The sequence below is a fragment of the Lagopus muta genome, chromosome 4 (assembly GCF_023343835.1).
Source record: "Lagopus muta isolate bLagMut1 chromosome 4, bLagMut1 primary, whole genome shotgun sequence".
NCBI lineage: Eukaryota > Metazoa > Chordata > Aves > Galliformes > Phasianidae > Lagopus > Lagopus muta.
Window position 1 is genome coordinate 63,843,944 of NC_064436.1, and position 72,089 is coordinate 63,916,032.

The window sequence follows — 72,089 nt, forward strand, 5'->3', positions numbered from 1 at the left end:
CAGAAAGCCCAAAATGCAGAGTCATTTCACACAAAAAATCAACTTTTTCCTGCTGCTGATGACCCAGCACTTTACTTCAATCTCACCTTCAGCTTGCCTTTTGTTCTTGCCTGTTGTCCTATTTCCTGTTTTCATAGTTACGGTAGCAGACACACTAGCTAGAAACGGCTTTTTGTCTTGGGTCAGGTGAGCCAATACTTTCCACCTCTTTTTTAAACTTCATTTCTACACTTCCATGTATTGAAACTTACTTGATGACACATGTATCTCAGTATCTTATACTTCTTGCTTGTGCGAGAGATGAGTATAGTGCTTCTATGAGAGTCCTAGCTTTGGCTTTTGCCAGTCCTCCCTCTGAGATCGAGGGAATTACAAATCCACACATTGGAAAAAGCATTTGTAAAGGACCAGAAGCCAACCAGTTGTTACCTGGGTGAAACCAGAGGAGCTAAACAGAATTTTGCATAGGTTGATGTATGTAACATGCACACTGTGGAAGAAGATCAAGGCTGCCATGGGACCCAGTCAAGAACTGCCTTCCTACATCAGACACACTCCAGATTACCTCCTCTGGGAGATGTACACACTGTCTGTTGCCCTCTATTTTGTGCACCTAAGTGAATAGGCTGAACTCATTAGCATTCACCCTCTGCCAATAGAGAGGAAGACTCTTCCAGAGAGTGTTTCAAAGCAGCTGACATAGGCCAATCCTCTGAAGAAACCTCTGCAGGACTTGATTTCTCTCCTCTGCACCATTTACACCATTGAGAATGGTTAACTTTAAAGTTTGATGACTAAAGTAGATGAGCTGAATCCTCTCCCCTCCATTTTAAGTGTGCTGCAGGGACACAGATACAGTGTGTATTGCAGTCCTTAGGAGAAAGGAGGAGGCTATGACTACACACTAACACATTACTATGCACTGTGGACGCGTGATCTGAGTGCCCCAAATAAGATCTCTCTCAGTCCAACTCAACTTCACCTCAAAATTATGAGTCATATAGTCATATACTGCTGGATATATTTCTGGCTGCCCGTCATCTGAAAATGCTCTTCTAGACTCTCAGAAAGCCTGATGAATGTTGTATTTAGTGACAAAATTTTGGTTTCTAACTTCCACAGACTTGAACACTTAAATATTACATAAGATAGAACCTTTAGATACCTTCTTGAGAATTTTGAAAGCCACATCTATGCTAAAATGAGTAGATTCTAATTTTTCTTAGGAAATGACTTGTTCTTAGCTTGCCAAGGACACCAGACTCTTACCTTTATGTAACTGAAGAGTTGGTAGTCACCAACATGACATCTTGTATAAAACAGGCAACCAAGAATGAGTGAACAGCCATACTAATATGTAGTAGCACCTACATTTCCACACACCAACTGGAGATGAATAGTCATGTACATTCTCTCATCCTTGTTTGCAGTCCACCTCCCATTAGGCTTACTTCCTATGTAGACATAGGCTCATTTGCTCATCAAATAGATCTGAGGTGTCCAGTGCTGATCTCATTCTTGCTAAAGAACCAAATGGATTAAAAGCATTGCCTATGTTTCACAATACTGCTGTAGCTCTCATAATCCACCACAACACTGTTAATTGGGGTCTCTATTTATATCCTAAAAGGATGCTTATGTTATGTTTTTTTCCTCTCCACCACATCTCTTTCAGAATAAGGCTTTTAATGCAGGACCTGCCTCCATTTCCAGAAAGCTTCACAAGCTTATTAAGCCTACTTGCAATTTAAATGATTAATGAATATATTAGTAAACACTAGCATACAATCAAATGCATCTCAAAAGATGTGGAGCTGATTTGAGGAAAACACAAAATACTATTACCTTGTAATTAATTTACTCACCTAATTCATCATCTGATTTTAATTACTTACAAAGAAACATCCCTGGTGCTTGCTGGGGAAGAGGGTTTGAGCTCGTGCTTTATCATCATTAGCTTTAAATCATGAACAGGTAAACCATGGAGATCAGTGTAAATTACCCCACAAAATTCATAATTATTTTTTCCTGAAGGAGCAATCTGAGTCCTCCTCTTTACTCTTGCAGGTTATCTTGCAACTTACAGGTCCAGGAGGTCCCTACCAACATAAACCAGAGGGTGCCAAAGCTTCAGTGTTGGTGTTTCAAGTCTCTGGAGCAATGACATGCCATGGAAGAGTAAAAGAGGTGTCTTGAGGCCTGATAAAATCAGAGAATTCCTAAACAAAAACACATGGATGCAGCTAGGAAAGGCACAATTCTGTACCTTGCAAAGAAACTCAAGAAATTCTTCCTGGATCCAGCACCTGGCAGTAAGTTTAATTCAGTGTATTTAATCCTCAGGGTGATTTGATATAGCTAGATATATTCTGCGTCCCATCTCCAGCTGCGACCAAGCTCTTAATCTTCAGAGGAAGGTGAAAGGAAGACAAAAAGGCCAGCCTAAAAACCAAATAATGTCTCAATGGGGAACATCTACATCCTTGTTATTAAAATATTACATAGCTTTAATACATGGACACTGTTTGTAATATTTTACTTAATTTCCTGAGGAAATGAGGATTATGCAGCTGTGCTGTAGTTGTTTGTTTGTCTGTCAGGTTTACCCCCTGCTCAAAACTTATTATGACTGTTAGCTGATTTCAATGCATTTTGATGTAAGGGGGAAGACATCATAATATTATGTTTTAAAATATTCTGAAAAATTACCAGTGTGGTACAGGAAAGAAACTAGTGGGAAAGGTCACAGTGTGAGCTCAGCATAGTTATTAAGCATGAGAGAATCAACATGGAAAGGAGCCACAAGAAGCCCAATAAATATTCCCTAAGTCCCAGTGCTTAAGGAACAACTTGTTAATGCATTTTTTTCCAACCCCGCTAGAATTCTCATCAAACTGGCCCATTCTTTAGGATTCCTATCATCTCTTTGTTTTATCTTCTAGCAATACTGCTTCTAGCTTAGTGCATCTTTCTTCCCTGTGACACTAATCGCATGACCCTTACCTCTACCTCGGGTTTGCTCAGAAACAAACTCTAGTTTTGATCTTGCAGATCACCTCTTAGGACACAAAAATACGTTTGCCTTTACCCTGAGGTTCAGTGAAAAAGAAAGAGAAAATCTTTTTTTTTGTTGTATTTTTGGAAAATAATAGCTAATATTTTGACTTGATGACATTGATACTTCTTTTCCTTGAAGGAAAGCCTGGCTAAAAGCGCTCATGAACAACATAAACAAAGTTTCCACTTTACTATAAATTAAGCTAAACATTTGGGCCTCTGTGGTCATTCCAGAGTGCTTAGTAAAAGATGTCCTGCGTGGTCCACATCACAGAAGTGTGAGATGTCCATGCACCTTACTGAGTGCTTTCTCAGCCACTGAGTCGCCAAAATGTTTTTCACTTAAGGCCAGCTATTCATTGACTTCAAATACAGGAGGGGAAGGTCTAAATGGGCAGAGACTCAACAGCCTTGTTAAGCATAGAGAAGGGAAGGGCTGAAGGGCTGGATTTGCTCTACAGAAATTCTGGGGTTCTCTCAGTGCATGTGCACACACCCACTTGTACACACATTTGCTCACCTGGATAAAATGATTCAGGGAAATACTTAAAGGAAGAATAGGTATTTCAAGCAAACTGGCAAAAGAAAAAAAGAGTACAAAGTGGCTGTAAATAAGCTTGTGTCTGGAAATTAGAAAACTTCCAACCATCTGACCTTTGAGGTTTTTCAACAGCATCCCAGTGGAAAGAGCAAAGGCACACAGGTTGTTGGACTGAGGCTGTGTTATGGGATGGCAGCAAGAGCAGAAGGCTGCACCCACTTAGACAAAGAATGAATATGAGAAAAACTTAACTGGTGGCCAATATATTTGCCACTTGACTGAGGAAGTGTTAAGCCCTAATTTAGCCTCTCAGCAGCTGAGCTCATATTTAACATAACTATATGACTAATGCCCCGACTGTACTTCGTGCAAAGCTGTGCACACCCTGCAAGGCTTTGCAGGAATGGTTCTTTTCCTAGACTAGCTTTTCCTAGTCTAGCAGGGATAGAGCCATACATTTTAGGACTGTTTTCCTGTCAAATAGCAATGTGTTTTGGTTTTTGTTTTTGTTTTTTTCTAGAGACAGAAGACCTTCCAACAGCAAGACCTATATCAAATCTGCGATGCCATTTATCCCACACTGGGCTGATTCATGTCACACTGCACCTTCTGTCTGTCCCATGGAGAAGTCCTTTCCTTCGTATCAGTGCACCAGGAAAAGGGAGAATGGGCAGGGGAAAAACCCAAAGCACAGCATGAGCTTACAATTAACTGCCCCTTGTCCTCACGCAGGCAGGCAAGAGGGGCAGTGGAGCAAGACAGCTGTCTTTCAGTGTTTCCAAGATACATTTCAAGCTCTGCACAGCTGGAGCTATTCAGTAGCTTGTGGAGGAACTCTGTACCCTTGCCAAGGCTCTGCAGCTGCCAAACCCTCCTTTATTAGCAGCAGCGCTTTCTGTCCTCCATAGCCGAATGCAGAACAAATCTAACATTATTTTTCATCCAATCTTCCCAAGCATGCTAAGATAATCATAATAATCACATAGTGTGATTATTAGTGTGTATGCATGCTTTTCAAGTGTTTTCTTCTTTCTATATTCTTGTATGTACACATACACACAAGCACACTTACAATGCTCTGGATGCAGAGTCCTGTAGATCATTGAACATCTCTTTCCTATTCTGGTCAGCTATACATGTCAACTACATTTAAACCCCCCATTTCTCATTATCTGTGGGCTCACCCGTAAACAGGTCTTTGTTTGGGTCCTGCTGCTCTTTGTAGGTGGTGTTCCCACCCCTATAGATGGCCAGAACAGCCCTTAAGTCCCGTGTAAGTCTGATATTAACCGTCTGAGTAGTTCTCAAGTGCTCTCCATGTCTCTTCTGAGCTGAGGTGAAGATAAGCCTGTGCAAATACCTACACTGTAGAGTGATGCAGCGTAACTGTGCAAGAAAACTCCTGCTTTCTTTCCCTCTTGCTGCCTATTTGGGATTCATCACTGGTCACTTACTGATGCCCAATTTTTAAAGCATTTCGCTAGTCAAGGGCCCAAAGCAAAATAAACTTACTTAGAGGCCAGTCATGTATTCCAAATAATAGGAATCCTATTGCTTATCTAAGGACAGTCTTGGCTTCATTTACCACCTGAAATTTTTCAGGTCAGGGCTTGCTCAAAGTGCTAGTGCAGGAATGGGTATGAACATCACCTCTTCTGGGCAATAAAGGCTTGAAAAAATAAGACAAGCCACAGGCAGCCGTGGCTTCCCTAGCTCTCCAGGCAGTTGCACAAGCACAGTTGCAGGAATTATAAGCCATTTACCAACAGCTGAGTATTGTTTCTAAAAGCAAGTTCTAACATTGCTCTTAACATTCAATGGCTATTCATAGAATGTTTAGACATGTATATGATAATCATTCTCTAAGGACTAACTATTATAGAACTGTTTGAGTTGGAAGGTACCTTCAAAGGCCATCTGGTCCAGCTCCCCTGAAATGAACAGGGACTCCTACAGCTCTATCAAGGTGCTCAGAGCCTGTGCAGTCACTTGGCAAACAATGGTGGTGTACACTATGTTAACATTAGTCTGATTAGATGAGTACTTTAATTTCCATTTTTAGGTCAACAAAAGTAAAGCAGAGAACTTCCGTGGCTTTCTCATCACTGTTGGAGAAATCTGATTCAGAACTGGGAATACAGCAAAGCTACTTTATTCCTGTTAGCTTTGTACATTTTATTGCAGAGTCATGGAAGCTGAATAGCTGTGTCTTGAAAAGGACTTGAAAATCATGTAGCCTGACCACTTGATCAAAAAAGGGCTAGTTTGAATCAGTTGCCTCAAGACCTATTCTAACTGAGTGCTGAATATCCCTGAGGATGGATATTGCACAACCTCACTGGAATGCCTGACTGTCCTGATATTGTGTGGTGGTTGTGTTTTTTCCTATTATCTACCTGGAATTCCCACAGTTTGAAGCTGTTTCTATGGTCTCTTGCACACTATACAACTCTAGAAAGTTTGACTCCTTCACCATATTTTTTTCTCATAAAAATGAATTGTGGCCAGTTATTTCACCACCTCTTAAGACTCTCAGCTTTATTGCTGCAGTTTTAATAAGTATGGTAAATTCTTCATTTTTAAAAAGATTACTTCTGATGACATGGCGGAGTATTACCCAGAGACTATGGAAGAGATTGCATTTGGTGAAGTCAGTCATTTCACTCAGTAAAGTGAAAAATCAGTGCAATATATACATCTTGTGAGCCTCTACACTTGGTTATGATTTCCTGATAAACCCTGGCCATACTAGCACATCACTACAAAAGGAGTTTCTCCTGGGATGCATCCTCTACAGATGCAAACTGTCATCACCCTATTAAGTCATTGGGACCATGATGACAACACTTGCTATACTACACTGAATGAAATTTCACTCAGAAAAAATGCATGAAAGTACATGAAAAAGGATGTCAAGGACACCAAGGAACCTGAAAAGTGTATGTAGTTTTGTCTTGGTACAATAAATTGATGCCTTCTAGCTATGGTGAAGCCTAATGAATTATTTCATATTAAATTTATAAAGCTGCCAAGTAAACATACTAATGTTTACTTAAAGAAATGTATTTATCTACTGGTTCCCATACTAACTCAGTACTAACTGGCAGATATATCTACATAGACATATGCTTGTTATAAGCTTGCAAATGGCTGTAAGCTAAAATAGATTACATCTGTCTTGTGTGCTTGTGAGAAATATTTAATTGTGAGGGATACTCAATTCTTATATAGAAACACCCTTGAAAACACCCTTTTGGCTTGAAGGATGAATAGAAATTTGCAAAGGTCATTCCATTAATTCCTCATCATTCTCTCACTGAAGACCAGACAAAAATTATATCACAGTCACATAAATCAATAATGTCATCCAAGATCTCAGAAGATCATAAAAGAATTCACAAATTTCTGATGTGATGCAATGGATTCCTATGGAAAATGCTGGCAGAGGCTGGCTGGTTTGCAGCATCATTCCAGAAAATAGCATTCACATTAGTGTAATGGGAGGACTATGTGGCAAGAGGATCATAATCAAGACTCAGTGGTATTTCTCTGTAAGTCATACGCTATCAGGGCCAATTTTACAAGAGCTAAGACTGGCCCTATGTCTTTTTAACTCATCCTTCTAATGCAAGGAACTGTTCTGGCATAAAAATTTTTGTGTCTGCTGTGGTGAAGTAGAGTCCTCCAAATGACTTTATCCTGCTGTTAAAACTCAGCGACAGAGAGAAAGAATAACTCCAACAAGTTGAGTACTTTATAGGAAAAGTACCTCTGAGAAAATGCTCCATAGCTGCTTTTAACAGCAGTTTCATTCCAGCTATAAAAAGCTGAGCAAGCTAGACCCCTCTCAGATATTTGCAGCATAGTTGCCCTTTGCTTTTCAATTTTTTGAATAGCTTTTCTTTGCTCCAAAAAAGTCATTTATTGCAACTGACATCCTTTGGAATAGGAGCAAAATTCCATGAGGCTTCAAGTGAACCCTAATTACATTGCAAGTAGGTGGCAGAAATGGTCCTATGTTTAGTGCTATGGCTCTGCCACTGGGCAAAGGGCAAGACGGATTTAATTTTAGTCTGGGCATGGATTGTCTGGAGTATTTTTCTTTTTTTATATTACAGCTATTTCTAAAAGAAAGAAGGAGAAAGAACCATAACTGCAAACACATCTGTGTTACATATTTTCCTTATGTGACATTGCAACAGCTTCAGTCCATGAAAATTAATGGACTGTAACAATACGATTGGAATTCAGATACAGGGTTGGCACCAGAATGAGGAAACGGACAACACTCCCTGGTTGTAGAAACAAGCAGATCACCTTTTCTCACTTATGTAACATTACAAGGAATAATAATCCTACTAGTATTGTCTTCATGTTACCACCAATAAACCTGTATGTGTAGTATAGGTTTCCCTGCCACTAATAAGATACACCTACATGACTCAGATGATTATATGATTTTTTTCTCAATTACTAAACATGAAAATTTGTCCAATAGCATAATTTCCACACAAGGGAGTCTGACACAATGGGAACTTCAACAGATCTTGCAAATCCAAGTTATAAATTGTAAGTAGCAGTCCCACTGGTCTCATGCATGATTGGTCTCCCAACCTGTGATTACAGGTTCAGGTCCTAATAGAAGGTAAGTCTTGCATGTCAAAATAATAAACATAGGAATAATATGATTATAATAACAATAAAAGTAAAAGGAACTGCTTTACTTACAAAAGGTTAGAGGAAAAGCATACATGAAATGGATGCTGCACAATGATATAGTATCTTCAGAACTACAGTAGTGAATGTGAAAAGGTGTAGATTTAAGCTTGGTCCAGACAATGTATATTTTCAGTTTAATATATATATTTATTTTTTTTTTGGGAAATGGGTGGTATTGTACTGATTGGGGTTGTTTGGGAAAGCTGTATGTGTTCTGTCATTAAGAAAAGGTGAGACAAACCTGTGGCGAATGACCTAGTTATAACTGCTTCTGTATAACCAGATACGGACTAGCTGGCTTCTTGAGGGCCTTCAACACTCCAGGGTTCAATGATGAAGGATGTTGCTAATCAGTGTTTGTTTTGAAAAGCTGATGCATACATTAAAGGTTTCATTTTTATTTCTGATAAGAAGTTACCAAGATACAGTCTCTAACACCTCCTCTGAATGGAGCATCACTCATCACGGGTGCACATTGTTCTGATACAGCTGAAGAGGAGATAAAACATATGAGCTTAAGCCTCAACAAGAACCCTAAACCAAAGTATTTAATCCATCATCATTGGCAGCAGCATTAGAAAGCACACATCACTCATTACCATGGCTTGGTTCGTTCTATGTGACAACATTGCATATATAAAATCAATTTCATACTATCATATGCAGAAAGCATTTATCTTATTTCCTTTGAACAGGGAAAGAGAAAGTGGGAAGTGCACAGCTCATAGTCCATAGGAAGGACTAACATTAGTTTTCAGGTGTGTCTACGCTAATTCAATTTCTCCTCTTTCAGCCCAGGGGAAAAAAAAGACCCTCTCACCAAAGGAATAGGTGAGGCTCTGTCTATGGAGACTGTAAAGCAGAAGACAGATGTGTGAAGTGAGAGAAATGAAAACAAGGTACCCACTTATCTTTTGGGATATTTTGCTTTTGATTCAGAGCACTACTATATCATTTTTCCAAACGTAAATAACATAGATATTGGTAAGGACAATCCAGTTCCTGTCAGTGTGAGTATCCAATGATATCGGTCTGGCATTATTGTTCATACTGCTTATTTTACTGATTCCTTGTCCTAGCTCTCCCTGCTAACTTCAGTTCACCTGTACTGTCTGACTTTACTGTGAGATTCCTGAGACAGGTACCCAAGAAGTGAGATTTGTCAGATCTCCCATATGGATTTAATTTAGCATATTTTATATTAACAAGTGCTTCCTATCTTCAGATCAGGACCCCTGTGCGACACCCACAGTCATTGAATAAGTTGACCTCCAGCTTTACAAATGTGGCCCCAAAATCTTGTGGATTGAGAAGAATCATATTTTTCAGAGTACTGCTAAGGGTTACAAGGTGTTGGTTATTTTGGTGCTTTTCCCATGATAATTAATCAGTAACCTTCCCATGCCAGTTCACAGCAGTGCCTTGTACTCAGGCCTCTGGGAGCCCTTGGCTGTTGGACTCATTTAATTGTGAGTACAACTGATGTCAATTTGTTGTTTCACTAAGCAGGGCACCCTGCCAGTTCCTTCTGTGACAAACTGATTTTAACGCTATTAGACTCTCATTGCTACTGCAGTGCATTAAGTACTTTATTGTTGAAATATGTGCAATGGCACTAATGATGGATTTACTGTTCCCCTGAGGTGTGCAAGTGAGGAAAAATACCCAGACCTTAGAGAAACACAGCATCACTCCTGTGGCTGGGTACACAAGTATTTTGTCCTGGAATGGCCCATTTGAACCTTTAGGTACAGTGGGGTCCAAAGCCCCAATTTGAGATACTACTGACAGTGATGAGGAGTAGGTAAAATGAAGGAGGAGAGGTTCATGGTCTGGCAGCTCAAAGATAGTACATATTTTGAATCATCTGTCATCTCCTGGACTTAAACGTGATGATAGCTCCTCAGCCAACTGAAGATGAACAATAGTGGGTGATCTACATTTGTCAGGTATCCTCACCTGTGGGACAGGACATGGCAAGGATTTGTCTCACTACAACGACATAGAAGAATTACACTGCTATGAGACACCCTAAGTGGAAAGGTGGCTCTATTCAGGAGCACTTAACATTAATGAGCATCAAAGATGGCAAATGGGAAAGGCAGTGTGTATGTCACTCCCTACTACCTCCGCTATATTCAATATTTCAAATAAATTTTTGTTTATTTTTCCTATTCCTTTTGCTTGTGGTAAATTGAAACACAGTTTGGAAGTAAACCCTTGGCCTCTTAATAAGTTTAATTTTAAAATCTCAAGACCCATACTGTGTCTTCCAATGTTGATCAGTCGGCACTTTGGCATCTGCCATAGCAAAACTTGGTCCTACATGGCTGAACGAGGAAGGCACCAAGCATCCCGAGGTCGATGACAAGAAGGAGAGGGCTTCTTTCAGGAAGCAATTTTAGCATGGGTATAATTCACAGTGAAGTTGAGCTGAGCACACACTTAAAGGATTTTCTGAATAAGGACAGATGCATGACCATGCTTAAGAGATTTCCTGAATCATTCCATGGGATGGCTTTTTACTGGGTTCTATAAGATTTGACTGGAAACCAGAAACCCTTTTCCTAAGTTTCTGTGGGTTGTATATTTGTTCAAACTTTCTCTGTGTTGGGGGGTAGAACAGCATTTAAGCACGAAGAAAATGAATGAAACAAGATACCAATTGAAAACAGAGACTCCATCATGGAGAAAATGGTCATTTAATTTTTCTTTCATTTGTTATTAAATTCAAGAAAGCCATAAAGTAATAAAAAATACAACTACCCAATTTCATTAGGTGGTTGAAATAAATGTATATCATCAATGGAGATATTAGGTTGCATGAGTGTCATCACCAAGCTTTTTTAATGGCCTTCCACTACCAAAGGGCTGAGAGTTTCACTCTGGGTGCACAGCCCCAGCTCCGTTTAATTTCAGTGGACACATGCTCTCCATCTGTGTGTCTGGGATACTTCCTACCAAATGTTTCAAAGAGGAACATTTCCCACATGCGTTCTTCTGAGCTGTCAGAAACAGCCCTGTAATTTATTGATTTGACCTGATCAAGTAAAATGGGTTCAGCTCCAACCAAAGCAATTTTAATAAAGTTGGGTACAGTGCACAAGAAACTTTGTGGAAGGCTTCTGAAATAAGGTGCTGAAGTAAAATGCTTCTGGCAATGTGCTCCCACAGTCTCAAGCAAAGAGAACAGTGAAATGGAATGAATTGCTGCCTGGAGCAAAGCTGCAGTAAGTGAACTTTTGGGCACTTAGCCTGCTTCAGAGGCAAAGCCAAACACCTTTAAGTCCATGTAGGAGCAAGCAACATCTCCTCCTGCAGCTCTGAAGGAAAGATTTGCTGAACTGAGCCTGTAGGATGACTTGCTGGACACGACTGGTTTGGGACATTGGGGTTTGGCTGGGTGCAGGGCAATTGTGCTTTACATGTATATATGTGCTGCTTATAAAAGGTCTCACTCACTACCTTCTGTAGTAAAAACACACATGGCAAAAAATTCAGTCTGATGAGGAAGTTTGCAGCAGAGCCTAATTGCACCTCATAATGGTTCTTTGTACATGAAATGAAATCCAAACTTGCCATTTCTTACAGCACTTCCATGGGAAGTGTGTTGTAATAGCGTATAGCAAGGGAACTAAGCATTTTCTAAAACATTCAGGATTTATTTTTGAATTCATATACATTCATATACATTTATATACATTTTGAATTCATATACTTGACATATTTTACTGATACGTTTTTTTTTGCTCAGAGCTTTGCTCTGTGGATGTGCCATGGCAATATCCATGTCTAATTATGTAATATTTTTATTGAGAGAATTACGCCCACAGCTTCCTTCCTGACAGGTACAGAGGTTTGGGCATCTGTCTGGGACATCTGTTCATTTCTAGCTGCAATTTTGAGCATAGTGCTTTGTTGTCTCACTCCAGAGTCTAATTCAGCAGGTCTTTTATGCAGACTTATCTTGAAAAAGTAATTAAAAAATTAGGAGAAAATGTTTTTTAAACATTAATGAAAATAATTTTTTCTTCTGTGCTTCAAAGAGGCCTGATCTAAACTTGATTCCTTTTCTTTGTTGGTTTCAGTGAAGTTGCTCTGGGATTACATCAGAGTCACTCAGTCTCCTCTGGGAAATTGATATTTCATGCACTCTGCTGCTGGACAAAATCCTCTGTCCTAGGAAAGGGATGAAGAATACACACTTATCTACAAAAACAGACCCCTGCAAATCTGTCCTTTGAGGACTCTGGGAGCTGGGGAACTCCGAGCTGATAAATGGAGGAGGTTGGCTTGTTCTGGAACGTGAGGTTGATAACTTCATGAGGAAAGTCCCAAACTGCTTTATATATCATACTGAAGTGCCTGGTGGAGTGATTAGGAGTTTGGTTGCCCCACATGGACCCTCTGTAATTAAAGAAGAGATCGAGAGGCACATTCAAATCCATCCTCTGCACTCCACTGTCTTTATCAACCATGGTGAAAGCCTGGGATTATTAATATGTTAATATGGGATTATTACTGTTTTATTGCAGATACTTCTACAAGGATCTAAAACAATTTAACAGTGTTGAAGAAACCTTTACCTATATTTAAGATATGTTCTTGGGACAAAGCCTATTCAGAGCTGCATTCAGGAATTCACTGTAGTGCAAAATGATGAGGCTGTTGAATTTAATAATTTACTGTCAGGCATATTTTGATTCTAAAGGTTGAATTTGGTTTTATTAATTAGCTCTCCCTGTTGACCAGCAAGGACAGAATTGTCTCTCATGTAGACACCCAGTAAAGAATCTGCACATAAACAGCCAACGTGGTCAGACCTGACAGAGAGTGGCTGGGAGGTGCAGAACTCTAATTTCATTACAGATGATCTGAGCCTGAATTATTGTTATTTTTTGCTATATGAATAGTCCATGAATACGATACTTATATTTACTCGGTGATCTCATGAAAGAATTACTGTTCTTTCATTCTGGCAGCACTGCCAGGGGACTCAGTCCTATACAAAGATGAAGAAACATGCAGTAACATGAAATTCTGAACACATCCCACACTTTAAACTAGCAAATTTGCTTTCACCAAATAGCTGAATGTTTGCTGTCAACAATCTTTCACGCTTAGATAATTCAGCTCTTGAATATTCACAGAAAGAGGTTGTGGTCAAGTCCAAATTCATGTTTCAACCTAAATGAATGTAAAAAGTCTGGTTTTCCTCCCACCCTCACCCTGCATATTCATGTGCTGTGCACTGAAGCAGCACACTTCCTCATCCACCTAATTTCCACTGAGTTTCAGGTATGTGCTCATGTTGAACAGCTACTTACATATGTTTTTCTTGAATGAAGGAGCACAGATCTGGCCCCAGAACCACAGAGAGTGCAGTTTGAGTGAAATTCCCAATGTTTCTTGCCTATGCATTCAGTGGACAGTTGTGATTGGGTTCCCTGCATTGCCAGTGGAAGAGAGTGAGCTGCCCATAGACAGGTACATCACACTGAAGATCACCCTCTACCTCTTGCCATGCCTACAAAGTGAGCTGAAGGAACCAGCTAGGAATAGGTACTTGATTTTGAAGGAAATTGAGTTTAGGGAGATGAACTCTAGCCTATTGTTGGTTAGGACCCAGAACAGAATAGGCTGGAGATATTCCAGCTCCAGTCAGTTTGAGTTGTATCTATTTTCTATATTCAGTTATTAATGAGAAGATAGAGAAGTTGTGATGTTTATGTCTTATACTATCATTCCTGAAATGGAATGCTGTATGCTCCAAGCTCCAGAAAGGGTTTATTAAAAAAATTTTTTTTGCTTATTTTTGATGCTTTTCATAGAAATGTACATTTTTATTTACCTGAGTTAAATTCTGGATTCTGCCCAGGTTTTTCTCTTTGGCCTCACTAACAGTGGGTTTCTGTCTGTTCCTACAATCCATCTGTGTTCTGTCCAGAGAAACGTTTTCCCAGAGCAAACCCCATGTTTGTGGAAGATCTTGCCTTTGGAACAGGGGTCCATGATTTCTCATGGTTGAGTTCAGTGATTAAAACGGCAGCTACTTCAATCCACCTGTGGAAACAAACAGCACTGCAGCTGTGGGTTTGCTATTAAAATGAAACACCACTCTCTCTGAAATACAGGCCAGGAGGCTAGATGTTCGTGATAACGCTCAGGGTGGGTAGTTCCTTCTGCACAGGGAGTCCATCCTGACTTCCAAGCACTCATTTACCAGACACACCTCTGGGACAGACATCACAAGCTCTTGATGCACTGGTGGGGCAGAAGAAAATCAGAGTTTTGAGTTATAGGTGCTTATGCTGAGATCCCTCTAATGTTGGGAACGTTATGCCAACCTCACACCAAGTCCTTGTTTATTGCTGGTTTATTTCTGCAGCAATGTCTCCTTCACCTTGCCCATTATACCTGTGATTTCATCATGACCACAGTGCTTACTGCAGGAGTATTTTTGGTATCAGTATGTTCCTACATTTGAAAGTGCCTTCAAAACTGAGGACTCCTGTGGTTTTAGGATTCCTTTTTCCCTTTATAATGGAGATGGACAGGAATGATGTGTGGGTTTGTAACACAAGTTGTGATGGGAGTCCTTATTTTCTGTTTTTTTTTTTTGCTACAGTATTGCTCTGGCTGCCCATGCCTGCTGCACTCATGTGATTTTCAGTCACCTCATGACACAGCATAGCAGTAAATTCAAATAGTGATCTCTGTTATGAAAATTGATATTGTATTTTTGCCATATTACTTATCCAATGCATGATACAAGAAAGACGAGGTACACCAGTTGGAAGCGCCCAGGGATGTGGTGGAATCACCATCCCTTTAGGTGTTCAAGAACCATGGAGATGTGGTACTCAGGGACATGGTCAGTGAGCTTGATGGGGATGGGTTGGTGTTGGACTAGATGATCTTAGTGGTCTTTTCCAACCTTAATGATTCTATGATAAAGCTTAATGCCATCCAGCTGGGCTTCATGATGTTTTAAATGATTTTTTTTTTCTTTTTCTTTTTCTTTTTTTCCATCGGGCGCCACAAGCATATCCAAAATAAAAGTCAGCCTCTTCTACGTTTCAAGGGCCTGGTGAAACACTCAAGCCAAGAAGAAAACCCTGTTTAGTGGCAATCAGTGGGATGTTCATGGGATTTTATATCTCTTACAGTCTGAATTAGCCAACTGAAGATGAAAAATCAGTGAATAAATGCATTTATTTTGACTCAGATTAGCTGATACATTTCAACATTTGCAGTGAATCGGGAACTATGGCAAAAAACCTCAACTACCACCACCACCAACAGAAAAAAAAACAACACAGAACTGCCTTTTATTAATTATTCTTTCAGACTGACTTAATTTATGTGTCTTTGGTAACCTGGCTTGACAGCAGAGCAAGTAGGGGAAAATGGGTCCAGCTTGGGAATGTTCTTCCCACACAACCAGCTGCATAAGCAAAGATAAAGTTGAGAAGTGAGGACCTAAAGGATGCCCTGCTGGCAGAGTACAACTTTGTTTTCTTCGGCTGGCAAATATAAAAATATGAACCCTCTGCTCCTCAGATGGAGGGCAGAATGCAGAGCTGCAAACAGGAGCACCAGGATTAGCCTTGTCAAAAATCAGACCCTTGTGTGCAAACCACTGGTAGGTAAATAACTCTCTAGTTCATGTGTCTGAGAAAAATGATAGAAGACCAGAATTAATTAGTAAAAGGTACTGACTGTGGAAAATGGCTAAGTGTCATGCTGAAGGCTTGAGTGTGAATACTTTATTAGTCTGTTCTGAGATGTTCTGCACTGAGTCTCAGAGATGTTCACAATGTTGGAACAGCTGCATCTTAACTCTGATTCTTAGGTTTACTTGAATAAATATCACCAGGGCTGAGACCTATCATAAAGGGCTTTAGAAAGCTGACAAAGTAACAAAGACGCCTCACAAAATAGGTCTCAGGCTGAATGCTGGGCTAATATTCTCTAATCCCACAGGACTTTTCAAACAAACATATCCCCACAGAGGTCTATTTACTCAACAACTGGCTTTTAAAATAGGTATATTACCAAGATCCAGCATTCTGTGCCTCTGTTTATATTCTGAAAATCAGTATCACAAGAAGAGGAAAGGGTCTTTGGCTGTTATTATCCTTGTGACTTTATAATTCCTTCTCCCCCTTTTGCCTCCTGAGATGTCTGTGAATAGCTAGGAGTGAATAATGTCTTAATTGCCCATGAAAAGTATACTTAATTGCTAATATAAATATATACTCAGAATGAGGTCTTCAGGCTACAGAATGTCTTATTATTTAGGAGCTACAATTATTAACTCAGAGGGTAAATGAACTAAGATATGCTTCATTCCTCAATTTTAAGACTGTCAGATTGTTGATACAAATAAAACTCAAGTTTTACTTTGTTTTTAGTTTATGTTTGTTTACCTCTTCTCTCTGATTCTAAATGTGCTTGTTAAATGGAAAATAAAGATCATAAAAGGAAAATAAATATATGCTATACTTCATTATTCCAGACAAAGTTTGCATATTTGAAAGAAAGACCGTCAGTTCATAGATGACGATAACAGAAAAAAAAAGCTTAAATCACCAGGCATTTCTTTTCATATTCCAGCCATTGCTCAGGGGCTCATCTCACACAGTTTTAGAAATTTGAAACTTTGGCATTGAGTTTATGCTTTCTGCCTTTTTCTCTTCAAGCACGTCTCCTGGCAGGACAGACAATCTCAGCTGCAGCACTGAAGGAGCATGCACAAAATGTAGAGGTATCTAGGGGACTTTGGCTCCTGACTCCTGCCATACACCTCCAAGCTCAGCTCTATGAAAAAACAATATGCTCACAGAGCAGCTGAACATGAATTTGCATCTATTTGTGCTGTCTGTCAATAAGCACCAGCAAGGCAGCTTCATGCATCAAATAGAGTTGTAGAATGGCTTGGGTTGGAAGGGATCCTAAAGATCCCTTCAACCCCTGGCCATGGTTTGGTTGCCCCCCTGCCAGATAAGACTGCCCAGGGCCCCATCCAATCTGGTCTTGAGCACCACCAGGGATGGGGCATCATGACTTCTCTGGGCAACCCGTTTCAGTACTATCTTCTCATCTTAACACAGTGATCTGGGTTTCAGCATTGCCCTCTCCACAGGGCAGAACCACCAGTACTGATACACCACAACAAATGGAATAGCAGGCAACAAACCTTCCTGCACTTCTCTCCCTCAGAGAGCACACAGATACCAACTGCTCAGCAATCAGGCAGTATGCACTGTGCTGCCAGAACATTGCTTTTTTCTAATGTAAGAAATTTATTTATAGGGAGTTTGTTTGTTTTTATTTGTCTTCCCCCAGGCATGTGTTTAAGCAACAAAGCTCGTGGTAACCATTCTATCCACTATTATCTAGTTCTTCTTGGCAGTAGAGTTCAAAGGAGCTCACAGAGCTGGAAAGCATCAGTACCCTTATTTTTGTCCACGTGGAAAATGAAGCATGGAGATAACAGCGTCCGGCTCAACAAACACCATTCCCTGTGCAGTAACTATGTACTATGTCCTTCTCCAGAAAACCACAGCACTGTGTAAAAGGAAAATAACTTTATTGATTGTGAAAGGCTGCTGAAATGTCCTCACTCAACAGATCTGATCAGATAATACAAAAACCATGAACACCTTAAAATAATCCTGCTGCTATGTCAACGACAGAGAAGCGGTTGTCTTTTGTGCTAGAGATCTGGAGTTATCTGCTTGAGGAATTCTCTGCTCTTGTACATTTTTATGCTTACATTGTTCAAGGGGTACATGAAGCCAAAGGGGCACTTTCAGCATACTGCAGTGGGAGAGGAGCATACCAGACTGAATTAATGTAATTCAGTGTTGCCCTGGTGCTTTAGCTAAAGGGACAGGCTTCCTTGCAGTGAGTTTGGAGCCAAAAGGCAGCATGATGACAACAAGGGCCTCCCAGCCCTTGAGCTTCAAGCCTGAGCTCAAGCACTAAGTTTCAAAGGCAGCAGACACGTGGTGATCTGCAGACCAAGCCCATTGCTTTCCATCTGTTGACACAGTTCCCCTTGGAGACTCATGGCTTGCAAGGCCAAGCTGAGTGAGCTGTGTACATTCTAATAGCTCCATCATGTGCAAATGTGTGCTGTTCTGAGCTTTTACTTCCAGATGTGAACAGGGCTTGGTAGTGCAGTGTTTGGGAGCAGTGGGAGGATAACTCCATGAGCAGCCTTACATGGGGAACTACCAGCCATATGAGCCCTCTCCCCCTTCTCCAGGTGGATGCATGTGTGATGGTTTGTAACTCAAGACTATGTATATATCTTCATAAAATCTCCCCTCTCAAACATTGGGGACTCATGGGGAATAAAAAAAAAAATCACAAAAATGTTGCCCCTTCATGTTGTTCCAAGGCGAATGATCTAACAGGGGGTAAGCTCTGTTTTGTCTCGCAGTTTAAAGAGTCTGCAATGAGGTTTTGATCCTTGCTATGTGGATTAGAGAAGTTCCTTATAAATAAATGGTTCTTTGAAGAAAGCATCCCCTCACTTCAGTTTATACAGCCATATTGTACAGAAGATGAGCTTGACTTCTCTGTGATTGGATCAGACTTCCTTTCCAAATCAAATGTGAATGGGATAATTTCTTGCAGATACAGATTATCCAAGCAAAATAATGAAAGAGACCTGGCACAAGTACAGAACAGAGGAACACCCAAGATCCTCTGCCTCTGCCTTATTATATCTGTGGATGTATGAATGGTTTTGTGGATGAAGAAGAGGAGTGTGCCCCAGGCATCCAGTAATGCCTTATAGCATGGATGTGCACACCTGGAAGGTATAAAAGAAATCAGTATTTCAATAGCAATATTTCAATGTTCTCCCATTTTGATTTGAGAATCCAATGGAAAAAATGTCATAAAATCTACATTTTGTGGGTTTGTTTATTCTTTTCCATTCTTCTCCCTTGTCTCTGTCCCCATTTTTCCTTGTTAAAATATTAACCACATGATGTCCAAGCCTGGTGCTTTTGTTTTTTTCCCCTCTTTCTCCTTTCCCTTATGTGCTTTTCTTAAAAATTCTTTTACCATCATAAAATTACAAAAAGACAAAATAGCAAATGAACATCAGCTCTGTTACTGTCAATATTCGAAGCTTCGTCAATATATTAGATTTATAGAGTCTAGGTTGTACATCCTTTTGCCTGTGCATTTCTAATGTAGAGACCATTTTAAAAACCACAGACTAAAAGAAGAAAGTCCAGGAGAGCAAGACTTGAGATTGTCTCATTTTTAATCTAATGCTGAAGTGACTCACTTGCATCACTGTATTTTGAATTTCATGAAAGAAAAGTTTCTTTACCTAACTCTGGGGAGTTTGTTCAAGCAAGGTATACAGGGTTAAAAACAACAGAGAAAATATGAGCATTATGAGAAGAGTACAGATTCCCTAATGCAGCCTGGACATGTTCCAATTGCCATTTTTGTAATACCATCTTCCTTACAAAGGAAACTATCTGGCATTTCCTGCCATAGGCTTTAATTGCAGGCAGATGATCAGTAATTTTATTTGTCACTGTGAGCAATCTAGATGACACAGCTTGCAATCTGTGGCACCAAATAGATAAATCAGATGACGCAATGGAAACCCTTACTCTTCATGTCTTCGTGCCTGGGCATAAACCAGAGCACCCTCTACTTTGAGGGTCCCAGAGCACCCTCAGCTTTGTCCATATGGCTCTGGAACTTGGTATCCACACTGAGCTCCTGACTTTGGTGCACACAACAGCTCTCTGCCTGCAGCCTGCCCCAAAGCAACAGTCGGTTTGTGAGGCAGCAGCTCATGACTTCTCCTTGGGATGTCTCTCAAAGGACCATGCAGAAGTTCCTAAATATGCTGATTTTGACACAAGATCAGGGGAATGAAACAAAGATACAAAGCCCATTTTATCCATCAGGGGTTTTGCCAGTGGCTCCTGGTGTGCAGCATTCCTTCTATCAGGGAGTGACACCCCCCTGCTTCACTTCATCCTTCTTTTTCAAGTAGAGCTGAACAGAGTCAGCAATGTGACTTGTCCAAGGCCACCCAGTATGAGCTTGGGATAAGATTCAGTCTTCTTGCTCCTGAGATCAAGGGTGGGTTGGGGCATTTTTTTTTTTAAGAACAAGACCTTCCTTCCTGTAAGTTGCTGAGAACGCGGGCATCTGCCATAGCAAACAGTCCCAGCTTCGCCTCTATGCAAGAATGAACTGGGCACAATTTCCAAGCAATCTGAGGGCTGTCTGCTGGGCCATGGTGAAAGAGGCTTCCAATCCAAACAAAGCAGGGAAAATGTTTTGCAAAATCACTTCTCCATCCCCTTCCTTCCCACTCTTTCTCCTTGTGTTGTGTTGACAGGAGATGTTTCTCCTGGCTGCAAGCTAGCTGCTCGGACATCTTCCATTTGGGCTTCTGCAGCCCCCGGGGGTAGAAGTTCTGTTTCACAGAGAATTTCAGCATTTTGTTATCTGTCTTTGCTCCACATGGGCATTAAGTTTCACCTTTTCTACAAGCTACCAGGAAGGAAACTGTCCCCACTCTATTCACATAAATAAGACATAAATTGTTAACAAACTAATAAATACATAAATACATTTTCTTGGACTGTTCCTAATGCTTTATTTCAAGAAATTATGATACTGAGTGTCTCCATAGGAGTCAGCTATGGGTGAGGTGATGGGAGAACCCCGTGCAACACCAACCTTTGTCCACGTGTCCTAACACTTCTCCACCAGCCTTGTGATGACCACAGCCACTTTGGTAACAAAGCCTATGACAAGAGAAAGAGAAACTATAAATCCAAAGTTAATTCCAAAAGAAATGTAAAAGCAAATTTAATTCCAAAGTGTCAAAATACCATTTTAGCACTCTCAGAGCTTTCCTTCTATTTTTCAAAGCATTTTGCAAAACTTTTTAGTTGAGATGACTCTCAGAACTATGAAAGACCCCCATCAAATCTTTCCCAAGTAGCCTCAGAGGAGTTCCATTTCCTAAAGAAATTCATTTCTAATGGATTAAATGTCATTCTCTTGATTTTTAGAATGCAATTATATAAAGGGAGAGAAATGAAAAGGAATGGCTATAAGTACACACACACTGGAATCCTGATCATAGCTTTGCCATTCATTCTGTTGTGCTTAGGGATACCCCTTGGTACAGCCATTTTTTTTTCTGAAAAACAAAATAAATATCTTTTGCAGGAGCCTATTCATACTCCTGGTAGGAAGCACAAAAAACAACCAGAAATACCCATGTGCTGTATGGCACAGCACAGATCACTTCTTCACCGCGATTGCATTTCCCAGTTCCAGAGGTTTTACTTTTCCACTGATCTTATTTATTTATTTGTTTGTTTATTTATTTATAATCCTTCTCCCCCCCCCCCTCCCCCCCCCCCAACTGTATGGCTAGGAATGCTGGGAACTCAAGGTATGTGGATTTTGTAAAAATTGAGAACCCCATCCCAAAAATCAAGCCGCCTTCTAGGGTTTGAAATTTGGTATCCAAAGAGAAGACTGCTATAAATCATCAGCCACTTCTGGAAATCTCAACCACTTCTGCAGAAAATGGGAAAACCTTCAGCTGGAAGTTAAAAGAACAATCCCTAAGTGGTTTTAGCAGCTACTGTGTGTCCCTGCCGCACTCAGTTATTTGAACTGAGACTAAGTTTCTTCCCAGGCTCCTAGCCCAACATGGCATGTTTTCTCTGCTGGAGATTCAGTTCTTGTACATCATGTAGTAAATATCAAAAAGGAGGTTTACAGCCCAATGAATAGAGAAATCTCTTTCCAGGTCAATGCAAGAAATTATAGAGCATTGGAAAGCCCTAGTTTTATCTCCTGCCAAAGGAGGGATTAAGCTACAATGATTCCCAGGCCCAGGGTCTTTTTTTTTTTCCTTTCCCTCTGCCTTCTTTGAGTGCAAATGGACAGAGACGAGTTTTCACTCCAAACAGCTGTCTGTTATTTGAATGGAGTCAGTTCCTAATCCTGCACATGACTGCCATCAGAGGCTGCTGTAGTGGAAATGTTTCTAGTATCAAAACAAAGCCTCTGGCACAAAGATCTGCTTGAGAGGGCTCTGTGCATAACCTCTCCTTTCAAATACTATCTTTTCTCTGAAGGCACTGCTCTGCTGGCTACCAAACTAGTCATTATCCATTTAATTAAGAAAAGATGCACTCTATTTTGCATAATTATAAAGGAGGAAAATCAGTATAAGATGTTCAAATGAAAATCAGTTGTTGGAATCCTTCTATTTATTTTTTTTCTTTTAAAGTGTGTTTATCCTCCTTGAATTTTCATTTGGAAATCAGAATTTCAAGTGAAGTAGGCTGAGATAATGAATGGGATTTCTCTGAGAACTATAATTCCCAAAGCTCAGCTGCTGGAAATGCTCAAACCAATCACTGATACTAAAATATCTAAAAGCTGAGGTAGTATAAACATCCCAAGTATTTCTCTAGTGTCTATGTGTTCTTCAAAAACAACAGAAGTCTACATTGCATTCATTCCAAATACCATCACCTTCGCTTGCCTCAAATTAGGGAGAAATAATTCCAGCAGATGCAATAATAGGACTCAGTTCATGGTATCATGGAAGTGACAAGTTCTCTTAGCGGTATGACTGACAATTTTCTTTCAGAATTTTTGCAAAAGAGTTGCTCCTTTTGCATCCTGCCCTGCCTATAAAACTATGACAGAAATACATACTATGACAGAAATTTCAGGTAGGAAACTCTACATGTTTGTACAGTATCAAGGACACTGCACCTCATCTTGATCACACTTCTTATACCTGGAGGACCTGCCATTGACAGAGACTCCAGACTGGGAATAAATTTTAGAATTGTAGAATCATTATGGTTGGAAAAGACCACTAAGATCACCTAGTGCAACCATCAACCCATCACAACCATGCCCACTAAACCATGTCCCTCAGTGGATTCAAGCACATGCCCAGGCTCCAAGTCTGAGACTGTCGTTTCTGAAGTACACAGAAACAGGCATAGGCAGGCAAGGTGAAATGAGATGCTGTTCCAACTCCAGGGAGAGGCACTGCTGACAGCAAAGCACTGAGCTACAAGAACACCCCATGGAGCAGTGAGTACTCAGTTCACCCAGAAAACTCACACTGCCAAGAATAATCTCTTTGCCTCTGAAAGCCAAGGACAGAAAAAACAAATTTCACCTTCTAATTTAGAGTCATATTTAGGTGTTACAAGGACAGAAGGACATGATCATAGAATCATGGAATCATGGAATGGCTTGGATTGGGAAGGACCTCAAGGATCATTTAGTTCCAGACCCCTGCCACGGGCAGGACTGCTTTCCACTAAATCATGCACTAGGTCAGGTTGCCCAGGGCCCTATCCAAACTGGCCTTGAACATCTCTAGTAACAGAACATCCACAGTTTTGATGGGTGGCCTGTTCGTATGATATTGGTATCTTCAAGGATGGGAGAGTTCTGGATGATGAATGTAAGTGTTGCAGCAGAAAAGAGAGTGAAGAGGGAAAAGTGGTGCACAAATTGGCAAAACTCACACTGTAGGAAGGGCTGAAGGCTTGATGGGCTTTGACAGTCCAAGCACAGTTCCCATAATGACACACCTAGTGCCTTAGATAGTGAAACATCATGTGCTGAAGCATGTCTCCCTAATTAATTTCTGTATTTGGCACAGTAAGTCCAGATACACTGACTTAATGCTCAAGCACTTCAAGCAGTGCTGGAAACCTCTGAGTTGCCTAGCTGGCTATCCCTGCCTACTAGGGGCAGATAGTATTTGGTGGCCATCACACCAAAGGAATGTTAAAAAGAAGGGTTTAAAAAGACAGCTCAAGAGCTTGGCCAGAAGAAATGGACTCTGGTGACAAAGGCCTCTAGCTCAATCCATTTTGCTCTGGTGCATCAAATGCTGAGAGAAGGCTCCTTGTGGCCAACAAGGGGCAGGAGCCAGGAGTACAGAGTGGGTTGACTTCTGCACAGCATGTGCTTTGGGTCTGTGCAAAAGCAGAGTGATGATAAAATCAGAAAGAGTTGTTTATTTCTTTGCTCGTGTATGTGAATAGAAATTCCTTCCAGTGCTGAGGTAACCAATCCTCTTGGAGGCAGGATCCATCCTGTTTTCAAAACTCCCTGAGTGACTTCAGCCCAACACCACTTTCCTGGAAGGCAAGGATCTGGTCTACAGCATCTGCCTACAGCAATCTGTCCAGACACACAGGCTAGTGGTGCAAAGGGGCAGGAATGAGTGAGTTTGCCAGGATATCTGGATGTCTCAGGCCAACCTTTCCTCCAGATCATGTGTTTTATAAAGCTGCTTATATAGGCAATAGTCATGGGAGTGAATCCTCATATGGCAACGGAAACTAAGATTTCACTCAAAATCACAACTTTAGATGTGGGTGATTATCTTAAACACATGCTTTTTCTACTGACAGGAATATTTTCTTTCCAAGTAAGCAGCAATGCTCACTATGATAGTTTATTTTACAAGTGAATTTGGTGTATTTAGGTTGCAAACATTTTTCAGAATTTTAGAAGAGGGGGATTAAAAACAGCAAAAATGTTTGAGGAAGAAATTTAAACAAAATAATTTTTGGACCTTTCTCCATCTTCTTCCCAGAGAATATCCATGTTAATTTACAGTGTTTCCAGTCAGAAACTGAATGAAGTGTCTGACTTTCTGTATCACTTAGAAAAACAGAAAATGATCAAAGCCTCTTCACAGAGTGGATAGGCAGAGAAAAACTGATCTATAGTGCCTGAAATAAATATTTCACCATCATGAAACAATAAAGAAGCACGTCCTGTTCATCCAAGTGATAGACTGAAAGATTGGCTTTGTGTTTCCTTCCAAGCAACTTTATTGGTATGCGATCCTCTGCAGATCATGTTCAAAATTTCTGTAACTGATACATGGGACAGCCTAGAGCACTTCCCAAGCTCAATGTACAATGCCTACACTCCTTGAATTTTGGCTGTTCCTGAGCCTTGCCAGAAACAAATATGTGAACCCAGAGAGGAAAAAAATCAGAATAGTAGACTCATGGAATATCCTAAGTTGAAAGGAACCTGTAAGGATCATAGAGTCCAATTCCTGACAATGAAATGCTTTTAATAACTGCCCTGCAATACACATCCCGCAAGCCACAAATGCTCCAGAGGACTTCTGTCAGGGGTGGCTTAAATATATTTTCTGAGAAACAGCAACTCTTCACCACCCTGGTCTCTCACCACCCAGTGAAGTGTCAGGGAAGCCTGGGAGACACTACACTCTGGATGGCACCAGGAGGAGGAAGATGAAGGACTGGAAATAGATAGCTGGATCCTTGGGTGGTCATGCATGAGCAAGGGGAGAAGGGATGACCCCCCTGACAAAACCTCCTCCAAGCATCCCAGTGCTCAAAAAGATGAATTGCTCCCACTGGGTACATAAAGAAGAACAGGTTTCTGCTTCAGGACCCACCAGATAAGGGTGTCCTGGCTCTGCTTCCCCCAGACTATCAATGCACACCTCAACCACGAGCTTCTCCCTTACTTCCTCTTGCTTTAAAACAAAAGGTCTGTTCAGGGAATGCCAAAGTACAACTGGATAAAAATGCAGAAAAGCCATCCTTTTTCCCTCTGCTGCTCTTAGGGTGTCTGAAAGGGTATGCTCAGCACGCAAAAAAAACCTGCTGACTTCACACTCTGCTGGAGAAGGCGATTTGAAACCAACAAAAATAATTGTCACTGTGTTTAGCCAGAGTCAATAAAAGCACTAAGGGCCTGGCAGTGTCAAATCCAGGAGAAAATAAATTGCTGGTTCATGAGCACTCCCTGCAATGTATCCTGAAAAGACATTTTCTTCCCTTTCTCCTCAGAAAAAAAAAGATAGGGAGTGAGAGGCAGTGAGCTGAGAGGGGGGAGAGCCTGGCAACATATATTTCATGTCTAATGATATTGTTTTTAACAGTGAGAAATATACTGTGGGGTTTTGAATGATGACATAGGAAAGAATAAATAAAGGCCCTGCTCTTACAGATTGCCTGTTGTCTCACATAGTAAATCTGCAGGGAAGTGTCTTACCCATAGGGACAGGAAAAAGAGTTGCAAAAGCAATGGAGTGACTCAATTTACCTTTTCCAAAATGCTTGTGATTTTGGGTACCCAGCCTAACACGCAGACAAGGGGCTGTATTTCAGGGAGGGAAATTGCTCAACACAGTTTCAAAATTACTAGCATGCTTTAGCTTTGGAAAATGAAGGTGCCTTCTGCTACAGCTACAGCAAATCAGACCTGGGGGGCTGTGTCCTCATAACTGCCTGGTTTTATTCTCTAGTTCTGCCAATCTGCCACATAGCATTGCCCTCTCCACAAATCTTGCCTCACCAGCCCCATTTTGAAAATTGGAGCCAAAACCAGAGTTCTAATAGTTTCCAGAAAACATGAGAGTATGAGGGAAAGCCACATCCAAGTGATCTTATATTGAACGTTTAAATAAATTGAAATAGATTATGGCAGAATGTAGAGAAGAAAAAGTCAGGCAGAAAATAAACAGCACTATTTGTGTTTCATTTTTTGTCTTGTTTACCTTACTCTGGTAACCTTCTTCTATTTTAGCCTTGTTTGTTGTGACTTCATTTTCAACCTGAAGCAATGTCCTCGACATTGTTAGACATCCAGGCAGATGTTAGGCTTGCAATTATGAACGCAGCTCTACATGGCCCACTCAGTGTCTGAAAGACATCTCTGTGAAGGAAACAGCAACCCAATGATACTGACCTGTGTCATCTTCTAATTATTCTAAGCACAAAATACATATTAATTGAGTCCAGAGTTATTCAATGGATGTAAAGTCAGTATCTAACCTGGAGAACTGAGAAGCCCCAGAGGAAAATCAGCAGCACTCAAAAAAAACTGGTCTTGAGATGAGACAGTTATTGAGTAACAGAATTGTAGAATCATTAAGGCTGAAAAAGACCTCTCAGATCATCCAGTCCAACCACCCACCTATCACCAATATCACTCACTAAACCACATCTTTAACTGCCAATCTCTATGTTTCTTGAATACCTTCAGAGACAGTGACTCCACAACCTCCTGGGGCAGCCTGTTCCAATGCCTCACCTTTCCTACAGATAAGTTTTTCGTAATATCCAATCCAAACTTCCCCTGGTGCAACTTGAGGCCATTACCTCTTGTTCAGCTGACTGCTCCTTCTTTGGAAACATCCCAACAGATGGAGAGTGGCAGCCCGCAAGCAGGGAATGGATGTGTTTATGTGTAATGTTGGCCCATGTGCAACAGAAATTCCCAAGAAGGCAGGAACATCCCTGCCACACAAACAGAGGTAAGAATAACACCTTCTGTCTCCAGGGCAAGAAACCTATGTTACTCAGACAAGGTGACCATCATTTGCACTTCTCTCCTGGATCTGTTCTGAAGAAGACAAGACCAAAAAGCAGGCTGTTTTTCTCCTGCTCACCTCTGCCATTCCTTGGCTACCAGCCCAGGTGGGTTTCACATAGGCAAAATGAGTTTTCATAGAGAAAAGCAAAGGAAGGCCCTAATGAACACACAGCTGCCCAGCACTGGAAAATACCCACTGCTGTATGCAAAGCCTCATACCACATTTTTAATTAGATGTGACAGCCCAGGGTTCAAGCATCTGAGGAATTCCAGGCTAGATGAAAAGGGACTGGGCAGAGATCAATAGGGATAAAGAGGCAGTGATAAGGAGAAGGACCTGCTTAATCTTGTTTTTATCTCTGTTTATTTATCCTCTGTCAGCAGTGCTCTCCTGATCAAATACACAGGCATGTAGAATCCAGTGTGCTTACTCCTTGCAACATGACAATAACAACAGAATCAGTGTTCCCATCCCCGCCTGCCCCAGTGCTGGGCAAACAGGGCCTTCTGCTTGCTGACACACAGCAGTTGCTGCCAGTGTTTGCTCATCAGCTCATCAAGGCACTCAGTGCTGCCATGTCTCCTTTCTCTTCCCTTGCAGCTGATAACAAGTGTTGCTCTGCTCTGACAACTTCACATTTGACAACTTGCATAGGGTTAGAAACCAGCAAGATGCTTTCATGAGGTGTTAAGGAACAGAGGTCCTTGGCCATTGCCTCCCAGCACCTCGAGAAGCCCAACTTTTTTCAAGATGTTTTTACAGCACGTCTGTCTATTGTTGGTTAAGGTGGAGAAATCACAGTTTGCATCCATACAGAGGCACTGTGCAGAGAAGAGAGCAGGGTGCAAGGGGCCTCCTGGGGCTCTATGGGGAGTACTGCTTGGAAGCAAGCCAGGGCTGGGTACTTGCTCATTAGACCTCCTTGTCAGGGTTAAGTGGGGATTCCGTCTCAGATTTACACCCTTTCTGATGGCTCTGTTGTACATAACTCCAAACTTGGGCCCTAAATATATTTCTCTGCTCCTTGGGGTTTCATTAGCCTGTTTATACAAACGCAGGGGTGCCGGGCATTCTGAAGAAACTTGTAGCAAAACATGGTTAGGATTTTCATGAAACATGGGGTCTAACATTCCTATCTGCCCATTCCTTCTGCACTGCCTGAATACACAATCAAGCTACACCCCAAGGCAATTGCCTGATTTAGAACGGCTGGGGGTATAGTTAGATTTTTGGAGAGCACACATGCTGTGACTCCTGAGGAAAAATCTGTCTCTAAAGCACAAATATATGGCAGCCCACACTTAGCCATATATTCTCTGAGATATTTCCAGCCCTCCAGGCTTGTTGAACAAACCAAGCAAGGCTATTTTAACATATCGAGTGTATTTCCAGGATGATTTGTCTGCCAAAAGTGTAACATGTCTTGTTTTCCCTACAAGGCTTTTCAACTGAACACTGCAGGAGGTAAAATACTTCCAGCATTGCCCTAATAACCAGCAATCCCTACCTACAGATTAGCAATTTCTGTAAGGCACTCAACAATATTAATCATAATTACTATTAGCACATCAAAGATTTAACATCTAGTCTATGTCAACGTAGACAAAAGGTGTTGATGGCATATTTATGTACCTGCATTGGCTGTGACACTACTGGGAAGAAAATACAGCATTTTCACATAGATTAATTTCCTTCTAAAATTAGCTACTCCATTGAAATGCCCAAGCTAAACCATGTCAGTTAACATGCTGTGGTCTGCAGAGATGGCTCAGGAAGTGAGTGGTCTCCTTTGCATCTTCTAGAGGTTGCTCATTCCTGCTTTTGTCTAGGGAGGAGATCTTAATTGATAGTTTCCCTTGCTTAAATAACTAAACATGTAACAGATTCATCAGGCCAAGGCATTTTTACAAACAATTTGTTTACCCTCTCAGACCCTTTGAGATAAGCAAAGGCTTCACAAGTGCTTTATACCAAGAGAAAAATATTTGCTTTACATGTGTCTGCTGGGGACCCAAGGTGACTTTAAGATGGGACAAGCAAAATGTTTTTGTCTGTCTGTTCAAAATGGGTTACAAAAATCTTCTGTCAGGATCACCAACCAACAAACAGCAGCATGTTTAACAACATAGAGCTCCCATGGTTGCTCTCATAAGTGATATTTGCAAACAACCCAGAGGCAACTATAGTGTTTTCACCAGGGATTGTTCAGGTATCTCAACTACTATCACAATTTTAGGCACACCTTCACGGATTACCTAAGCAATGGGATGTAAATTCACCAAATGTTTTTCACCTTTTAGTTTAGTTTCTTGTTAACTGGCTTTGATGTTTCTTCTGTGTTCACACCTGGAAGAAACTCCAGGTGTCTCCTTCAAATCCTTTCCCTAAGACCTGCCCTTACTTTGACCTTGTCATGACCCATGTAGGTATCAGAGAGCTGTTGACCACTTCTTATCGTATCAGTCACAGCTATCTTAATATTTCTTTGCTCTCCAGTGTCTAGTTAGCTATCTCTATCTCCTGCCAAGTAGACAGAAGAACTAAACATCTTAGATGACACTCTGGTACAGATAGTAATTGTGATTTAAAGAGCATTTGGGGCTTGCAGTGGATTTACAACAGTGGATGGAGTAAAAGCACCATACCTACCTGCTGAGCTACCTATTATCTAAATGGGCTCAGGTGGAACTGCTTTATGCTTTAGCTTTTTCAGACCAAGTTGCCCTTTCTGTAGTCCAAAAACTTCAAATGAAGCAATTAACAGTATTATTTTCCTCTGGTCAGAAGAGAAATACAGGAACTAGAGCAAGCATTGAATCCCAGCACACAGGTTCAGATGTAGTTTTTGTCTCTTCTCCCCCACTAGTTTGAGAATATTTGCACCTGGAGTCACCTAATAGAAAAACAAAGAGGGAAGCTGTGAAATAAAGATAAGAGTTAGGGGTTAGATTCAGAGCTATCAGTGTATTTAGATGTGAGTATATAGAGTGGGGAGCTGTGTTGCTTATGCCATTTTCAAGATGAAAGAAAAAAAAGAGGGAAGAGAAAATGAAAAAAAGGATAGTGAAGGAGAAAAACCAAGAAAATATATCTTACAGTATCGTGAAGACTGCAAGGTAAGGGAAGGCACTTTGTTAAATCTTAATTGTAAGTTAATTTTTGGCTGAATTTTCTTTCAAATATTTCTTCAGGCTTCTTAGCCTGCATTTTTCTTTCATTGGGGCAAGCTGTCTCTCAATCTGCTGAAGAAATAAGGCTTTATGACATGTTCATTACAGATGAGTGGGGCACAGAACAGACAAGAGCATGAATGTGGATGGGACAGTGTGGTGACAGATGCAGACTAAAAAGTCATTATGAGCCTTTTGAGAAGTTCTTTGTATTAGTGATGATCTCTTAGAAGTAATGACTGTCCTGTCCTATTTCTCTTGATTTTAGGCAGGCTGCTTTGCATTGTATGTACAGTTTTTTGAGAACTAATTTCCATGTTTTCCTAGGAGGTCACACTCATTCAACTGCCTGTGCAACCAGAGTAAGGGATTTTTATTTAAGACTGCTCATCCAATCTGATGCCCTCAATGAAATTAGAGTTTTATAAGCTGGTTTCTGAAAATCAGAACCTATTCATGATCTCCCATCAAGACTGCATTTACCCGCAGCAACAATGATTTCCATCTAAGAAAGGGAGTACCCATCTTCACACTATACCTCCAAGACTGCTGTTCCCAATCCCAGCTTCTGATAAGATGAGAGGGGATTGATAGGGTAAGAGGGAATGGCCTCAAGTTGCACCAGGTGAGGTCTAGGTTGCGTATTAGAAAAAACAACTTCTCTAAAAGAGTGGCCAGGCATTAGAACAGGCTGCCCAGGGAGATGATGGACTTGCTGTCCCTGGAGGTATTTGGGAAATGTTGAGATACGGAACACAGAGACATGGTTTAGTGGGTAATACTGGTGGTATGTGGACAGATGGACTACATGGTCTGATAGGTCTCTTTCAACTTTAATGATTCTATGATTCTAGACTGGTCAGCACGCTCTCTGATGTTGCCTGAGCAAGGATTGTCACCCTATGCCAGCATCTCTTCATGCAGAAGAAAGCTGATGTAACTGTAAGATGTGGCATCCTATAGTGTATGGTCCACTTGCTGTCATGTGGACACAGTTTTAGAGCACTCCAGAAGTGTCCATTGGTAGGCATAAGGAGGTAGATCAGGTACAGGCATTTCTTATTTCAAGAATCTTTATTAAAAAAAAAAAAAAAAGAGAGAGATTTCTCCTACTTCCTCCATTGTGACTGTTACTTTGATGAAATATTTGCTTATGTTTAGCTTTGGAGTGTCCAAGATAGAGATTGCTGATAAATTCTTTCTCTACTTAGCACAGTACCTGATAGGCATCAGACATTTATGGGAGAATGCCAGGCATGGATTACACAGATTTAATAAATAATAAATAAAAGTACTGTTGAGGCTGGCTTAATTTTTAATTGCTCACTGTATTTTGAGATGGCTCTCAGACAAGTAAAGCAGCTTTGCCTATTACTGCACTGTGTCTAAAACGAAGGCAATATTTGAAAAACTTGAAATTGAGAGGCCAAGGTACCCAGGCATATGAACTGGGCACAGCACTCTGATAGATGATGCTCCAGCAAGCAGACTGATTTTGGGAAAGCAGACTGATACAGAATTTAAGAATTGTACAGTAGAGGTAAGAAAAGATCTGCACAGTATTCAATAAATTTCAAACTCCTTGTGATCCAGATGGTCCCTCTGCTCTCTTACTGATGTGTGATCATTAGCAGGGATGTGTAGCCCATCAGTAAATCAACCTAAATACTTTGTTATAATGATCCTCATTACAGAACATTGATAGATTAACCGTGCTCCATTTCAGTTTATGAGCAAAGCTCTTTGCTCTCTCTGGCAGCGTGATTAATGTGAGGTTTGCATACTTAACATTAGAGACCAGTATTTATGGTCTTAAAAACATCAAGAAAAAAGGAAAATGTCTGCTGTGACAGCTCATATAGTACAAGTGTCAAATCTTATCAAGGATTCTCTCATCCATTTTAGCTATCATTTACCAAGCTGACCTGGCAGACCTCAGAGCCTCATTGTAGCATTCTTTGTATGGCAATCCAGTTAAGAGCAAGACACAGGCTAAGTGAGACACAGCTTAACACATTCATATTCTCAATAAAACTGTTACTGTGAAAGAAATCATCAGCAAGACAGGCAAATTCATTCTTCTCTAATAGGAAAAGATTCTTCCTTGCTGTACAAACAAACTGAGCAATGATGCCACTATAGTAGTGGGTGGGTGGAGCAAATTCTGAGTAAGGGTAAGATTGAGGTATGGCCCAGACCAAGTCATCATTAAGCTTTGCAATGTACAGTTGTTTTCAATGTTTTAATCAAGGGGGATGAAACTTAACAGGGGCTTGCAAAAAAGATCTCACTGCTATTCAACTTGAAAGCTTCAAGGAGCATAAACCCTGCTTAAGCTTACTAATTTTTTTTTTTTACGGAATTCAGAATCCAAAATCCTGAGTGAGGGAAGCAGATCAAATAACTCAGTCTGGACATCTTCTTGTGAAGTCAGCCCTCTCAAAAAAGACCTGAACTGCCCTCCACCTCCCACACATCAGAGATGTGACTATAATAGGCTCTGCCTGCTTGAGGAGCTGCACTGCTCGGTGGTTGCCATCACAACATGTTTCGGAGATGAGCTAAGAGGCAGCTTGACCTGGATGATTTATTAATACTCTCCTGTAATAGGTGTTACTGAATGACTAATACTGGCCCTATTCAAGGTAGCTAAGCATTCAAAGGCACTTGATCATGCACATAATTACTGATACCTGTCAGTATCATTGACTTCAAGGAGACGTCCACATGAGGTTAGGGTAAAACACATGCTTAACTGCTTTCATGAATCAAAGCCATCGTTTGATTAAACTACTTGTGATATTTGTGAAAGTACTGACAAATTGCAGAAGTCTCATAGGCATAAATTTGCGTGATTATTTGTTCACAGGTATCAATGACTATCATCCATCTTTATCTGAGCTGGTTCAAAAGGCACGTCTCTTCTCTACTGAAGGTGAGTGTGTACCAGGAGCTCCAATATGCTTCAGTGTCAGTACACATTGCAGTGATTTTAGGCACACAATGGCAGTCAGGTTCTGGGATCATCATTTCTGAACATGCCTTATCACATCTAAAAACAAACTATGTCCAGGATCAGGGTGTGAACCAATAACGTACAAAACAATAAATAGGACTAAGTTTGGAAGGAAATTGAGTAACGTGTAATAATTCAGTCAGCTTTATATACAGGGCTCTGAACCAAATGAGCAGGCAGCTTTTTAAAGAGGAGACCTTAACTGGCTGCTGAGGAGTCATAGTTCCTGATTTCAAGGAGAGAACATACCAGTGGGACATTGGAAAACACACAACTTGCATACATAACTTCATGTAGAGATACACTAAGTGGGAGTGAGAACATCTGTAAAAGACAACACTGGGAATTTTAGCAAACTGAAGATATCACTATGCTACACAACTTACAGACAAAAGCTGACTCCAAGCAAGAGTCTGAAGGCCTTGGTGTTCTGAATCATTCTCACTATTTGAAGGCCAACATGTTATCTGTTGGGTTTTTTGTTTTTGTTTTTTTAAATGATAAAGAGCTCTCAAATTCAGTGGAGACTTCAGTTTAAATCACTGCCTTTAAGTGCCTCTGAGGTCAATGACAGCTCTCCTGAGTTGTGCAGAGATAGAAGCTTACAAAATATCTCTACTTGATGTAAGGGGAAGGACTTACCCAGAGATTTATTGGGGAGAGGACGGGTTTGTGCCACACTTAAAAGAGAACATGCTTCTACGAGATAAATTCATTTTCATGTTTATTTATTTAGAGTAGAAAAAACGGTGCTGCCTAGTAGAGCATATGCTAGGCATAATGAAAGACAAACGTCAGCTTTTGAAGGAAAACACCCATTCATCAAAGGACACAGAAGAACAAACAACTTCTTCATTAAAACACAATTGAAAGGTGGCTTCTTCTCTCTACTCCACCTGCTTTCCCAAGTTGGGGGTTGCATGGGAAACTGCCGCTCACTTCGCTTTTTTGTTACTCTCTGTCTTGAAGAAGATGAAAGTCTTTTCTCATCCCAAGAGTTTCTTAAATCTCAGAGATAGAAAAAAACATAACAATAATAAAAAGTGGTCCACAGTACTTCAACAGCTTTTTCTTCACTGTTTTGGAGATGGCAGCATTCGCATTCAGTCCAGCCCTGTTGTGACAGATCCCAGCTGAAGGATAGAGTACATACCTGCTAGGCATTCTGTGCTCTTAACGAGTCCTTTTGGTAGGTGTTGGAAGCTGGTAATACGATACATCCCCAAGATCCTACTAAATAGGAGGAAGCAATCAAAATCTTCTAAATTTTCCCAGGATGGAAAAGCAATTTCCTCCTCCAGCTGGAAGAATGGGGGAGATTGAAAGGTCTCAGGGAAAGTAATTATGCCCCTTTGATGAGTCCATCAGGAAGCCAAGACTGGTTCATTGGCGTGAATAAATATTTTCATCTTTGACCTAACTGTCTGTGTAAATCTAACAAAAAGAAATCACCAACTTAATGTCCCTAGTGTCTATACTCCTATGTGTGATGCTGATTAGTTTTGTGAAGTGTCACAGGGATATATGGAGAAAAATAAGTAATGAAGAAAAAAATAAGAACAATAGCCAACTCATATAGTTGATATCTCAGATAAATCCATCCAGGTCTGGGCTCTGGCTGGTTTACATTGTTTCCTACCTCTTTCTCTGCTTCTTCTGGCCATTCCTCTGTGAGGTTTTTGATTATGTCTGTAATAGTATCAGTTGTCTACATCTCTGGAAGCTGCAATTAATTAATTTTTAAAAAGATGAAATAGGACAGAGAAGTACAAGCACTGCTATAGTTGTCCCTTGAATGGTCTTTCAGCGTAGCAACAGACGTGAAAGCTAGAGATTAGAAAATGATTCAATCACTGCTTGATTTTTGCAAACTTTTAATATGAAGTCTGACTTCAGTTCTTTAAAACAGAGGGTCAGCTGAGCCCAAAAGATCGTGTTTACAGTTCACAGTTATCAGCAATAACTTGCTGCTTAAAAAACAAGGGAGACTTTGAGACTCCTCTTAAAGTGTAGATTAGATATAAATAGTAATGAGTAAAAGAAAGAAATTCTGCTTTGCACTTGAAATCTGAAAACTGGACCCAAGAAGGAACAATACAGCTTCAATCCAGGAACACCTTGTAAAACCAAAGCCTAGAAAAATGTAAGTAGTTAAAATTACTCACCATCCTGATCACATAACATTGGTGTTGACTGTTCTTTGGATGTAACTGGAAACTTATTAATGATGATCCACTTTAACTGGGGATTTTCTTAACCTATAAAGTTCAAGTAGCTGTTTCTTCTCCCCAAACCACTGATCTGGCTTTGCTGTCTTTGAAACTAAATAGACCCCTTGTGCAAGTGACCTTATTGACAACACTAAGAACACAGGCTTTTATTTTCAAAATGTTAGCAAGCAGACACCCAGGTTTAACTTGTGACCTATTAATATATCTAGCTGGGACATAGCAAGGCCACAGGCATCTCAAATTGGACATTCGTTTGAATAACATACTACTTTGTGCCCAAGTACAGCCCAACCCAAGGAGTTTTGTGGGCCAGGAGAGAGAGGCAACATAAGCTGAACCACCTGGGGAAGAACTGAGACAGGAGAAGGCAGAATTCTCAGTCTTTCTTTCCTATTTTTTTTTCTGGTTTTGATCCAGGAAAGAGTAACCTGGATGAATCCTTCAGCTGTACTGGCTCAGCTGTACTGGCCATTGTGTGCAGGGCTATTAGCTCACACCTTTTCATCCATATGAAAAATAGCAACAGCCCATTCCACACCTCTCCTTCCATCTCTCTTCAGGTTGTTGCTGGTCTCCCAATATGCTGCTAAGGAGAGGAAAGAAATAGCAGCTTTTATAATTAAGAATAAGTGTACTCACATAAGAAAAGGTTACTGCACTTACCTTTTCTTCTATGTCCTATAGCAGTTATATAGGATCTGTACCTGGATGTATATCAGTCAACTTTCATGCTACTCATAATTATGTCACCTTACATATCTGAGATTTCATAAAGCTTGTGCAAACAGTGACTGAGTGAGTGGAAAACATCTGACTTAGCTTCAGCAACCAAAAGTCTTGACATTTGGTCTGAAAGTCACTATGATCAATGGAAAGTAAGACATTTTCCAATAGATGTTAGCTTCCAGATCTCTGAGGGTGGCGTGAAGGTGCCAATCTCTTTCTAATAAATAAAAAATGCCAGAGATCAAATCTCTTCCAAGAGCAGATTTTTTTATTACTGTCATATTTTGGGAGGATAACCTCACCAGGGTTAGCTACACTGCTAGAAAATGCATTCTCTCATACCTGCTCCTACCAGCCCATTGCCAAGGGCTACCTCCCAGCCCCATCTGAAGGGCAGATAATGTGAAAGCCACGTTGACCACCTCTAGATAAATTAGCTTTTGAATTTTGCCGAATTTTGAATTCGGCTGTGCTAATATGGCTTATCTTGCTGAAGTGACAGGCAATATTTACACGCTCCACTCTGCTGGTAGAAGCCAGGGCATAGCAATAGCACAGAAATAGAGACATGATTAGTCAGGAATAGGAATTTCTTCCAGAGACACAGCTGGGGCCAGAAGCAGTGTTGGATAACAGGATAGAGTAGAAGACTTCCACTTTTTTTCTTAGTTTATCAAAAACTAAAAGCTATTGCAAATCCTCAAATGATTTGAGGATTAAAGCTTGTCTGCTTTAGTGTTCTGATTTTCTTGTGCCAAGCAAAATGAAAATGGCAATCCTAGATGAAACTAAGCAGTCAAAATACTCAGAGATCTGTGCATATAAGCACATACCTAGTTTTCAAAGTAAGCCATGAATTTCCATTGCTTGGAAAAAAGACTAACACATCAGGCAAAGCAAATGCAGTGGTTGAGAAAGCCACTTAAAGGCAAATAAATGAATGAGAAAGGTCCTAGGAAGCAAATAATACACTAAAATTTACTTCATTGTAAAGAACAGGGTATCAGAGGTCACCATTTCTGCTACTAGTCAGGAGTCCTGCACATGGAGCACAGCACTGAGATGGCTGAATGGTACTTACACTGCATTGCACCTGGATCCGACTCTAAAAGAAAAACTGGGTACATGCTAAAATCAGTGTAGGTGAAGCTACTGTTTGAGGATTTTCTTCTTGCTGCAAGTTATCATCTCCTCTGTCATGTCCACCTGATTGTTATCCCAAGTTTAAAATGGGTCAGTAAAAGTCCAAGAGAAATCAAGAACTGATCATTTACCTCCAATACATGATGTGATTCTTGGAGGAAAAGGTCTAATTCATGTTTACCTTTCTGAATCACCCTGCTCCCTTTGCTTCCTAGGTGTCAGCAGACTAGAGGAGGTATTGTGAAATATTTCCAAAGCCAAGTGGAGCAGAGATGAAAGGTGGGCAAGTTCACAAAAATTTTGGATCATATTTCTCACTGGAGCTGAGCAGCTGAGATCTGGCCATTACAGTTGAAGAAGGAAAAGATTCAAGGATTTATGTGGTGTTTTGGCAATCTAAGAACCCCCTTCTTCTAGAAGAATGCTGTATGAAAATATTTAGCTCAACTTAGTCAAGTATGTCTTGTTCTTTGTTACTCCTGTACAATAGAAAAAGTGACATGCTCCCAAAGAACCTGTTGTGCTCACAGCACGGCTTTAGTGCTATGACTCAAAATGAAAGACTCCCAAAGTGGTGATTCCCTCACTAATGAAGGTTAAACTCATTACAGGTGAGCCAGGCTTGAAACAGCAGGCCCAGACTTTCTCCTGCAGGGCACAGCAGATGTATCCCCACCAGTGAACCCAAGCATGCCAGCCCCAGTTGCAGTTTTGCAGGTGGCTTTCCCATCCTGGAGGCCAGGAGAGGCAAGATGTGGGCTGCTTTTTGCCAGCTGGTGGTAGGGCCTGGAAATGCTCCCAAACACATCAATCACCAAAGATAAAAGTAACCAAAGACTTCAGAATGCTGCCAGTTCCTCAGTTCAAGGTAGGCTACTGAAAGCTATAGACCTGTAATTTAGGTATCCCTTCTACCCTCTCTGAGCAGCCTAGCAGCTGTGGAATTTCACCTGGACAGGGCATGAGGACCAACTTCTCTGCAGATTTCCCTTATCCACCTTCCTTCTTGATAGAAGAAAATCTACCTTTTCATTAAGTTTTATAGGTAGATCCCTTCTATCAGGAATAGGACACAATTTGAAGATTAAGAAAATAATTAGGTACTCACATAGTGAGGATCTATCATGTGGAGCCTTCTAATCTCCTACAGAAACAGTTAAAATATACAGAGTGATTGAGCAGCATAATCATAGATGTTTATTGACCTTTGAGATGCTGTGGAGCATCAGACATCTGTCCAGGGTTGGCACAGGCCACTGAGATGCATATTCCAAGAGGACAAAAAGTCCCATGCAGCCTTGTACAAGCTATTGAGGCACCATGCAGTTGAGAATTGTGCCTCTATTCCATGCTTTGACACTTAATTTTTGTGTTCTAACCTATGTGCTAAATCCCACCCCAGCAGTCTGGTGAATCCAACCTGGTATTTCAACACGTGGGATGCATGTCACATGGACATAATATATGCATAATATAATTCCAATGAGAATATAACACTTCTATATCCCAGTTTAGAGAAACTCCTCTTCACTCCTCTTTGACTCTGGAGTGGAGGTGATGCCATGTATTTTTAAAGATCATAGAATTGTTTGAGTTGGAAAGAACCCTTATAAGTCATCTAGTCCAACTCCCCTGCAATGGACAGGGATACCTACAGCTGGATCAGGGTGCTCAGAACTCTGTCCAGACTGACTTTGCATGTCTGTAGGGATGGGGCATCTATCATCTCTCTGTTCAATTCTTGTTGCCTTGCAGCCTTACTATTCTTGTTGTAAAAAAACTTCTTCTTTAAATCCAATCTAAATCTCTCCTATTAGTTTGAAACCATTTCCCCTTGTCCTATAACATCCTCACATTTCCTGCAGTCCCTCTTCATGCTTTTTTCTCTGCACAGTTAAACCTTGTTATCTTGTAGAGTTGTCCTAGAATGCGTGTGACACTGCTAAAACGCTTCAAAGAAACTTATCGAAGCCCATTTGCATGAATGTAAACTTCAGAAAAGACAACAACAAAATATTGTGAAAAATGTATGCCCTTGAGGAGAGAGAAACTCTGAATTCAGTGAGTGTGTGTGGTAGGGTAAGCGATGGCTGAGTTTTCTCCTGCAAACAGTGGGTCTTTTTGGAGCAATTTCCTGCAAGTTGAACATAGCTTTCTTCCTCTTTCTGAGTCTGCAAGCCCAAATATGTCAAAATCTCAATATTATTTCTGTCATTGCTCAAAATAATCAATTCAAAGAAACAAACAGTGAAAACAACTTAGTAATGGCAAGGCATCTTGGAAAGGCTTCTAATAGATAAAACTTCATGGTTAAACTGCCTGCACATCTTTTTATTTTATTTTATTTTATTTTATTTTATTTTATTTTATTTTATTTTATTTTATTTTATTACTGAGGTTTTAGTTCTCTCTCACACAGGAATATCATGTGTTAAAGGGCTGTCAGACTGTATGTTTTCAAATGAAAAGGAAGAATGGTATTTGTAACATCTAATGAGAACTGACGTATTGTATTATGGTTTTTCATATTATCAATATTATTGTACTACAACATACATACACACATTAGATTAGGGTTGCTTTAATTTCAGCAAAAGTCAATTTTTTGACTTTCAAATTTCAACCTATTTCAAATATCTCAGGCTAGTTTTACAAAATAGAACAACTGTTTAAAACTTTCTTCATTGTTTTTGAAAAGAAGTAACTCTGTCAAACTGCCTTCACAGGGCACAGGATTTTTCCCTTGTCATCTCTGTAGCACTTTGAGCTGTTACAAACAAAAAGGTTCATTACTATTTTGAATTAAAACTGCACTATTTTGTATGAGTTGCTTCCTCCAGGTGGAATAACGTTAATGCCAGAACAACTATGAAGACATGCTGTCTATGACATGAGAGCAACAAGGCGGCATTTTTCAGATACTTCCCATATGGGTACCTCAAACCACTTCACAGATCTCATAATCACTGTCTTTGCTCATCAATGAGAGCATTAGAGTAATAGTAGGTTGATGATGTGTCTTATTAGATAAGGTTGGTAAAGCAATGCTAGAGTCTACACTTCCTTAGGGCTCATTCCACTCTTTAGTGTTTGGCCTTCTTCCTTTTACTGTATCACAGTATCCACAAACACACAGAGAAAGGTGCCCACTCTGCAAACCCTTGGTTACTTGTATGTAATTTTCCCATCATGGCAACGTGGAGCCTTCCTGAGTTGGTAAGAAACACATCTTTTTTTCCACCACTTGTGATGTTATGGTTTACTTTGTCCATTCAAAGAGAGGTTCAACTCACTCATTTCCAGTATAAAGTTTAATATACACAACAGGCCTGAGTTCATAAAGTCAGAAATGTATGGAATGAGACCAGAACCATTTCAAAAACGTGAAAAATATACATTCAATTATAAGTGGATCAAGATGATTTATTTGTGCAGTAGTGTTGAGAATATATGTTGAAAAATATTGCAATATAGTTCATCTTGCTGCTAGAGGTGAATCTGTGTCACCATGCTTGGATCTCAGGCTGAACTTTCCCAGAACTTGAGAGGAAGCCTTTAGATCTCACTGGGAAACACTAACTTCAGCATGTTAAGATTTTATTTATTTATTTCTAGGGTTTTCTACCTGGAAACATCATGAATGTCAATCTATGCAGTCTCCTGCTGGGGCTTCTATCTAGTTTCTGACTATCTATCTAGTCTATCTAGTTTCTGTCTATCTATCTAGTATCTGACTCTTTGTTTTGTTGAACCAGGAAGGCTGGAAGGACATTAAAGAATTGGTTTCTTGTCCTACAGAAAGATGACTTGACTCTCCATCACCTCTTTTCATGTCTAGCCAGATACCAATAGCCTACACCCCTGGAAGATCTTCTTAACATCCCAGTCATTGCTGGAGTGGTCATTCAGACTCTGGAGCAAGAGGGAACCTACCTTTTTTGAGAGAACTAGTCCAGATGTTCTCAAAATCTCTTCAGACTCCTCCAGCTGAGCCAACATTCCTCTCAGCAGATAAGCTTGGCCACTCGGTTCATTCTCCAGACAACTTCATCTTCTCTGACTGTGGCCACTTCCCTGTCTCCCATTTCTGCATGTTTGAACATGCAATCTAATAATCTGAAAGACAACCTGTAATGCTGTAAAGCAAGCTGCTCTTCTCATTTCCAGCTGCCAGGCATTTCCTCCATCAGGCACAGTCATAGAGTGCCAGATAGCTACCAGGAGGAATTAGTCATCAAGTAACATTTGCTTTGGCTTAGCATACATTTGTTTAAATGTTAAAATCTCAGCCTGTTCTTTATTCTAACATGTTTTGTCATTTGCCTATAACCACCTCCAGTATGCTTTGTAGCAGCTTCCTTAGGACTCTAGGAAAAACGTCTCAGTGTGCACTCTGTTCCGGGCTTTTGCGTGGTGTATGAGCATGAGTCCAGGACCCAGTTAATGAAGGAGGCTCATACCATGTGGGCTCTGCTGGGTGAATTCAGTGGAGTATGCCCTAAATCATGTGCAAACACAGCATTTGTAAGCTATAGTTTCTGCTGAGCCTATGACAGCATGGTGCCAAGAGTAATGTGGAATTTCAAGATGGCCTTGTGTATATAATAAATTACTGCAATCAGAGAATTGTTGACCATGGGAGTCTTTTAAATCCTGCCATGATTTTGCCATTTAGAAGAAGCTCCTGCTTCACATCATGATGAACAAGAGATCATTTAGAGCAGTGAAAAGCAAAACTTTGTCTACAGAACAAGCCTTAGCCTGGCATAAAGGTAGCGTTATGAAACGCAGGAGCTCCACACACAAACTGCCTGATTTGATCAAAGGTGTATAAACTAATCCCATGTGTTTTCTGCCTTATCCTTAACTACTAGATCATTGGGAGAATACAATGCATGAGCTATTCTGCTTGTGTTATAAGTTACCAAATGTGTACTAGACAAGAGACAATCTGCTTCCAAATCACAGAAATAAATCTATTCTAGGATAGGTAAAAATTCAACCCTTTTCCATCTGACCCCAAATTCTATTTTTGTAAGAATTTGTATATTTCTACAAAAAGCTTCAGCAATCTGGTGTCTTCATACAGAAGGAGATATGAAGCTATTCAGCAAGCACTACTAAAAAATGTTAAATGTAAGTAAACTGCTATTGTCAGCACTCGGGACTTGAATATTTCATCTCTGCCCATATTTTTATTTAAACAGTACTTTTTCAAGATGTGGAATATTGTGGCTAGATTCTCATCTGTTATGTTTTCTTCCACCTTTAAAAGTAGAGTGGTGTTTCAGAGAAAACAGCATTTTGGCTTTTCTAACTGCTATAACTGGAGGGCAGTAAAAAAAAATAAAAAGAAGAGAAAGCATTTTCAATCTCTTGATCATGTAGGCACAATGATCATTAGATCAAAATGAGGGCATCACTGTGATAATTGCTACTATTGGAGAGCATGTCTTTTAAGATTCTGCTTTCTCTAGCAAGTGCCTTGTCACAGCAAGGAGTGAGTTGGTAGAATGACCAGATGGTGCTAAAGACTCAACCTGCACTTCTCTGTGTTTCAGGAAACTTTGATTTGGACCAGTTCTAGTCTGTGCCCGAGCACTCATCTTGCTTTGGCTACTGAAGTGCTTGAAGTGTGTTTCTGACCCACAGCTTGCCAAGCCATGCCCAGCATTTATGCAGAGTACAGCTCATCACCAGGGCTATATCAGAGCTATGACACATGAAGGTTGAGGCAACATTTTGTGCTGTCTCCAGTGTGGCATCTGCTCTTTTTTGCTTTTTCTGCATTTCTGTTGATTTTACTTCTTGTGTTTCTCGAAAGCCCTGCCAGTGTGTCCCAGCTGCCATAATTCTTTGCAATTTGGAGGCAGAGAAAGCTCCAGAAAAACCATGACCTGTGGGGTGGGTGCCTAGGAATGTCCTCCAGGTCAGTAGGCTGAGCCATACTGCTGTGTTACGGCAACAGAAGGCCAGGAGTTTTTCTTATGAAACCCAGAGATTGACTGAGCTGTGAGAAGCAGCTGGTTTTGTTCAATGCCAATGAATATTGTACAGAAAAGGGTTCCTGAGTCTCAGATGAGCATCTTTCAGTTGTTTGGTTTTTTTTAATAACTGCAACCTCAGCTACATAAGCATAAATGAAAAATGCCAATGTCTGCCTATCCTATAAATAAATAAACAATAAAATTAAAACCAACCTCAATATACACAACAAAGACCAATCATGGGATGTTTCTCTGTAAAACTTACACGCTGCCATAACTTCAGGCTAAACAAGTCTGAACCAAGAAGGGTTTTGTCCCAGATCTGTATATTTTATGGGAAGCTGATGCTTGTTTTCCATGGGAAACTAATTTTTCCAAAGGACAGTTTCAGCTTGGCGGCTCAATACTGTGCTGCTGTGACAAGCTGCTCTTTTAGCAGCGCTGACAGATTTTTGAGAAATATTTATTTTCTCAACTAAGCTATGAGGCCAATGACAGGTACATTCTGGAATGAAAGAGAATGCAGGAAAGCACGCAAGAAAATATGGAATTTGGAGCACAGCTTTTTACCAACGTAGCCAGATAGGACACAGGTTGAAGTCATCTTTGTGTAGCTCTCAGCAAAAAGACATTAATTATGTGGTAGTTCAAGTTTGTTCACCAAATTAAAGAACCCAAGTGGAATTTTTTGTCAGGTAGATTCAAAATTTCGGGGATTTTTTTTTGTTTTCTTTCTTTTTTTCTCCTGCCAATATGTAAGATATAAATCATCCTGCTTGATTCAGACCTTCATTTTTAGGCTAAAAACAAGAAATAAATCAAATGAAAAATATGTTCCATTTCCAATTCTGACCTTGATGAGGAAGAAAACTTGACGCTAGTGAAAAACTGTTTCTGTTTAGTTCTTAACCAGTGATACTTCTGAAGTTTTAGTGCATGTTAAGAGAAAGCATCAAGCAGAACAAGATCCAAAAGGCACAGACACAGAGTTTTCTCCAAGTTAAATGCCGTCTGGAACTAATGTGATGCCTTTCTTATCCATTCAGGTAAGAAATCAGACATGTGAGCCTGGACATCTATTCAAAGCAGTGCCTAAAAAAATGGATTTCTCACATGAATCAGGCCACTAGTACCCGTAGCACATACAATGTTGTTTTGATTCCTTGCCTATCATGAGACCCTAGCCAGTGTCAGCTGTGGTGATGCTGTCTGGCACATGATGTCTAGCAATTACCTTTTTTGCAGAGGACTTCCAAATGGATGGTTATCGATCACCGAAAGCTGCACAGAATAAACAGAAAAGGGACCTGTAGGGTTACTGGTCAGAAAGTTCACTTTGGGATATCAGCTTGTCCTAAATCCCTTCTCATACACCATCAGTGACCTAAATCATTTTTTTCCTCCAAAATTCTTCCTGGCAGCTGGAAACTGGCATTTACTCTCTTCTTGCTTTTTTTACTGAACAGAGACAGTTTGCACACAAATGTCTATGTGGGCAAAATAGAATAATCACATCCAGTGTTACACTTTCTACATGTATTTTGGATTATTTCAGCACTGAAAAGAGTTCATGCATAACCACAAACACCTAGAGAGCAGAATTCAAGAGATATCCAAAGAAGATGACTTTCCAGAAGCTGAGCTGACTTTTGAATTATTGGCTTTTAAGATTACACTTTGCTTTAAAAAAGAAAACTTTCACAACCTTTCTATGTGAATGAATATTTATAAAAAAACAGCTCTCTAGTTTTCTCTACTTCTAATTGTCCTTACATTTCTAGAAGTTGTGCAAAAAGCTGTCACTTGTCAAAATGGGCAAACACGAATGGGATAGACTACAAGGTCAGACAATTTTAACACATAAAGCACTGACCACAGCAAGCAGTATCTTGTAAACTGGTTCATATCCCACTGTTCTGACTTCATACTGACATAATTTGGAAGGTCACATAAGCACATTGGAAAAACAGTGAAGCCAATGGTTGAACACAGTGTAAAGTTTTACATGAAACTGATTATGAGCAGCCAATGGCTGGCTCTTGTGTTCTGCCAATAAGCTACCTGGAAGCAATTGACTTCATTGAGAGATTAAAACATTCATCACCACTCAGGAAGCATAATGTGCATGACATAGTCAAACTTTCTGTTGGTAAGAGTGCAGAAACATTTGCAAGAATGCCCCTATATCTTTCAAAGTAACTGAGACAAAATAATCCACCCTGTAAAGTCAGCACAATGGTCCTTTGCAAACTTTCTCCCAAATAGTAGTCTGGTGGGTAGTGTCTAAGCGAGGCTGGAATGCTTCAGGAGCCATTCCCAGCAGATGGCTGGTCACAGGACCACGGATGTTACCAAACACTTTTGTGTTATTGGTTTAGGCAAAGCTTCAGCATAAAAATTTCCCCGTGACATAGGAACTTGATGAGGATCCCAGGGTGCTAGAAGTGTAAAATACATTTTCTACAGATTGATTTCTGCACTTTCTCCAAGCTTGTCTGGTTGTACCAGGAAACATGGCAGGTTGTCCTAAGTTAAAACATAATATTACTGTTAGAGTGAGCCCTTGGGAGCCCTGAAGTGCACAGCACTCTGCAAATACATTACCAAGAAAAGCCCTCCCCCAAGTACGTGTAACAGGAAGAGAATAAGAACCAACTGGGGTGTAGATGGAAGGAAACAATGCAATGTTGCTGGGCAGCACAGCAGGAGACGACTCAGCTGTAAGCGCTGGTGCATTTTTTAAAGGCATGATTGGGAGTTTTAGAAAGTGTGAAGAGGCATTTTCACATCTGGGCAACAGTATCAAGATGCTGCAGATCAATCTTCACCCATTCTGCCCAGTGAAGCAAAGCATGCTGAGGGAAGACCTGCTAATGCAAAACCCATCTCTCCTCCAAACGGCAACTGTCAAGACATCTCTCCTGGGACTCCCTGTTCCTCGTCTTTCCCTTCATTTTATAGCAGATGTTTCACGTTTACACATATTTTTCCTATCCTGGCAGCTCTGCAAACTCACAGCTGGATTTGTTCCCTCTTTGCCTCATCACCATCAGCAAAGGAAGCCAAATACTCATCATTATATGCAACCTCATGATGTCCAAATTCAGCTCTTTTTGACATTTTTGCAACTCTATTAATTCAGGTGGTCTTAGGCAAGTCCAGAAAACTAAAAATGTCTCTCAGAGCATAGTCATGACTCAGAGTATTTGAGACGAGAAGACTCATAGCCACAGTTCTTGGAAATAGGTAATGAGATCTATGGCTGTTTATTTTAATTATATCTCTAACACATTTGCAGAGCAAGGCAAATATTTCATTTTCAAAATCTTATTGCTTTTAAGCCAACTTCATCATCTTTGAAGCCCAGCTCTGAGCTTTTTATAGTTTAATAGAAACTTGAGAACCTTTGAAGTTGTGAATTTTACTGTCTCAGGAACCATCTCAGAAGCCCCAGACCCAGATAAATGTCTGTGACCTGGCAGCAGTAGAGTTAGACTCACTGAAGCCCAAATCTCCACCATGGGAAGGAGTCATATTTACTCAGAAATATTTCAAAGTACGAAAGCATTTTAGATCAGCTGTCTGGTTGGAGAAAATTAATCTGCAACTAATTGTTTCCTTAGGATTTTCATCACTGTTCACTACAAAGAGTTTCAGTTTTCCCATTTCTTTGCTGAGGAGCAGTAAATACAGCTGCGAGACTTTGCTGAAATCGGTATCAACCTCAGTGCCTTCCACAGGGCTATGGTGCTTAAAACAAACAAATAAGCAAAGAAAACAAACACATATCAAAAAACCCACCACAAACAAAAACAAAAACAAAAACAAAAAACAACACACCACCATAATAAATGTTGCAAAGGATGTCCCAAAGCCTTGAGTAAGTCAGTTCCACCTCCTCCACTGCAAGGACAAATGACCATGTTTGTTGCACATTTTGAGATATTGTCTAGCAGATATTATTCCAGAGCAATTACCTTTGTTGTGTAGCTTCTCCTGCCAAGGTTGACAGCATGGCTGAACTCCATCACAAAGAGAAATCTTGTATTCCTTGTGCATTTTTGCAACTTTGCTCTTCACCTCCAGATATTCCCTCCTTTCTCTCATTCTCTTCTCCTTTTTTTACTCAAGAATTTGTGATGTTGTTTATCCTGAATAAATAAGGAATAATATTACATGCAGCTTTGCATTTTTTTTTTTTTTTTGTCCACTTCTTTTTTTTATGTCCACATCTCCTGTATGAGGAAAGACTGAGTAACCTGAGTCTGTTCAGCCTGGGGAAAAGAAGACTGAGAGGGGATCTGATAAATAATTTATATATATCTAAAGGGAGGTGGGAGGCAAATGGATGTGGCCAGGCTCTCCAGTATGTAGCAATAGGACAAGAAGCAATGGCCCAAGACTTGAACATAGGAAGTTCTGTACTAACACACTGAAGAACTTCTTTACAGTAAGGGTGACAGAGCACTGGAACAGGTTGCCCAGAGGGGCTGTGAAGTCTCCTTCTATGGAGACATTCAAGACCCATCTGGATGCCTACCTGTGTGACCTACCTGCTTTAGTACCTGCTTTAGTAGGAGGGTTGGTTTTGATGATTTCTTGGGATTCCTTCCAACGCCTGTGATTCTGTGGTTCTGTGGTTCTTCATAGAATCAGAGAATAATTTTAGTTGGAAGAGTCCTTTAAAGGCCAGATGTTCCAGCTCCCTTACAGTGAATAGCTCAGGTTGAATGATGAATTCAAAAGAATACCTACCAGGAGTAGGACGGAGAGAGAGCTCGGCGAAGAAGGAGCTGTGAAGGCAGGTAAAATGCACCAAAGAAGCACAGGAACAGGATAGTTCTTCCTCAGCACACACAGTTTTCCCCTCCTTGGGGAACAACATGGGTCAAACACTATAGCTCAATCTATTATTGAATCATGAAAGAAAAGAAAAGGTCATCATGGTAAGTAGTGACACAGTGGAAGGTCTAAAGATTTGCCTTTGAGTTCTCTCTTGAAACCTTCTTACACTCTCCCTAAAAAAACACCAAAGTGTTCAAAGAGATTTCACCCATGGAAAAAAGAATGGAAATCAGATGAACAACAACAAACTCGGGTCAATAATATGCAAACTAAAGGTGAAAGGATTTCTCTCCACCCAAAGAGAAATGTTGGGTTGCTGCTTCTGCAGCAGCTGACTGTGCTACTGTGTCTCATTTAGGATGTAGGCAAGGTTGTGCTCACTCCGAATTATATGACAAGTCAATGTTTTTTTAGAAGAAAGAACGAAAGGCAAGACTGGAACATAACTACCTCCTGCTGAAATACTGGCTGACATAAAGATTATCTCTTCTTCAGGTTAGAAATAAAGTTGGCATGAGAAGTTAAAAATACAAGACTTTAATTTGACTTCATAGTACCATAATAAAAGTGCATGTTTTTTTGTCAGAAAAGACAAAAAGCTCTCCACCATGTAGATAGAAATTTTATGCTGAATTTTATGTGTAAGAACCTATTTTGTTATTTACTTTTTTTCCCCAACTCTCCATTTTACTTTTATTCCAAAATAAGTGACATGTTTGATATAAAAAAATGCATTGATTTCTTCTGAATTTAATCCAGGATGCAGGGTGCCTTCATCTGGTTTCCTCCCAATCTCCCTTAAAGCCCAATAAATCTGTGACTATTTCCTTGCTGAAGTCTCACGGGATATAGAATTACTTCACAACTCCTCGAGCCCAGAGCCCTCAGCATGGCTGATGTAGAGACAAGATTAGAAGGAAGCTGCTGAAATTGGGATATGAAACAAAAATAATCCCCTGGAAAAGAGCAAAGCACAATGACAAAAGCAAATCCTTATTGCAATTACATCATGATCATTTAAGCGTTAGAAGAAGGAAGGAGGGAAGGAGGGAAGGAGAGAAGGAAGGAAGGAGGGAAGGAGGGAAGGGAGGAAAGGAAGGAAGGGAGGAAGGGAGGAAAGGAAGGGAGGAAGGGAGGGAGGAAGGAAGGAAGAGAGAAAACCAAACCACAACAATGATTTTCTGTGCATTTGCCTCTGCCAATTGTTAAAACAGTAGCAAGTGTCATATGTTTCCAGTTGTAGCTCATCATTAACAAAAACACATGGTGGGGATGAGTTGACAATTGGACTAGATAATCTTAGTGGTCCTAATGATTCTATGATTCCATGATTCTACAATTCACTTGATAAGGTCATGGGCCAATGCAATTTAGTTTTATCATAGTACAGTCAGTAGTTCCTTGCTTTTCCTGTAAAGGGATAAAGTATGCTTCTTTTTTGCTTCACTTTAATTTTATATAGTTCTATTTTTAAAAAGCCACTTACAGTCCCTATGTTGCTATTTTACTGCTTGATCCATGTCATATTAAACTCCATGTTCACGTAAATTTTATTGAGCATTGTATTACTGCTGGCTTTGAAGAACAGTTTCATATGTACTCATAGGTTCAGTCTAAAGGAAACAACAGATTGCTCTGGTTGCCACTTACATAATGCATAGTTCTATGACTGTGATACACAGCATGGTGTGAAGGATTTCAGTCACCAACACTGTAAGAATAGACTTTTGCCACTCCTTGCCCCCCAGCAAGGGAGAAATGAAAGCAACATGTTTGGCCACTATTTCATTTGCATTCACCTGAGGATCAAAGTGCAGTTGCATAGATCCAATGCCTCTGCAAAACCACCTGTTCCAGTTCCCCCATGCAGGGAATTTCCATGGGCAGAGACTGTTACTTGCAGATTTTTTTCTGCATACAGCAAGAGATGGAGATTACGGCCACCCTATAGTATGTGGCAGAAGCTCTCATGTACTTTTCCTAATGTCCCTGTTTTTAAAAGCTTATTCCCTGTATCTTTTTGCAGACAGATCCTTAAGGGGATTCTGAGGTGGGAAGGTTTCTGTGGTATGCTGATGCTTCAGACTCATCAGGATTGTGAAACTTGAAAGGGTTGGGTGGTCTTTGGTTGCACAGGAATTGTTCCACAAATATCAGAATCCACCCCCATAATCGCTGAATATCCTACAGTTACATCAGTGGCTATATCACATTAGGGACTCTTGAGACATTCCAGTGTCTCACCTCATTCCAAGATGATACAGATTTCACGTGGCCCTGGAACCCCCTTGCTAGTCTTAGCTCTGCTGGTCTTTATCCAAGTGGAACAAAATTCTCTTAATAGAATGAAAGCAAATTGCTCAATTTGTGCATGTCCCTATCCAAATAACTTTCTCTTCCATCCTTGTCGTTTTAAAGCAAGATTTGTAGACATGTCACTATAATTTAATGATCTCTCCCCTTTCTGCTGAGTGCTTCTAGCATTACAGAAGCTAAACCATTAAAATATGTGTTTCTGTCACAGCATGGACACTTGGCTCTAAGTATTACTTAAAAGACATGGGTAAACATAGGAAAAGACATCCCGGCAGGAGGGAAGTGATTGTGGGGACAGTATGTTCTGACAGCAATTCAAAATTACCAGTAGGCTGCAGAGTAGGAAGTCACATAAAACAAGTTGTTTTATTTAAATAGCCAGCAGGTCTCAGCCCAGAGAACAATAGTGTCTGCTCCTACAGATGGTGCCATGCTCTTGCTGGGAACTTCATTTGGTCAAGCTGATAAAGGCAAGGAAAAAGCAGATAACATCGCAGGGGGATGCACTGGGATGAGTGGTTGGCCCCGATTCTCCTTTTGCACTCAGCAGAGAAAGTCACATAAGGTGAGCAACGATGTTCCACAGTGAAGCTGGCAAGCGACAAGACATGCCTGGGCCTTTCCAGCCCTGTGGTGGTTTACATTTTTTCTTTAAACACCTGTGAGTTTCTCAGGCCACAGTTATGGTCATGTTGGGTTGGAAGGGGGATGTGGCACAGATATTGGAAAGGGCAACAAAGCAACAATGGGGACCTCCCCTGATCCACAACAGGAGTACAAAAATGGCACAGCAGCAAATGGGCAAGAAGAGGTGTTCCTACAGAAGGGAAGGGCTATTGTGTTTTAAATACACCTCTTTCTTGTGGTCTTATTATTTCTTTGTGAATTCCATCTTTGTGGGATCTCCATCTCGTTTCTGCTCCTGCATCTCTCTGCACTCTCTGTGGGCAGCCCACAGCACTTACCTCTTCCTCTGCAAAGAATGACAATTTGGAAAAAAATAAGCCGCAAAATTCTGGCTTTAGGGACGGTTCAAGGCAACAGGTGAAATTTTGCTGTGTTTAAAATAGGTTGAATAATGTGAAAGTGATTCCCATTTCACAACATTTATAGGCATGAATTTAACATACCGCCATTACTTGCAGATTATTGATGTTGCTGAGAAATTTCTTATTTGCTCCAACGGGTCCACATCTCCCACAGAGATACCAGGGCTATATACAAGAGGCATATATATCTCATCTCTTCTTTCTATTCATCTCTTGCAACACACTGAGCGAAAGTCTCCATTATCCAGAATTTTATATAGCCCTTTATTTGCATATGAAGTCACTTTAAACTGTTACTTAATGCAAACAGCTGTGATTTTGGTTCCTATGACCTTCAGAAAGGTAAAAATCATTGCAGTAAGTAACTTTCACTCACTCTTTTTGTTGTAGTCAGCAAAGCTCATCTGGTATTTAATTACTGACCATAAAAATAATTTGTTCCTTTAATAAAGGAAAAACAAACAAACAAGCAAAACAAAGCCTAGGAACCTCTTCTGCCTCTCTGTGCTGCAGAGTATGTGTGTGTTATATTCTCCTAATCATGGGGAAGAAATAAGCTTTCAGATGTCCAATGAGATACATGGGTGCCAGACAAATTCATATGTGAGCCTAGGTTAACTGGGCACATGGTATAGTCTATGAGACCTGCAAGTCTCTAGCAACACTGAGAGGGGGCTGGCAGCAGACTGGTTTAATTATGCCCATCAATAAAACAATTTGACATAAAAGGATGGTTGGCAACTGTGACTGTTAGCTAGTGAGATAGCAAGTTCCCAAGTCTTCGTGGGATAGACAAAAGCACCTGTGAAAATGAGAGGAAAAAATGTAGAAGAACATCAGGGAAAACTGAAGACGTCAGAGACTCTATCTTTATGGAGTCTGTAATTCTAAGTATCTACTGGAGTTGTTAATTCTATTTCATGTTAATGAGCTCCCATATTGATTACATTAACTTACAGAAGTAGCACAACCATCCCTGTGGTCCAGCAAGACATTACACATGCAGGAGTGTAGCAAATCATTTCCCATCATTAGCAGTTCACCTGAGGAAGGTAATAAACCATTGTCTGTGTCTCTGGGCACAAGAACAATGCTGCTGACACAGCAAAATTTCATTTAGATGTTAGAAAAAAGGCTTTCCAACAAGAAGGCCAGTGACTGGGCCAGTCATGCAATGCCCATCATGAGAACAGTCACATCTCTGTAATGGGTTGGCTAGGTCTGAATGATCTTGCCTTCACAAGCTCTCTTCCAGCCTAATATTCCATTTTTCCATTTACAAAATATGTTCATTTTATTGGGATGTCTTTGTTTCCTATTTTCCCTTAAGTAGCAGTTGGGAAGCTGTCTGTCCACTCAGCAGAAAGCTTTCCATTCAAATCCACTGAATGTATGAGCTGGCTGTCCCCCATTTTGACTAAGACTCTCAAAGAGTGGCTGGGTAAGCTGAAATTCAGTGAGATTACCAGTTCTTGGATGTGGAAAGCATGCTCCTCCACTTGGGGAATGAGAAACTTTCATGTATTTCACATATACTGTTGAAAAAGCCATCCGAGGGAAACAACTGTGATGTTTATGATTGGGTGTTGTTTATGATCAGTGATGATTGGGGTGGGCTTCAGAACAGCAAACCCAAGATGAAAGTCATCTTCATATCACATTACCAACCATCCAACCCAAATGCGCCAGCAGAATTAACAGAAACCCTTTGGAAACTCATAGAATTCAATTATTTTGGCTAAATTACCACATCCATGGCAAATTACAGGCTGTCTACTGGAAAATATCTCCTCTCAATCTTGCCATTTTTTGTTCTTCAGTTTTGTTTATCTTCCCAGCATTTTCCCCTTCTGGCAAAGGCCCAGTGTTTTTTGGGAAGAACTAAAGATAGGCTTTTGATCCACAGAACACTATTTAGTGGTTGGACAAGGTTGCAATTAGACAGTGTGGTCTTCGATTCCTGTGCAGGCCCATGATATCAAGCTTGCGGTGTGACCTAAAATACTATATTCAGATACAAACCCTGCCAGACCAAAGCTGCACAGAAAATATGATGAGTGTTTAGAGGAAAATAAGGATCATGCAGTCACAGGCTATCAAAAGCTGCTTCTTATCTGGACTGTCTTCAGTGGGACAGTGGAGAAGGACAGAGGAATCCACTAATTTTAAACACCAAATGGATGAGCTTCACATCATCACCTACAGATCTTGTTTCTGTCAAATGGTGCACAAGGAGCCCCAGGGAGAGAAAAGTGCCCAAGCTCAGCACTGCACTGCCCAATGACACCATGAGTATATCAAGAGCAATATACTCATGCAGAAATCAGAGGGGCTTCAAAATGCTCCAAATTTCCAAATAGTGCCAAGAGTCTACAGACAGAGCCAGGCTTTCTCTCCAGTATTTTAAGCATTGGTTTAAGTATATGCACCCTTTCTTGTTTCTGGTGGGCATTTGAGATCTGATTTTCAAGCATGTTTTATCCTTCAGGAAGTCTGCATGGGCAGAGGATGTTCAGCGTCACACTTCACAGTGAGCTGGGAGCTCACATTCACTGCTTGACATCATCAGCCTCCCTAAGCAAAATTGGGATATCCGACAGTAAACACTGTGCCACTAAGTGTCTGTGCTGTGAGTGGTTTTCTGAGTTGTGAATCAACACATGCTTGGCAGTGCAGTAATGCCTAGTGATTTCCCAGTTTTTAACATGTTTATCACCACATCAGCACCTTGAAATATGGGATTACAGGTGAGAATTTGATGCAAAAAAATCTTGGATCAGATTTTAAAATGATTATGAAAGCTTAGGCATATTATCTGCAGTTTAAAAAATCTAGTTTCACAACAGTGACCCAAAATGACTGTGGAGGAGCTTGGACTTTTCATCCCAAACCCCTCTCTAAAGGCACAGCTCTGTTCCCGCCTTTAAAACACTTTTTCTTGATTTGAAATCATCCCCTTTAAGGCACGAAAGGGAAATTACAATTCTGGACTTACAAACAAAAACATGTAAATATTGCTGAACCCAGTGACATCCATAATCAAATTAAATAGAGTTTTCTAATATCACTGCTAAACTTTCCTCAGAGCACATGGCACGGTATCTGTCTCTCACTGCATGCAGAGAAGTCTGTAGGAAACCAGACAAATGAAACTAGAGCCACTGAATTACTTCAGTAACATTTAAATACATTACATTACATATTGAGAGACTGCTCCTTTTGTTTCTTTTTTTCTGCATTAATAACTAGGTTTTCCAACATCCTAACAAGGGTTCCCTATAAATCAGCTTTGCTACATTTCTCCATGAAAAACAAGAAGAAAGGAATTGATCAAAGCTGTAAAGAAAGACAAACTTTTGAATCCATACTCTGTGCAGGCTCTATAATTTCTTGATGGTCACTGGTTTGTCTTGAGGCATACAGGAGGGATGAATGTACCCCATAGAAAAGTTTCAGTTCAATCAGTTCAGCTTTCAAAGCCAGATGAAATCTGAAAAAGTTTAATTTACCCCAGGGAATTTGGGAGGAGAGAGATTCTCACCCATTTCGGTGATTTCACATTAACCTCCAGGTCAGGCCAAGGTTGTATTATGAGCATTAATTAACAAAATTCATTATTTAATTAACAAAATTAATGCTTTGAAACGTAAAATATTTGCAAATTCAACCCCCTGTAATTACTTTCATTCATTATTATTTATCTAGGTCTGGAGTCAGCCTGTAGCAGCTCTCATTTCCCGCAGTGGGAACAGCCAGGGGAGACAACCCCGTCACTCTCTGGAGGTGTTTAGAAGGGAGCCGAGCTCCTCCAGAAATCTGGCTCCAATTACGAGCACTCCGTCCTTTGAAAATCTGACCCTCGCGCCCAGTGTCGGCTAGACATTTTACAAACAAGTCTGATGATAATGGCATAGTTATATAGGCAAAGTGCTCCCAGTGTAGACGCAGCCCAGGCTTGGGGTTTTGCCAATGCAGCATTTTGGGGATGGGCTCGCACCTTGTCGAGCTGCCAGCAAGTGCTTGTGAGTGGGGCTCTGCCACTGGGCAAAGCCCAAGTGCCCAAACTCACCATCACATCTATGGAAATGTGCCATCAGAAAAACTCTGCTGTGAAATAAAACCTCAGGTTTCCCAGATTGCACTGGGAGAAAACTAGGCATTCACATTCGTTGCTTATTTTTCAAAATATCAAAATATTTTACTTAACCTTTTTTAAGGAAATGTTGTTTTTTTTTCTTTTCCCACCTAAATTATTTTCAATTTCATATTTTCATTTAATAAACAATCATACTAAAAATACCTCATTTAACTCACAGTATTTTCATCTTGTGTTTGCCAAGGGCTGCTCAGCCTTTGTCATCATCCCGATGGATGGCCTGAAAAAAAACACGTCACCTTCTTCCAGCTCTGTTCTGCTGCTGGTTAGAGGCGAAAGTGATGCTGACATGCTTTGTAAGTGCTTGGAGATTAAAATGCTCACACTCCTGATAGATGGAGAGAGTCTATGGGTGTATACATAGGAGCTAATAAAGCTTTCAGTACGGCATTCTGCCACCGTGTACCTATGACACTGGTAAAAATATCCACTGATGTACTTTACAATGCTGTTTCCCATATCCAACCCTCTACCTGTCAAGCCCTCATGACCATGAAGTAATTGAAATGTGCATGACTGGTGCCTATAAGTCCAGCAGCAACAAGAAATTAATCTGAACAATGACATCTACTAACTACTTGTCCCAGCACCAGAAGCTATGCTTCTCCTTTGGGTTTTAATGAAGGACTCCCAGACTTAGCACTCATGAGATGGGCCTCCACTTGCTCTTGCCACCAGCAAAGTTCTCAGGTAAATGTGGATATATGTTCACATGCATCAGCCCCAGCTCTGGGTGCCATCCTCTAGTGGCCCTTGGCACCCGAGCTGTTCCTGCATTTTCCATTGCCCAGGGCTGTCCATCCCACTCCTGGGGTCCCCGAAGCCCCTCTCTAAGATCCTTCTGTGTCAAGCATTTCAGTGGAAAGCACAAGAAACCCTCTAGTGGACAATTAGAGGGAGTGGGTTTAGCCTTACGAAGAGTGAATATTTTAATTGCTTATTGGATTTAATGCCAGTCTGACCTTGCAAAGACTATTCTTCTACAGGGAAACTCCTAGCTCCTTTTATATGGTATGTTTTTCTCCTGGTTTTGGCCATACCTCAAGCTAATGCTCTGAGCTTGGCAAAAATTCCGTTCACAGGTGTTGGAGGTTTTGCCATGGGTAGAGAGGGCCAAGACATTGCACAGTGCCTGCATCCCGGGGGCAATGCAGGGCAAAGAGGCCGGAGCTGCTCTCTGTAACTGCAAGCAGAGCAGTGGATATTTAGAGGTAGTCAGGCATGTAACTACCTAAGTACCTAAGATTTCCCCTCAGCATCCTTGTAAATCCTGAAAGTTCTTGGGTAGTTTAAGCTCCTCTATCGATCATTACGCATTAGGTGAGAGCCTTGCAAGGGTCCCAGGGTAAAGTGCTGTCTCTCAGAGCCCAGTGGTAAGCTGAATAGGGTAAAAAAGCCTGCACTGACGTGTGACTCTGCTGCTCAAGCATGACCTCAAAGAGCTGGCATTCAATGTCAGCGAAGCTTGGCCCTCTGACCCTGTATAGGGATGCTGCACAGAGCCACTCTGACTTGGACACTGCAGGGAATAAAATGTGCACAGCTGTGGTCAGGTCAATTTTAATTTGGTCTATCTGGGCTGATTGCTCAGCCTCTCAGACAACTGCACATCCAGTTCATGGTGAGCACCCCATTTCCAGCACCAAACTAACCAGGCCTGGAGCCCTCAGCACAAGAAAATTGTGGAGCTGTTCCTTTTCCGTCTTAGTAAATAGTTTTTATCTCAATCTAGAAGTTCCACTTTGTTGGTTGTTCTTTTTTTTCCAATTTTCTCTCTCATCCCACTGGGAGGTGGAGCGAGCAAACTGTGTGGTGCTGAGTTGCTGCAGGGTTAAACCACAGCAGGTGGCATGCAGAACTGTGCCCTTCATACACCCACTTGAAATCTGATCTCCAAAACATGGCTGGGAGCACTCCCTTGGTAAATATACCTTTCCTCTGGCTTTGTGGCCCATCCTTTGTGCAGCTGCTGAACCCCTTCTCAAGAGTCATGAAACCCAGGCTCTGTTCCTTCCTTTCGCTTAGAGAAACTGAATATTCATTTTCCCACCTCGAGGTGCAGTGTGGAGGGTGACAAGGGCTGACTTCAGCTCTTCTGGATACAACTGCTCTAGTGTGGAGGAGAGCCTATTTGAGTTTGTTCCTGAATTTTGTTCTATTCCTATTTAAAGCAAATATATAGGTTAGTTCAAGTAGGTGCAGCAGTTGCTGTGCTGCAGCAGACTTCAACAGGAGTCTCTCAGTTTCTCACTGGTGTGAAGGTGGAGAGTGAGCTGCCATGGCTCAGTGAGCGCCTTAGAAAGGATGCTTGTCAAGTATAAAATAATGTTAACAAATTAAAGCAATTAAATTTAGGATGTGGTATGTTAGAAGAGGAAGAAAAATGCAGTCCCTGGCATCATGTTGGGGTGCATTTGTCACCAAACATCTGGGGGGGTCCCAACAGATAGAGGAACCTTTCACTGGATGCAGAAAATGAAACTTTCATAATCATCCTAGGTTATAAATGGGACTGTTGTTGATTTTCTTCATGTGAAGGTTGTCTGCTCCCCAGCAAAACATTAACGGTCACAGAGAAAAATTCACACAAGCAGATTTTCTCCCCATTGAGTTCCTTCTTTCAGACGCAGCCACGTTTGCTCCCAGCACGGACCGCAGCTCAGCCATCAAAGTACCTTTTGTGCTTCTCTCCAAAATAGTTTATTCTTCTCTGGCAAACAACATTATGTAGCACTAGCTGGAGAGGCTGAATGGGCTCAAGTTAGGAAAACCAGATGTATTTGAATCATCAGTCAAAATTAGAGGCCAGCACTTGATCTATGGCAAGGTAATGAAAAGAGTCACTCATACATTAATAGGGCTGATCCATAGGAGCGTTGCAAATCACGGAGCGGGATATTGTATGAATGTGTCAATGTTACTGATATCCAGGGGCCCGTTACCAAAACACTCACTGATGAAAGATTTTGTGTGTGCACACAAAAACAAGCCAATAAAGTCCTGCTCATTGCATGAAAACAAAAACAAGATCTCAAAAGGCTGCACAGTGCTAAAACAACAATCTCCTGTTGCTCTTTTTGCTGTCACTGGAGCAAGACACTGGACTTGAGAGACTTTTAAAAATTATTTTTCTAAATGTTTTTTTTAATGTTTTAACAGACTACCTCCAAGGTCATGCCATGAGAAGTGATGACTCAGATGCCATCAGTGGGTTTAACACCCTGTCCTGTTCTGCTGTTATTTATTGCTGGTTTTAAAGCAGGGCCTCAGTGCATGAAGCTTTGTACAAACACACAGTGAAGACAGCCCAGGCTGAGGTCTCACAGTTGTTAAAAGCAGGCTTCAAACTCTGCCTTGTGCATTACCAGTGGTGTGCAGAGCCACCACTGGTGGCTCCAGGAAGAATGCCAGAGTATCTCCCTGAAGTCTTGGGAGATGTCACCCAGAATGAGTCATCTAAGATGGTGAGAGGGGATGCATTTAAGGTAGAGAACTGTGGGAGTGTATGGAACCATGAACCTGAGCCATCTCTGACCTCTAGAGTCCATGAACATGCATGGCTGGGGCAGATAGGGTCAGGCACAGCCTTGTATTTGTGCAATGGTTTGTTTTGAGCTACAGTGTTTTTTATTCTGAAGTCTGGTGTCTCTGAATGTTACTACTTGTGGTCTTAAAGGACATGTTCAGGGTCACGCTGAACTTCAGGGATAAATATTAGGAATAAAATTCAGAGTGCCTCAGCCCTATCTAGGTGCCAAGGCAAATGGGTTCTGGAGGATGCATGTGGTCCCTAATAAGCATCCTTCATGATATTCTCATTGCATTTGAATGGCCGCCTGGTGAACAGATAAGAAAATGTGTAGAATCAGATCTGCAGCTAGCATCTTCAGGAAAACCAGCTTCTTTTGACTTGATTTAGCTGTCAAAACTTGACACCAGTCTACAACAACTGAGGATTCAGTCCTCTATTCTTGGCAAGTGATCTATAATGAAAGAATGTGGATACACTTAAGCAGCTTGCTCTTTTTTATTTTAAGACCATGATTCGTTCCAGACTGGTAATTAAATTTAGTTCTTTCAGTGATAGGAACTGTTCTGACAGCTGCAAATCATAATAATATGCATTTGTATAAGTTTGTGTATGCATGCTTGTGCATTTTTGTTGGTGAAACAGTGAATAGTCACTGACTTAAGGACATTGCACTATATCTTGGAATTGTTCTTGTGAATAGCCAGTGTTTGCATGGTCAGAAAAACCAATTTGCAGGCAGCAACATCTCCACCTATGCTAGTTGGGTCAGCCCCAGATTACCCAGACCCAAACTCCAAATTAAACGGTTATTTCTTCTGATGTGGCTATGAAGTGTGCACTGCTGTGTGCATCATGGCGCTGTCCCAGTACACTGGGATCACTCTCTTTGGTGCAGATGGACAATGGGGAAAGAGAGAGTTATTAGCAGCTGAGTAATACAATCCAAATCTTGCCAGAAGTGGTGGCAGATAGCTAAGTGAAAGTAGATGCAATGCATAAGGCAATGCATCCTGCTGGGGCACCAGCTAACTGGGATCATGTTCTCCATGGAGGCAAGGAAAAGGTTGGGAGCAGCTCCCCAGCTAGAAGTTGTGCTAACCCTGATGTGAAGAGATGACCAAGAGAACTCATCGTCTCTCAAACATGCATTTGCAAGGCATTTGAATGGCAATCACAAGTAGAAATACCATCAAAATATTGCTTTAGTTCTGGAAATCCAGTGTAATTCAAAGCAGTTTTTGTGAGCTGCCAGATCTGTTTTCATTGATGAAAATTAAGGTTTCCCAAAAATCAAATGGTGGAGTGTTAGCCTGCCTTAGGTGGCGGCACTGGTTGCTGAGTCTACTATCTGGGCATGCAGCATGAATTCTCCACAGCTTCACATTTGGCTCCTGTGGCTGATGGCCACGTTCTTGAACCCCACATAACCCGGTCTCCTGGTCTGCCGTAGATCTGTATGATAAAATCCAGCCTCACTGGGATTTATTTTCATCCCTCTAATGAAAGTGTTTTGATTCATTTTGCAGCATGGTTTAGAGAGCAGGAAATTTAAAACCAGCTTTATGTGCAGTAGGCTTGAATGCAGAAATGTGCTTTCAGCCCACCCAATGGGGTATAGGCTGGCGTGTGATAGAAAAGGAGGTTTGCGGGCTTCAGAAACACTTTCCTCACTATACCACCAATTCACTCCTTAAAGAGCAGTAAGCCATTTACAGTACCTCTTCCTGAGTGTGAGTGAAGGTCTGTCAAGCAAGGAGGATATATAGGAACTGGATCTTTGAAGGGCTGTCAGTTATCACATTGGACATGATGTAGGTGCTAGTGCTAAGTTGATGGAGAGCTATGGCCATGTGTCCCAGCTGACAAACAAGGGACTTCCCCAGTCTGGGCGTTATTTTGTGAACTTGTTCTATTAGACCTAAAGGTGAACAAAGAGCAGCTAGCAAAAAGAGGCAAGTATGCCCATGACTTGCTGGTTACAAACACAAGAAATAGGAGAGTGCAGTACAAATCCCTGCTCTGCATCAGCCATAGAAAGGATGTAAATCTGAACATAGAACTGTGGGAACCACTAGGCTTTTTAGCATAACGAAAGTGGTGAGATGACACTGCATGGAGTAGATACTCCTGTCTTTGCTGCAGTGAGAAAGGCTCTTTTTAGGCTGAAAGGACTTGCTTCTGTGGATTGCAGGTGGTGCCAGGCATCTCCCTCTGATCCAGAAATGAACACCCCATGGCCCTTGTTTTAAGGTGCCCTCAGTGCCCTGGGACAAGCACATTCATTAGTTCGTTATGGGCGAGGGTAAAGGTTGCATGAGAGTATCTTACTCTCCCATACCTTCACCAGCATCTCCTTGCCAGTTATCACCACTGACAAATGTGAAATAGCTTTTGAAATCTTGTTTTTCTCTCTCAGAGAATCAGCTGAGTTTGGACAGCTTAGAAAGCTAACAGAAATACTGGTTTTAATTTTAGGGGAGCTTGAGTTTGTTCTTCAACTTCCAAGACAGTGACCACATCCTCCTTGGTTTACTGCTTCTCCTTATCTGACAGACGTGGTCATGCTGCAGGGACAGAAGATACTTCCAGTGCAGAGGTCTTGCGTGCTTACTGGGAACAGCTATATCCCTACCCAATGCCTTTCTTAAAACGTTTTAAGAGTTTCTTTGATGGCTAGTATAGGGGTTGTATTCCTTAATTCTTCTGAGAAAAAATGACCTTAAAGCCTCCAATTTTGAAAGCTGTTCCAAACCATGGAGTCCTGAGTGCCAAAACATTTCACATTCAAATCTCTTTCAGTCAGAACAGGGAGAGGAGACCAGAGTTAGTGCACTCAAATGACCTCATTTGCCACATCAAAGCACAGAGCATTTATTCTATAAAGAGCATCAGTATGTGTGCAGAATCCAGGATGTCTTGTTAGCCAGTTGCTGCAATATTACTACTAATAATCCAGCTTTTATATGGTATGGTTTGGCTGGGAGCAAATGTATAAATTCTGCAACACACAAAATTTTGAGGTCCCGATCAGTAAAGCCACTTTAGCACATATGTAGGTCCAAGTACAGAAGTATGGTAATCATAAGAGCTTTCCACACACACACACACACACAAAATTTTCCAATAGAAAAGTGACTGTGAGATATTTGGGGGGTGAAGGGTATTTTTTTTCTCTGAACTAATTTATTTGTGAAAGTTATGCTGTTTGAGGATGATGCCAAGTAATCCTTCATAATTCAAATACTTACTTTGAAAGCAAAATGTTTAGATTCGGCTCACTTTCCGTGGCAAACGGTGGCAGTTTCAGATCCCTTCCTTTATATCCCCATTCTCTTTTATGGGCTTGGCCAAGTTTTATCTCCCAGAACACAACTGTTTTCTCACATCATGAGAGAAGCCTGTGGTGTATCACAGCAAAGAGAATCTGAGCTAGTCTGGTTGACTGAGGCAAATGTGTGCATAAGGAACTTAAATGGCAGTTATTTCAGGGTAGCACATTAGCATTTCCAACATCAAAAAAAAAGAAAAAAAGAAAAAAAGAGGAAAAAACAGTCTTCAGCTGTACAAAAATTTGCCCTTTATTGAGAAAACCTTAAATTTTTCTGCAAAGGATACTAATGAAAGCAGTGCTGCTTTCATTTATGTTAAAGTACTCAAGAGGAAAAGATAGCATTTCTGAAGAATTTCTGAATAAGTAAATTCTGAAGAACACCAAATTGGGCCAAAGAAGAGGGATTATATCTGGATAAGGCCATCAGAGCTGAAAACAGTAAATTTTTATAATAAGAATCAAGCAGTGGCTTCACCTTTCAAAATCGCCCTTATTCAGCTGTAAGCCCTCAGATAATAATGCATTGTACTTTGGGACCATCAGTGCTCATGTCTAAGACTGTAGCCCATACCACTGCAGGACAATTATATCTAGCTGTGCATTCACCTGCCAGTTGCAAGGAATAGGGCACACGATGAATAGACTGATATCTGCATGGGACATACTATGGGAGCTATTATGTTTATAGATACTTCACATTCAGTTAAATGCTGGTAGCCTGCTTGGTTCTGGCCAGGATTCTATACTAGAGGCAGTGTTGTCTCCCAGGACTTGCACTGTATGTGTCAAGCCTTGGAAAGGCAGCATGTAGCTGAGGAGGGATTTGTTTGGAATTTTTCTAATTATTCAAGGCTTAACTCAGCCCTTACTCAACATTTGTTGCTTTATGAAGCATTTCACTCACCAGCAGAACTCACTTCAGTGCGGAAATCCCAGAAGGTTCAAGTCTCCTCAGCTGCCCTGAAACATAGAACTAGGGCAGATAATGCCTCTATCTCTTACCTGCAGCTGCCCAGAGGTTTCTGTTGGACCCTGTAATTGGTGAATGTGCACAGCAGTGACATTGGTGGAGAGGAGATCTCACAGTCCACAAATCAGCAATAATAGCAGTGCCTTATGGGGTTGCTTAAAAGCTAAAACCTCTGTCTAACCATCAGTCACTTCTTTGCTTTGCCATGAGAAACTTCAGTGATAGCAAAGCGCTAGGAAAAATAAGATGGGGAGATGTGCTAGTGGGTCTCAACTGGACTGAGTACAGGCAGGAACATAGAATTATAGAATCATTAAGGTTGGAAAAGACCACTGAGATCATTTAGTCCCACCATCAACTCATCAATGCCATGCCTCTAATCCACGTCCCCAAGCTCCATATCTGCTCTTTTCTAGAAAATTTCCAGGAACATTGACTCCACCACCTCCCTGGACAGCACATTCTAATACCTCACCATTCTTTCTGAGAATAAATTTTTCCTAATAATTTCCTAGTAATTTTTCCAATCTGAACCTTCCCCAATGCAACTTGAGACCATTGCCTCTGGTCCTAGAAGTTCATATCCCTCAGTCAGCCTCAAGGAAGGAACAATGCAAAACACAAACAGCTCCCGTAGGGCCAAATGAAAGCCTGACTTCTCCTCAGTGTTGATGCAGGATTTCCACTGCATTTGAGGGCTAATAATAGTTTGTCTCTGTTTCTACCAGCCCTGTGATTCAGGACTTACCAAGTCGGGGTCATATTAAAATTGCGGCACTAACGGTTTGCAAAATTGATAGGTTGAGTGAATATTATTTTAAGGGAATAAAGCATTGCTTGTAAAATTTTTCCTTTAGTATAACAGCATTACAGTCCCAAGGCACCGCTTTAACACGCACAGTATTGTCCACCATGGTACCCCAGCCAGCATGTCTGACAGGAGGCCAGAAGGATGTGGTTCAGCTCTGCCAAGTGGATAAGGCAGCAGTTTTGCTTTTGTTTTGTTTTGTTCTGTATGTGCGTGTTTGTTTCATGGTGGGGAAAACATGAAGAATTAGGTATCAATATTTGGAGTCTGCTGCCCTGTAAGCGGATGCACTGTTCCAGTTCTTCTGCCAAGGAGAAGATTTTACAGAAAGAGAATGAATTTTCTAGAAGAACTGATCTTTATCCCTAGCAATACTATACTCACCCCTTTCTTCTGACAGTCCAGGATGCCTTATCTGACCCCAAACGCCCAGCCAATGGGGACAGAGGAGACAATGTCGTCTTTTACTGGTTACATCTTATTTTGCTCTAAGCTTTCTCTTATTACGCAATGCATTAATCTTTGCACATCTCTGTACTGTAACAATTGTGCTGGCACAAAGCACTTGATTTAATCATGCTGTGAAACACAGATGCATGTAACAGAAGTTCTTCAATCCCATCAGCAATGCGAGCATGATGGGAACAGCAGCCAGAGCCCCTTGGACTGACCCAGGGTTGTCTCCATCCCCCCTTAGAGATTGCTAGGATATGTGAAAAAAAATACAGAACACAGGATCCAAACCATTCCACACCTCATTCCCATGGTGTACAATGACTGTAACAACCAGCTCTTTCAGAGTGCTGCCATTAAAATAAAAACCCCCATCAGATCTGCTGGCACTGAGCACTGTGCGTTCCAGGTATTGCTGATAGCTGGGTGTCATCTCAGCCCTCAGCAAGGAAACACTGGGCTCTTTTCTTTCCATCAGAACTGCTGAAAGTTTGTTTTGTTGTTGTTATCACTTTCTGCTAAGCAACACTAAGAGCCAAACAGAGGGGCTCTGGGAAGAAGTGCAAGCACCCGATGCCTTCCTGCTCTCCTGCTTGGAGACAAGGTGGGTGTAATCAAGGGCACTTATGATTGTAGAATCATTAAGATTGGAAAGAACCACTAAGATCATCCAGTCCAACTGTAGACCCATCAACTTGTGAGAGACGAGCTGCAGGATCACATTCATCACTGCCTTGCCGCATGGCTGCCATATGCTGAAGAGGTACTGGGGCCATGGGAATGGGGGACGAGGGGACACCTGGGTAGGAATATATATGGCAGTGGCATGATGACTATCCCCTCACTGACTGCCACCATCCTGCCTGGGGTAGTGCGGCAACTCTTTCTTCCCTTCTTTGTATATGGAGAATTAATTTTGGTTCCCAAGTGCATCAGGCTGGATCCAGGCCTTGAAATTCAGTTTAGCACTTTGGCAAGTGCCTGGTTTTGAGTAGATGCTCAAGACCCTGCAACATTCATGGCACTTCAATGTGTATCCAAAAGTGAGTGCACACTTTAGGGTTTTGCTAGAGCAAAGCAAAGCAAATGTATCTTAATTTGTCAGGTTTCAATCTAAGATGCCAAAATGTCTGGGTCAGCATATGGGAACAATGTCCAGAAAAGCTGGATTCATATATTTTCATACCTTTCAAACTAAGCCATTCTATCATTTTATGGTTCTGTAAAAGCCCCAGTATTGGGAGTGGAGAGCTATGAACCTGAGATGCTTTCAGGAAAGAAGCTGAGCTTTTTCTCTTGCTCCCTGACAGAGAAAGCACTCTAAGAAGAAAAAGTGGCATTTTTCTAATTTCCTTTATGAATCTGCTGTCTCAGCCTCGTCTGGGACCATCCTCAGGGTCCTGTTTGCGACTGTCTCTGACCACGAACAAAGCCTGGATGATAAACAGGAAGGAGGAAAAAAGAAACAAAAAAAAAGAGGATAAATGGTTAACATTCAAGTACGTAAACAGAATGTCAATGAAAAATGCCATTTGTTTCTCATTTTTGCTTCTGGAATTAATTTTAATGTAATGTTCAGTTATGAATTTAATTCTACAACAGTTAGTAGCCTGATGATAAAGATGTTTAGTGTTATTCAGGGATTTGATCTGTGCAAGCTTCTTTATGGATATTTTTCTCAGAAGCAACATGATACTGTAGAAGAACTAAATACTATCTTTTCTTAATTCAAAGGAGACATATCTTGAGCCAAACTTATTTACAGAGGAAGGAGATAAAAGGCACCATTAGGGATTTCTTTATGCTATCAAGGACAAAACAGGTAGGGACTCAGAATAGGTAGGAGTAAAACAATTAAGAATGGGAAAGAAATGCATTTTGTCTGTACTACTCTGGGGTGTCATAGTTTAGCAAGGTGTATGCTGGACTTTTAGGAACAATTTCAGGGTTTAAAGGTCGGCACAGACCTCATTTCCATCTGAAGGCATCAGCCATGGAGATTGGATGCTCTGCAAAGATCCTGTAATTTACACAGATATTAATAGTGTTCACTTCTCATGAGTTTAACTTCTGGTTAAGCTCTCAGACCTGTTGCATAAAGAAGATAATTCACCACCAGAAGGGCATTGTGGAGGTGTCTTTTTGCCTTCAACCACTCCCAGAGGAGCTCGGATTTGATTTCTTCTTTCATTTTACTTTATCAAGAGTGAAAACAAAACAGACCACCATGACCTAGTGGAAATCTCACAGCATCCCATTTCCTAGGCAGGAGTTTCCTTTAGGACTGGATTAGGCTAAATTAGATTATGCTCCACAGACAATAGAGTCCGCAAGCTGTGGAAAAAAGATGTCAGGGCAAATCTCTTCTCAGACCCACCAACATTATTCCGGAGCAACCCTGTGAAATGAGTTCCCTGAAACAGTGTTCCTTTTGTGGATAGGCATTGGTGTAGCAGATCAGCAGCAGACTGTGTATATTTAATTGAAATAAACCTTCGACCACACACCTACATCTATATCAAGTGAAAATGAAGTGAAAGTTGTATACCAATTGGCATCTACGCTCTGTTGAACGGCCAAAGAGCAAAGCTGCAGGGCAAATGAACATTTTGAGCAAAAAACTAGACGCAGCCATCCCTCACCAAGATTCTCCCCAGCCTTTCAAGTCTCAGCACTCCTCAGAGAGCTCAACATTTTGGATGAAGGTAAATTAAGCTCTCACCAGATTGGAGCTGGCATTATAATGCATGAATTTGCAGTTGCAACCCAGCAGGAGTAATGAAGAAGCATTTCCAAAACCCTCCTGTAAAGGGCTCTGTAGAGTTTGGTGAGCTGCAGCATCTCAAAACACCCATTAGTAGAGAGTTTCCATGTCCATGCATATGCATGTGCCATGAGCACTAAATCTTCTTTCTGAGGCTTCTTAGATAATTACAGAAAGCATGAAGCTTTGTAGACCTTCCTGAATTCAAGCTTCTTTCTTGTTGGTCTTTTTTTTTTTCCCCTTCCTTAAAGCATAGCTGTGGTTTTAATAATTTATTGTTTCATGTTAAGATACTCATGAAGTATCTAGGCTGGTTTTTATGACTTAAGCCATTTATACACGTTCCTCCACTTTAAATCTTTCTCTTCCTAACAAATGACACTCCTGAGCAGGCCTGGGCTACCAGATTAAGCAGTTTAAAACCATGGTCTTTAGCAGTGCCTTGAGTAGAAATCCCACTTGATTTAAACACTTTCAGTTGCCTAGTCATAACTGTTAGTATAAGAGTAGTTACTTTAGACTAACTCCTTAAAACAAGATGCCCTTATTAAGGCATTTGGAAGTCAGTATCGTCTTTTCTGTTCTCTTCCAGGTTTTGCACAGCTGAATCTTGACCTACATTACGTCACCAAGCATTGAATTTGATGTAAGCCAGGGTGAAATCTGGCTTATTGCCTATATTATAAACAAAGAAGGTCTGAGAGCATTTTTCTCCTTCCAACGTGGGATGATGTCACTGTATTGTGGACGTATTGCTCATATCAGAGGCTTTTGCAAAGAAACTTCAAGTCCAAGAAACTACAAGGCAAAATCTGTGGTCATCAAAACTCTTCAGCTGGGCAGTGCCAGCAAGGTACACAAGTAAAATGGTGAGGCAACTGTCACTATCACCACCACAGTGAAAACAATATTTAGTGGAAAATTGTGCAAGAATCCTCTTGGATTTTTTTATTACTTAAAAAAATAAAAAAATAAAAAAATAAAAATCAAGGCAACAAATATTTTGCAGTGTTATTTATCCCAGACCAAATGAGATTCACACACAATATATTTTTATTAACAGATATTGAATTTTAGTTGCCTCTGGAATTATGATGAGATGCCGAACACTTTGGTAGCAAAACAAATGAGGAGGGGAAATGGCTCAACCAATGTGGCAAAGTCTTTTTCACTTCTTTATTTCAGATGGAAAGAGGTAAATAGACCATAGAGGAGACACAAACATGTTTCTGCAAACCCAGAAGACATACACCTGAAACTCTACAGATTCAAAAGCACAATGAGTAGCAGGTTTTCAGAGGCTTCCAGTAAAATATTTTCACAGTTACTGTTCAGAAGTTTGGACCAAGCTAACAAAGTCAGAGTCAAGGGTGCTTAGCAGTGTGTGCAGCATGGGTGAGTTACATTCTTCTGTTCAGAGACTGTTCAAGCAAACAGTGGCAAACACGAGGAGACATGACATCAATGCCCATATAAAGGATTTAGCTCACCTACAGGCTTATAGCTCCATATATAGGTGGAGGCATGTGGGGAAAGGGAGGCAAACTCAAGATCGACAATCTTCTGATCTTCCGGAGGTAGTCAGCACAGCGCTCTTAAAGAAGGAGAACAATAAAAATGTATGTCCTAATCCTACACAGTTGTACTTCTAGTTGTTTTTCCAAGGGAGGCTGTCCTGGTGATCTCTGCTTTACCTTGATTATTGCAGATTGTGATCATGTGGGCTGTTTCCAACCACTAGTGTAACACTGGGCAGAGGCAAAGGGACCACATTCAAGGAGCAACATAAAGGCTGCTACCAGCCCAGTGCCTCCTCTCCAGGATGGTTTTGAACCTTCTGAGGTTCTTTAAGCAGCCCTACCACTGCTCTCCCTGACACAGGACTTTCTTCCAGTTTGGACATTTCCACCATGAGATTACTCTATGGATTAATAGAAAATACTGCACTTTGGCAAAGAAACAGTGACACTTTTTCATCACTGTTTACTCTGAAACATGTGCTCTGGCAAGTACATACTCTTTATTTCTGTGAAATCCAGAAGATAAATGAGTATGTCTAATACTGAACAGAGTTTAGAAATATGGTCCAGTCTACCCTCTGATGCAAGACTGAACCATTTTTAAATCTTGGCTAGAGAAGCTATATTATCAAATATACATACACAAAGGTCATTAGAGTTCAGTCTGATTTTTTGTCTCCTTCTTAGCAGTTATTTTATGTCGGTGCTTGAAAAAATTTATTGCTTTATGCTCAAATTATATTTACATTTGAGCATAGAATTTCAGCGCAGTCCAGCCATCAACAGTTTTTCAAAACACTTATTTCTTGGAAAATCTCCACACACTTTCCGTTGTGATCAAGGGACACTTATCTTAAACCACTTAGGAGCTGACATGACTGACGGTACAGTAGGTCACTCTGACCACATAAAAAATAGTTAGCCAGGAAGAACAAAGGGGAGGATAATGACTCTGTCTTCAGGACTTCTGACACACCGACCCCAAAAACTGTGACTATATAATATGTCCTGCAGCATATTTACATTCCTGAAAATATAGACAGTTTAAGATATATTTCAAGCAATTTGTTGGAATTAGTAGAAAGAAAATCTTTTAGAGGGTCTGCTGTGATAATTCCTATTCATTTTATCTTCCATTTTCTTTTTTTTTTTTTTTTTTTCTTTTTATTTCAGAATTGTGGATGTTGACATTGAGACAGAAACAAGAGTTTATTGGGACTGCCAGTGGTTCAAAGATGAAAAGGCCTCGAGAGGCTTTTTGTTATCAAATTCCACTTACCCTCCCTGTTGTAACTTTCATCACAGCTGAAGAGATGGTGCCAAAATCTGACTTCACTTCAGAAAGTGCCAGGATACACCACTGGAGTTGCAACAGAAGAAGGACAGTTGGAAGGAGACAAAAATTCAGGTTACGACCTGAGAGAAGGGGAAAAGGCGGGAGGAGAAAGAAAATGGTTTTGTGTTTCTTCCCAAACCTTCTCCAAAGTTGCTAGGCAGGTGAGGCCAGCCTAGCTCACTCGCTCCACTTTTTCTAACAATCCTGTTTGGAGAAGTTGCTTTTGGAGCAAAGGATCATTCTTTGCATTTGTTTGACAAGCGTGTAGAGCAGTGAGGATCCTCAAATCCCTATTTATCTGTAGCCACAATAATATAATCATAGAATGGCCTGGGTTGAAATGACCACAATGATCATCAAGTTTCAATCCCCCTGCTACGTACAGGGTTGCCACCCACCAGACCAGGCTGCCCAGAGCCACATCCAGCCTGTCCTTGAATGCCTCTAGGGATGGGGTATCCACAACCTCCTTGAGCAAGCTAATAATGAGACTGATAATATCTGCATGACCATCATATAAGCCAACATATTCAGGAGGGACAAGAAGGCTTTGTTACCTCCTTCATTCTTGGGTAGTGAGAGCAGACCTTTCAGAATATCTGGTTTTTCAAGTGTAGATGCTCACCATTATCTCAAAAATCAGCTGACTCTTTCTGATCTCCACTTAGGTTTTGCCCAAAAGGAGCATCCCAGCTTACTAATCATTTCAGGAAATTGTACCTTATTGTGTTGATTCATCATTTTTCCCTGATTGTGCAATGGAAATAAGACTGCTTACTCCACCATGATTTCTCAAAAATACTTTCAGTGACTCCAGAAAAAGCCATTTGTGTACAAAGCATTATTAATATTGTGAAACAATGAAAAATCAACATGCGCCAAATGTTACCCCATAAACATCTGTCCTTGGGCTACTTTATACTTGATAGGTCTCTCAAAGGCAAGGTGAATTCAGAGGGAGTCATTATAGAATAACACATAGATAAA

At 40.8% G+C, this 72,089-nt stretch overlaps 1 long non-coding RNA gene across 1 annotated transcript; it reads left to right on the top strand.

The window, feature by feature from the left end:
• The first annotated feature begins 30,517 nt into the window (after positions 1–30,517).
• On the top strand, positions 30,518–38,391 carry LOC125692412 (uncharacterized). Its single transcript, XR_007376638.1, has 3 exons — positions 30,518–30,865; positions 33,789–33,854; positions 38,251–38,391. It is a non-coding gene; the product is annotated as an uncharacterized LOC125692412 (long non-coding RNA).
• Positions 38,392–72,089: the final 33,698 nt, after the last annotated feature.